Source organism: Lepidochelys olivacea (assembly GCF_965140295.1).
Source record: "Lepidochelys olivacea isolate rLepOli2 genome assembly, chromosome: 20".
NCBI classification, from domain to species: Eukaryota; Metazoa; Chordata; order Testudines; family Cheloniidae; genus Lepidochelys; species Lepidochelys olivacea.
In genome coordinates this window covers 4,853,659-4,925,262 of record NC_140430.1, presented here as the reverse complement: position 1 = coordinate 4,925,262, position 71,604 = coordinate 4,853,659, and the positions used below count along the sequence as shown (strand labels likewise).

At 50.0% G+C, this 71,604-nt stretch overlaps 1 protein-coding gene across 2 annotated transcripts; it reads right to left on the bottom strand.

The window, feature by feature from the left end:
• Positions 1 to 27,947: 27,947 nt before the first annotated feature.
• FAIM2 (Fas apoptotic inhibitory molecule 2) lies at positions 27,948 to 64,118 on the bottom strand. 2 transcript variants are annotated; one of them, XM_084610264.1, is made up of 12 exons: positions 63,856 to 64,118; positions 60,058 to 60,247; positions 51,881 to 51,984; positions 51,058 to 51,122; positions 50,478 to 50,531; positions 47,125 to 47,175; positions 46,349 to 46,388; positions 44,943 to 44,980; positions 43,610 to 43,697; positions 42,683 to 42,778; positions 36,679 to 36,732; positions 27,948 to 33,549 (listed from the first exon to the last, which is right to left on the bottom strand). In XM_084610264.1, the coding sequence occupies exons 1-12, from the start codon at positions 63,868 to 63,870 to the stop codon at positions 33,400 to 33,402; spliced, it is 945 nt and encodes a 314-aa protein (XP_084466390.1). In that variant the 5' UTR covers positions 63,871 to 64,118; the 3' UTR covers positions 27,948 to 33,399. The 2 variants fall into 2 exon arrangements, with proteins under 2 accessions (XP_084466390.1, XP_084466391.1); XM_084610265.1 differs by lacking the exon at positions 63,856 to 64,118 and adding an exon at positions 62,406 to 62,484.
• Between the last annotated feature and the right edge of the window lie 7,486 nt (positions 64,119 to 71,604).

The window sequence follows — 71,604 nt, the reverse complement described above, 5'->3', positions numbered from 1 at the left end:
AGGAGGGAGAAAAAACAAAGGGTCTGTGTCTCTGTCTCTGTCTGCTGCTTGTGCTGGGGACAGAACAGGACTGGAGTCTTAGAACTTTTAGTAAGTAATCTAGCTAGGTATGTGTTAGATTATGATTTCTTTAAATGGCTGAGAAGAGTTGTACTGAATAGAATGACTATTCTTGTCTGTGTGTCTTTTTTGTAACTTAAGGTTTTGCCTAGAGGGATTCTCTATGTTTTGAATGGAATTACCCTGTAAGGTATCTACCATCCTGATTTTACAGAGCTATTCCTTTCCTTCTATTAAAAGTCTTCTTGTAAGAAAACTGAATGCTTTTTCATTGTTCTAAGATCCAAGGGTGTGGGTCTGTGGTCACCTATGCAAATTGGTGAGGATTTTTACCAAACCTTCCCCAGGAAGTGGGGTGCAAGAGTTGGGAGGATTTGGGGGGGGAAGACGTGTCCAAACTATGTTTCCCAGTAAACCCAGTTAAAGTTTGGTGGTGGCAGTGGAAATTCCAAGGGCAAAGGGTCAAATTAATTTGTACCTTGGGGAAGGTTTAACCTATGCTGGTAAAAGTAAGCTTAGGAGGTTTTCATGCAGGTCCCCACATCTGTACCCTAGAGTTCAGAGTGGGGAAGGAACCTTGACAGCATTACTGAAAAAACAGCTGCAGATTGACTCCTGCTAGCAAGAAGCTTCTGTACAATGTACAGTAAGATATTGGGCTTAACCCAGCGCAGGGCTAGGCTGAATTAAAGTCAGTCAAAGTTTTGTCTGAGTAGGGTATGAGGCCCAGCTCCTCAAAGGTCTTTAGACTCCTAACTTCCACTGAAATCAGTGGAAGCTAGCAGCCTAAATACCTACTGTAGAATTTGACCCAATAACAACAACAATAATAATAATAATTTGCATTTCTAGAGAGATTTTCTTCTTCAAAGCATTTTACACACATGTTTTCTCACTCTCTGCTTCAAATAAAAGCCATTATTGACAAACAATTCTATTTTTCCGTCACAGCACAGACAAATAGGAGAGTGAAGAGAACACAGTTCATTAATGGGATTTTAAGCAGGTTCTCATATGGAAAAAAAATTAAAGCTCCAGCACTCAGAAGATGACTCTGCTTAGCTGTGTGCCTTGTGGCTTAAAGCAGAATTCCAAGAACATGACTTCGCTTTTTGAAATGGTTTCTCAGCTAATGACAACTCAACATATCTGCTGTCACCTAGTGGTGCGGGTTTGCATAACATGTGTTGTTTGTATTCCCTGTTTTCGATATCTTTGCCTAAAAGATAAAATACATCCGAATCTACTGAGACAATTCACACTTCTGCACAAAGCCACAACAGCACTAAGAATGTATATCTTTGTTAGCAAATAGGATCATTAGGGAGAAGGAAAAGGATAATCTCAGAAAGAGGCTCTCTCTTTCTCCTTCACTTTATTCTATCTAGGTTTTTCTACGGTTCTCATCAATGAAGTATCTGAGCAGCTTCCTCTAGTACATTAATAATATGACTCACATCTGTCATGGTAATATCTTTTATTGGACTAACTTCTGTTGGTGAAAGGACTGCACAGAGTTCTCCTTCAGGTCCTTGAAAGGTTATTTCTTTCACCAACAGAAGTTGGTCCAACAGAAGATATTACCTCAGCTAGGGTGACCAGATGTCCTAAGTTTATAGGGACAGTCCAGATATTCGGGGTTTAGGCGCCTATCAATCCCACCCCACCCCCATCACGATTTTTCATACTTACTATCTGGTCACCCTCTCCCTCACCCACCTTGTCTCTCTAATAGCCTCGGAATGACATGGGAGTTTGTTCTCCTGTCACAGACTGTCCCCTGAGAAAGCTCTATCTACTGCACAGACAAGCCTCATCCTTCGAGTAGAAAACTTCATGGTGCCTGAGAAATAGGCCCTGTCAGCCACAACCCTAATCCCAGGGATTTACCTGATATTTTAGATATACTGGGCCCTGGCCACTGAGCCCCTGGAAGAGAAGGACTGCGACCTGGAACCTGACTTGATGTGTTCACGTTGCAGAAGTATGTACACAGCATCTGAAGGCAAGCAACAAACAACACTTCAATGGTCACTGAATGAGGGGCCTGTGGAAAAAAATAGGACAATTGTGCAATTAAAAGCTGTGTCAAAATGCACGTGCACAGGACTCAGACTCCCTGAATCCTGGCATTTCCAAACTTTCCATTGCTCAGTTTTGCAAACTTACTAATTGTTATTTTAATGCAGATTTTTGTATATTTGTTGAGCGTCTAAAGATATAAAAATACAGACATGGATTCATATCATTGTCGTGCAAACATCCCCATTTCATTGTTTGTTTTTAAAGAAAAAAGTACAGGACTAGGTTCTGGCAATTTCTGTATTGAGCTGTAAAGAAAGGTATTTTTAAGGGTTTTGAACTGTCGAAACAGAGGCACAGAGATTGTCTCACACAGGGAGGAGTGGGTGATGCAGTGCACACTTTCCCAAGCCAGCGGAGTTGCTGGACCCCAAGAGATTCCCCCTCTATTCCTGAGCCAACCTTGGCCAGAAGCAAGCAGACAGAAGGACAAAAGTAGCTCTCCATTTTAATAAAGGCTCTTGTAACTTCCTGGGTCAACTGGTCCCTTCCATTCTTTAGCTGACTATTACTCAGGCTCTTTTCTTACTGGCGAACTTGAATTTTGATTTTTCTACGTCATGGCCAGTCTTTATCGTCTCTCTTGTAAACTTGAATATGCCAATCCCTGAGAGGACGTACTTTCTTGTTTTTTCCTGATTCGGCAATCATAGCTCTGGGGATTGAGCTCCCATTTAAGGTACTTTTAATGATGACCCCCAGTCCTTTATTTCATCTATCAGGATGTTCAAAGAGAGCAGCTACCCTTCACTGAATGCCACTGCTCTGACTTTGGATTCCCTTGTAGAATGTGTGGGGCTGGGGTAGTTGTCTCAGCTGGATTCTTAATCCAGAGGAAAGACGCTCTCCCCTGTTCAATCAAGATCAGGAATGGCACATAGATTTGGGAGAAAAAGTACATTTTACTTTTACTCTATTTTCTTATTTCTCAAAAGGAACAGTACAACAAAGATAAAAACTCCATTGTGAATAATCAATATAGGTATTGATGTATCTTGTCTGAAATGGGACAGCTGCTCTTCTACTCTCGGGATGGATGCTATATCAATAGATAAGATAAAAAGACAGGCCTAACTGAGAGACTGAACCCATAGGAGGGCCAAATTCTGCTCCTCGGTTACATGAGTACGTCGCTCCCCGACTAGGGCCCAAATCTGTGTAAAGAAGAGTAAATCTGGTCCCGAGGGAGTATCGAACAACTTCCAAACTGTATAAGGAGGGTGGTTGAGTCTACACTATAAAGACAGTTCCAAATATGGACCGCAGTTCAGGAAAACAGCCTTATTCATCCAAGCATATGAATGATGTAAGAAAATTCTGAAAATGTGGATCTTAGATCATGGTCATAATTTAAAAAAATTAATGGACACAGCGGACACCATTCACATTTGAAACATAAAGTAGCTTCAAACTGTCCTAGCTTGAAGTGGTTTGAAACTCCTTCATGAAATGTGGTCCTCTTACAAGTGTAGATGTGAGGTTGCATATATGGTAAAGCCATGTATACAGAATACATGCTGATTTTAATCCTACAAATTTCCTAAACACTATACAGAATATCTAATTGCTTATTTTTGAATCCTAATCAGAGAAAAATTAAAATGATTTGTGCAAGTAATTGAATTCTAAGGATTGTGTAACAACAAACACTCTTATTTTCTAGATCTACTGTGAGCTAGCTCTGAGAGAACAAAACAGTATTTTCAGTGTTTATGGTTCTTTACTGAAGCAGGTCTATTCTTTATCTAAGAACAGGAAAACAAAAGAATTCACAATATTGTTATCCCTTTTGACCTGAGCAGTTAGTGAATATTTTGGGTCTTGTGAGTTGTTTCCATTAGGGGGAGAAATGGATGATGGAGTCAGGTATTTTTTTGACACAATCCTGCTTATTTACAAAGAATGTACACAAAGTTCTATTTCCCTAACGACAGCAGGAATAGTTTCTTGGCTCACAATTCCAATCCTCTTTCTATCCAGCAGTCTACCATAAAGCGCGCATGCTCTCTCTCTCTCGCTCTCTCTCTCAACTTTTTCTGAGATCACACTACAAATACTTCCCTGGGGCTCCTTTGTGCTTCTGCGGTGTCACACTCCCTCTCTTCCTCCCCCCACCCCGCCCCGAACCCCATCCCCCTGCATTTGCATTCAGACCCCAGTGAAAGCCCCTTCCACTGTACGGCTCAACTCCTATTCCAGCTTTACTTGATGGTGACTTCTATTAAGTCAGCCATCTATTCCACAAAAGAGCTTGATTGTTTTTACATTGATCCTGAATAAAGGACAACTGGTATGCCCAACAGCTTCAATAAGGCTTCCCCTTTCCCCAGCGTAACTACCTGTTTTGATCTTGTTTTTATAAATCTGTATCTTGTACATGTCCACAAAACCCACAGCATTCTTTTATTTTTACTAACCTGAAACAGGATATTGAATGCATAATTTCAGTTACGCCAATGTAAATCTGTGGTAATTCATTAGACTTATTCCATATTTATCCTGGTGACAAAATATGTTAGCACGTCACTAGAGAAAACATGACACTTTTTGATAATTGTTATTGTTGCCGGCACCCAGTGCCGAGAGGCTAAACAACAGCTGAGGTTGGTTCGCTACCCGGTGTGCTACACCCAATAATCACAACGGGGTGAAGAAGCAGAAAAGTTTATTTGCAGCTGCAAAAAGGTACAGGGAGACTAAAATCTCCAATCCTGCACCCAGAGCAGGAAGTTACACAGGCTTTTATACATCCTTTTTCCCAGCATACCTATCCAACAGCAAGCTGCCCTAAGTATCCATATAGCCAGCCAATCCAGTTCCCAGCTAGTTCCCTTGTTCTCTGTATCATTTGTTAAACCATACATAAAGCTGCTTTATTCAGCATTGGTCTTCCATATCTGCCCTGTTTGGCCTTGTTTAGTTTCAGGCAGTCTGACTCTGCAACATATTGTTGCAGATCCTCAGCATAACTGCTGCGAGTGCCTCCAGGCGGGGGGCCAAGGACACTTGGGCCTAGTACACAGAGCTGCTGCGAGTGCCTCCAGGCCGGAGTGGGGGGGGGGGGGGCAAGGACACCTGGGCCTAGTGCGAGGGGGCTTCATCAACACTCGTGGTCTTCCATCCCCTCGAGATACCTAGTGGCCATGCCCCAGTGTCCCCACTGAACTCCCACATCTGAACTCCCAGCCAGAGCCCGTACGTGCTCCACCACTAGAGGCCCTGATGCAGCAAGCCACCCCATACAGCAAAACAAAACCACTTCCCACATGGCATTAGGAGAGCAAACGATAATAGAGAAAGAGGAGAACTTGCCATAACAGGGGTTCTCAAACTTCATTGCACCACGACCCCCTTCTGACAACAAAAATTACTACGCGACCCCAGGAGGGAGAACCAAACCCTGAGCCCTCCCAAGCCCTAGCTCCCCCGGGCCAGAAGGGGCCAAAGTCAAAACCCAAGGGCTTCAGGCCCAGGCAGGGGGTGGGGGGAGCTGTAACCTGATCCCAGGGCTGAAGCCCAAGTCTCAGCCCTGCTGCCCAGGGCTCAGGCTTGGGCTTCAGCCCTGGGCCCAGGCAAGTCTAACTCCAGCCCTGGTGACCCTATTAAAAAGGGATCCCGACCCACAGTTTGAGAATCGCTGTGCAGTAACATGCACTGATTATTGGTGATACTTGGTTTCCTCACAAAGACATGCACAAGGTTACATGGAACTCATCAGATGGTTAAACCACAAACCAGACTGAGCACATGTCAGGAGACCGGGTTGTAGGTGGTCAGGCATAGTGGTCAGACTGGGAGTCATGCCTAGTGGTGAGTGTCCAAAAGGCAAAAGCAGGGATTGAGACGGGGCCAAAACCAAGAAGCAGATCCAAAGATTCGAACTAGAGTCAGAATCCAAATGGCAGAGCCAAGAATCAAGTAGGGTGGCCAGACAGGAAATGTGAACAATTGGGATGGGGGTGGGGTAATAGGAACCTATATAAGAAAAAGACTCCCAGATCAGGACTGTTCCTATCAAATCGGGATATCTGGTCACTCTAGAATCAAGAGAGAGTCGGAGTCAGGAATCAGAGCCAAGGGTCAGAACCGGATCACCGGGGGCAGGGAAGAAGGGAGCAGGGCTGGTTCTGAGGCAGGAGCAAGGCTGGGTGTAGGACAGGATCTGGGCTGAAGCTGTGGAGGAACAGAGCAGAAGCAGGGCTTGGCAAGAGCTGAGCCCAGGGAGGCAGAGAATCACTGAGCACCCAGCGAGCGACTGCTGCTGCTGAGTTTAAGAACCAGACAGCTAACTTCTTCAGCCAATCTGGCAGGGTGGTCCAAGCAGGACAGTGTCGGAGGATGGTGCTGTGGGGAAGGCGAGCAGAGCTTCATCATCATGGGCTTGCTTCTGGACGGCGCCATGCCTTGTGGTGCCGGAGGTCTATCTTGCCTGGTGGGAAACTGCGGTGCCATCATGGCAATCAAGTCCCTGGCCACCTCAAACGTGTCCAGGATGGAAGGGAGCTCCTGCTCCTCCACCTGGCACTCTCTAGCAGGAGGGTCCAGTGGCACCAGACTTGACGGATCCCCCTGCAGGCCCAATGTCGACAGTGCTGATCCCTGCTAATATTCTGTTCGCCTTTTTTGACTGCTGCTGCACACTGAGCAGATGCTTTCAGAGAACTATCCACAGTGACCCCAGGATCTTTCTTGAGTAGTAACAGCTCATCATTGATATGATAAACCCCCCTCATTTTATATGTATTGTTGGGATTATGTTTTCCAATGAGCATTACTTTGCACTTACCAACATGGAATTTCATCTGCCATTTTGTTGCCCAGTCACCCAGTTGTCTGAGGTTCCTTTGTAATTCTTCACGGTCTGCTTTGGACTTATCTGTCTTGAGTAAGTTTCTATCATTTGCACATTTTGCCACATCACCATTTACCCCCTTTTCCAGATCATTTATGAATATGTTGAACATCACTAGTCCCCGTACAGATCCCTGGGGGACACCACTGTTTACCTCTCTCCATGCTGAATATTGACCATTTATTCCTATCCTTTGCTTCCTGTCTTTTAAGTTACTGATCCGTGAGAGGACTTTCCCTCTTATCCCGTGACTGCTTACTTTGCTTAGGACCCCCACCAAAGGCTCTTTGTCAAAGGCTTTCTGAAAGTCCAGGAACCTCATGTCTCCTGCTTTGCCCCATGGGCATTTTAACCCTCCAGACCCATTGGGTAACAGTGTGAAGTACAGAGGGAAACTGAGGCATGCATAGAATTATTTAAAAATGTTACAGAAAATTCCCACTTTATTAAGGTCTGGTACATTTTAAACCTGATGCTGCACATGGAAATGTGTCCTGCTGTCTCTCAGGCATGGGCCATGCCCCTTGTGTGCTCCTTTCTCCCCAGTATCACACTTGTGACAGAGTGCTCCCAAGCAGGGCACAGCTGGGCACCTGGGAACAGAGCTGAGCCTCCCCTGAGCACAGCCAAGGTCACTGACTCTCAGGAGAACTGGTGGCTTTCTTAAAGTCCCAGCTCCTGGAGTCATGTGAATTTGTGAGAATTCCAGTTTTTGCTTAGCCAATGAAGTCAGTGTCTAGTGCTCATGGCTGGGGAGCACAGTCCAGCAGCTCCATGGAGGGATAAATAAAGAACCCAAACTGATCAGTTTTGTAATCCCATGATTTTGGGGGCCTCACTTCTGAGCTCTGAAGCTGGTGACGCTGCATAGATGGTGGGCTCTGTGTGCCTATTAGCTCCAAAGTACGCCAGCAACAACCAGCACAGAGATGTCCTCTGAAGTAGCTGCCACTGTTAATGAGGGGAGCTGCAAGGCTTAGCTGAGCCACTGGGTGGGAAAGGGTGGGTTGTGGGGTAGGATGCTGGGTGGGGCAGGGCAGGCTGGAGAGAGTGAGGTGGCAAGTGGGGAAGACTGACTGGGTGGGGGGAGGGAAGGCTGGCTGAGGGTGTCAGGGAAGGCTTATGGGGAAGGGGGTGGGGCGGTGGCAGCAGCAGGTGCTGGAAGGAGGGTGGCAGGCACTGGGTGGGAAGTTGAGGGGGTGTTGGTTGCGGGAGGCTGGGTTGGGGGAAGCAGGTGCTGGGTGGGAAAAATTGGGGGGCTGGGACATGGGGGGCATGGGCGGTGGGCTAGAAGGGGCAAAGGCTAGGCTGGGATTGGCAGATGCTGGGCAGGGAAGGCTGGGCTGGTGGGGTGGGGTGGGGAAGGCCGCAGGCACTTTGCTTGGCCTTTCCACACAGCATCTGTCTGTCCAGCCCTCTTATCAGGGCGTGGCCTTGCTTGCTGATCAGTCTTCAGAGGCTGCTGCTGCAGTGCAAAGGCAATCCAGAGCTGGATTAACCTGACTGCTTCTGCCCCATGCCTCAGTGGACACCCTGCACGAGAGCCGGCAGAGGGACCCTTGCGTCCTGAGCAAAGCTCCCTGCCAAGGGGTTCTCCCAGGCAGCCTTTCCTTCTGTGCCAGAGCTTTGGGGTGAGAGGAGATGGCTGCCCTGGCAGGAATCTGGGGCCCATTGATCCAACACCCTTTGTCCCTTGGGTGGCTGTTAACAGCATCCTGGGCTCATCTGTGAGCCTGTGTGGGATAGAGGGCGGCTGCTCTTCATTGATCCCTCGTTATCTGTAGGCTCTCCCTGGCCGATAAGGGGGCTACAGGGTGAGGGCAGGGCGGGGCCTGGAGCCTGAGCTTTGGCAACCTGCCACCGACTGCCATGCCGGTGTTACGGTAACACCAGGACTCTGATTTGAACTCTGCTTCATGCTGTCACCTTGGGCCTGGAGCTTCGCCACCTGGCGTTCGCCTGAAGGGGGCGAGTGGTTTTCTTCTAATGGTTGAGCCAGCTCAGCAGCCTGTAACTAGACTCCTAATAGAATCAAAATTATAGTGGAAAGAGGAGGAAGTGCAATTAGTATGTAAAGCCCTCACAAGAGGGGGGGGGCATGCCACCAAATATTAATACCCATCCCCAGCCTCTCTCCCTTCACAGCGTTTTGGAACCCATGTCCCTTGCCTAGTGAGTGCTACTTAGTTGATGGCGAGTCCCTCCATCATAACAAAAGGCCAAGTACAGTTCCCCTGTAATTGATTCCCATAATCAGGGTAATAACAATTTATGCTTCCTGCCCCAATAACAGAGACAATGGGGATCCCACAGCAGCCAAAGTGACCATTTGGGCAGCTATGGCCTCATTCTAGGCTGGGTGGGTGTGCCTATGCAAATGAGATCGGCCCCTGAAGTTCTTTTCCACAACTTGCCACACCTCACCACCAGATGTCAGGGTGGAGCTCATCCCGATTCTGCTTACAAGAGGAAAGTGATCAGGAACAGTCAGCATGGATTCACCAAGCGCAAGTCATGCCTGACTAATCTAATTGCCTTCTATGATGAGATAACTGGCTCTGTGGATGAGGGGAAAGCAGTGGATGTGTTATTCCTTGACTTTAGCAAAGCTTTTGACATGGTCTCCCACAATATTCTTGCCAGCAAGTTAAAGAAGTATGGGCTGGATGAACGGACTATAAGGTGGATAGAAAGCTGGCTAGACTGTCGGGCTCAATGGGTGGTGATCAATGGCTCCATGTCTAGTTGGCAGCCAGTATCAAGTGGAGTGCCCCAAGGGTCGGTCTTGGGTCCGGTTTTGTTCAGTATCTTCATTAATGATCTGGAGGATGGCGTGGATTGCCCCCTCAGCAAGTTTGCAGATGACACTAAACTGGGAGGAGAAGAAGATAGGTTGGAGGGTAGGGATAGGATACAGAGGGACCTAGACAAGTTGGAGGATTGTGCCAAAAGAAATCTGATGAGGTTCAACAAGGACAAGTGCAGAGTCCTGCACTTTGGAGGGAAGAATCCCATGCACCGCTGCAGACTAGGGACCAAAAGGCTTGGCCGCAGTTCTGCAGAAAAAGACCTAGGGGTTACAGTGGACGAGAAGCTGGATATGAGTCAACAATGTGCCCTTGCTGCCAAGAAGGCCAATGGCATTTTGGGATGTATAAGTAGGGGCATTGCCAGCAGATCGAGGGACGTGATCGTTCCCCTCTACTCGACATTGGTGAGGCCTCATCTGGACTACTGTGTCCAGTTTTGGGCCCCACACTACAAGAAGGATGTGAAAAAATTGGAAAACGTCCAGCGGAGGGCAACAAGAATGATTAGGGGACTGGAACACATGACTTATGAGGAGAGGCTGAGGGAACTGGGATTGTTTAGTCTGCGGAAGAGAAGAAGGAGGGGGGGGATTTGATAGCTGCTTTCAACTACCTGAAAGGGGGTTCCAAAGAGGATGGCTCTAGACTGTTCTCAATGGTAGCAGATGACAGAACGAGGAGTAATGGTCTCCAGTTGCAGTGGGGGAGGTTTAGGTTGGATATTAAGAAAAACTTTTTCACTAGGAGGGTGGTGAAGCACTGGAATGCGTTACCTAGGGAGGTGGTGGAATCTCCTTCCTTAGAGGTTTTTAAGGTCAGGCTTGACAAAGCCCTGGCTGGGATGATTTAATTGGGGATTGGTCCTGCTTTGAGCAGGGGGTTGGACTAAATGACCTCCTGAGGTCCCTTCCAACCCCGATATTCTATGATAAGTCTCTGCCTGCACTAGAGCTTCAGTCTTTGCAGTTAATGTAACCCTTCTGAAACAGGAGGGAAGTTACTCAATGTTCCAGCTGAGGCCACGTCTATATTGGGAGCATTTTGCCAGTACAGGTAAACTAGTGTGGACATAGAAGAGCACTACTGTCCCCCACTGAATGAAGAACCTTTACCCTTAGAAAAGAGCAAGAATACAAAGAGGACGAACCCACTGCTCAGGCTTGCTCTGCATGGCTTTTCTATCACTGTAGTGATGTTGGCTAGGGGTGTGATTCCTAACCAATACAATCATACCAGTACATCATCTTAACTCATGGAGGCAGTTATACCAGTATAAGTGTGCTTATACCTGTACAACTAATATACACTAGCACTGGAGAGCTTAAAATAAGATACTAGACTGAGAGGACAAAAGAAAGGAGCAGATTCTCCTCTTAAATATACAGCATTCTCGCCCAGGATAGAAGACTGCGAAGAGGGACTTGCAGACAGATGTACACTGAATAGAGTTATTAGCAAGATGAAAAAAGATGGCTTAGCAGCTCTCCTGCTCTGATTGCAAAGTAAAGAATTAACTGCAACATCAGATCACTTCTGCTTTGGCCAGCCAGAAGGCATCCATATAACACTGGCTGCATTTGCTCCATTGCCTGAAGTGGGAAGTAAATAGCCTGGTCCCATGAGTGAACTGTTGGAAGAGAATAGGATCCCATCACTGAGCTAGGTATTCTGAAGAACCTGTTTCACCTTTCTTCAGGGTAAATGCACTGATCTGAAGGGCATTACTAAATATGAACTGGATGCTTTTACTAAGTGGTAAATGGATGAGCGATATAAATATGAAATAAAGACGGCTTCTTCCAGCCTAATAGCAAGTGAAGGCATCCTTCTAGCAAAAGGCAGCACAGCATACCGAGCTCACCATGCATAAGCATTTACAAAAACATGATTTCCCAAGTGCATTAGAGACCTTAACATCCCATCCTACCTTCAGAGTAACAGCCATGTTAGTCTGTATTCGCAAAAAGAAAAGGAGTACTTGTGGCACCTTAGAGACTAACCAATTTATTTGAGCATAAGCTTCCGTGAGCTACAGCTCACTTCATCGGATGCATCCTACCTTCCTGCACTTTATCAGATGATAGGGAAACCAACAGGCCCTGATTCGATAATACTTATCATAGGGACATTGTATTAACCTCTCTGGATCCAAAGCATCAACTGGAAGAGAAGGAATAAAAAGACAAAAGAAAACATTTTGTAAAACAAGATCTAAGTTCATCATCAACACAATTAACAAGAGTGAAAGCATACTAGGTACTGGAGCTGCCCTCTAACGGGGTTAAGCCATCAATTTTTAATAGCCGAGATAAAAATGCTAAACTGCTAAGTTGGCACTCATTGTGTGTACCCAACCAAATTCACTTCGGATTTTGGATGAGTGGAATATTCCATTAAAAATGAGGAAAGCGCAATCAGTAGGGCAGAGTGGCCGGTACATATTAATGACTATACTTATGCAGAACAGTGAGCTGGAAATAAACATTACTATAAAAACCCTTGAAGCTACCAAATTAACTAGTTGTACAGCAGTGACATGCTAAGGATTGGCAGAAGCACGGCATTCTGAAGTAAATCCTTTTGCATTTACCTGCTGCTTAGCCAGTCGGTCCCCTGTCTGTAGCAGTGCATGGGATTTCCTTCCTTCCTTAGTGCAGAACTCTGCACTTGTCCTTGTTGAACCTTATCAGATTTCTCTTGACCCAATCCTCCAATTTGTCTAGGTCACTCTGGACCCTTCCCTACCCTCCAGTGTATCTACTTCTCCCCCCAGTTTAGTGTCATCTGCAAACTTGCTGAGGGTGCAATTAATCCCATCATCCAGATCACTAATAAAGATGTTGAACAAAACCAGCCCCAGGATTGACCCCTGGGGCACTCTTCTTCATACCAGCTGCCAACTAGACTTGGAGCCATTGGTCACTACCCGTTGAGCCCAACAATCTAGCCAGCTTTCTACCCACCTTATAGTCCATTCATCCAATCCATACTGCTTTAACTTGCTGGCAAGAATACTGTGGGAGACCGTACCAAAAGCTTTGCTAAAGTCAAGATATATCACATGCACTGCTTTCCCCATATCCACAGAGCCAGTTATCTCATCCTGGAAGGCAATCAGGCTGGTCAGGCATGACTTGCCCTTGGTGAATCCAAAGCTTGCAGCCTTTCTAAACAGTGTCGGGGAGATCTGAGGGACAGGCCATTGAGAAAGACTGACATAGGTACTTAGGACAAATGGCTACTTGTGATGAAGTGGAAAGTGTCTTAGTGTTTGATGAATACTGTGCACGCCTCAGTTTTCCCATTGTGTTGCACAAGTATCTAGGTGGTGGGATAAGGGTGTGTGACCTTTGCAGATACCCCGAGAGGGAAGGTGCAAGTGCCTTCTAGCTCCCTGGGCCCAGACAATAGTTGTATCTTGGCAACTGATTGCCGGGGCCCATCCTCTGCAAGAGCCAGTGGGAGGAATTGGAGAACAAAGAGAGGTGGAGGCCAGGTGACCGGTTTGCCTGGGGAACAGCATACAGGATGGAGGAGGGGCAACTGGGTGTGACTGAAGGTGGGCTGCTGGAGGCTGGTCAGACTCCTGGTTTGGGACTCAGGAGGAGAACCCGTGGCTCTGGGTCTCCTCAAGATGAACTTTGCTGTAACTTCCTGCTTTCTGTGCTAACAAGATTCTGCTCTATGCTGTGTTCCAGACAACTAATAAACCCTTCTGTTTTACACCGCTGGCTGAGAGTCACTCCTGACTGCTGAAGTCGGGGGTGCATGGCCCCTTTGGAGGGCGTGTAAGGTTTCCCCAGGTGTCCTATTCAGGTGGCTCACTGCAGGGAGCTTATGGCATGCAACAGAGATGCTGAATGCTCCGAGGTCAGACCAAGGAGGAGCTGAAGCCCAGGAGGCTTGTCCTAGTGAGAGTGTGCCCCGAGGGGTAGTCACACTGCAAGAGGGTCCTGGTCCGGGGGCTAGTCTTCACCAGACTCACTGCAGCTGCGCTAATGTAGGGCAGTACTGTAAACGCACTATGAAGACCAGAGAGCGCTTTCCTGTCAGCATAATTACTCCACCTCAGCGAAAGGTGGAAGCTATGACAGAATGAGTGTGTGTCCCACTGACTTAGCGCCGGTGCGGACAGCTCAGGGGGGTGGCTTTTTCATGTCCGTGACCGACATAAGTTACATCAACTTAAGCGGAAGCGTAGACAAGCCCTGAACTTCATTCACTGGTTCCAGAGCACCAAGCCCGTGCATCCATGAACTACTAAGGGGGGAAAAAGTCCCCAATGCCTCAAACCAACACCATACACCTGGCTATGCCTCTGGAGAGGGCAGCACCCTTACCTGACCATGGTACTAATTAGGGCTGTCGATTAATCACAGTTAACTCACGCCATTAACTCAAAAAAAATTATTAAAAAAATGAATTGCACAGTTACATTTCAATTGGTATTCTATTGTGTATTACACATTTTGGGATGTTTTCTACATTTTCAAATATATTGATTTCAGTTACAACATAGAATACAAAAGGTACAGTGCTCACTCTATTCTATTTATTGCAAATATTTGCACTGTAAAAATGATAAACAAAAGAAATCGTATTTTTCAATTCACCTCATACAAGTACTGAGGTGCAATCTCTTTATCGTGAAAGTGCAACTTACAAATGTAGATTTTTTTGTTACATAACTGCACCCAAAAACAAACCAATGTAAAACTTTAGACCTTACAAGTCTACTCACTCCTACTTCTTGTTCAGTCAATCACGGAGAGAAACAAGTCTGTTGACATTTACGGGAGATATGCTGCCCACTTCTTATTCACAATGTCACCTGAAAGTGAGAACAGGCGTTTGTATGGCACTTTTGTAGCCGGCATTGCAAGGTATTTACATGCCAGGGATGCTGAACATTCGTATGCCCCTTCATGCCTCGGCCACCGTTCCAGAGGACGTGCTTCCATGCGGATGACACTTGTTAAAAATATAATGTGTGTGACTGAACTCCTTGGGGGAGAGCGGTGCGCCCCCTGAGCTGTTTCACCGCACGCCGCCACAGATTTCCTGGTATAGCAGTCGCGGATGATGACCCAGCACAGGTTGCTCATTTTAAGAACACTTGCCCTGCAGATCTGACCAAACGCAAAGAAGGTACCAATCTGAGATTTCTAAAGATAGCTACAGTACTCGACCCAAGGTTTAAGAATCTGAAGTGCCTTCCAAAATCTAAGAGGGTCGAGGTGTGGAGCATGCTTTCAGAAGTCTGAAAAGAGCAACACTCCAATGTGGAAACTACAGATCCAAGCCACCAAAAGAGAAAATCAACCTTCTGCTGGTGGCATCTAACTCAGATGATGAAAGTGAACATGTGTTGGGCCACACTGCTTTGGATCGTTATTGAGCAGAACTCATCATCAGCATGGACACATTCTCTCCTGCAAATGTAAACAAACTTGTTTGTCTTAGCAATTGGCTGAGCAAGAAGTAAGACTGAGTGTACTTGTAGGCTCTAAAGTTTTACATCGTTTTGTTTGAGAATGCAATTTTTTTTGTACATAATTCTACATTTGTGAGTTCTACTTTCGTGATAAAGAGATTGCACTATATTACTTGTATTAGGTGAAGTGAAAAACACTATTTCTTTTGTCTTTTTGTACAGTATAAATATGTCATAAAAAAGAAATATAAGTGAGCACTGTACACTTTGTATTCTGTGTTGTAAATGAAATAAATTTATTTGAAAATGTAGAAAACATCCACAAATATTTAAATGGTATTCTATTATTTTTAAGTGCGTGATTACATTTTTTAATTGCTTGACAGCCCTAGTACTAACAGGATATTAACCATGTTGCGTCTGTAGCAAAACGCATTTTGGAGCCAGCCACTGGTAATAAAGTCAGTTATGAATTATGGCAAGGACAGGGCCTTAATAAGAACAGTCACTTCACTGGGATGATCCCCAGGAAACTGATTTAGGCCCTGGCTGCACAAGACATGACTGTAGCTTTGTAACCAGTTTGTACCCCACACAGCAAATTTGATCTGCTAGTTGGATCATCCATTTCTCCAGACCACAGACATGCTGCAGCTGGGGGACATAGTCCACTAGGTCAATGTGGGAACCCACAAACCATGATGCACACACTGTGGAGGACTGCAAAATGGCAACTTCCTGGAGGTCTTCATGCCTTGAACATGACTGATAAGAAGGCTGCAGCTTGGCCGGATTGCATACACTAAATAAATAAAACAAACCACACACAGCTGAGTTACGCCCCCACTCCAGCCTTCCTGGCTCACAAAGGTTGGGGCATGATGTAGAGTATCTGCACCCAATACACTGCCTAGAAGCATTTGTCTCAGTACACCCAGTCCCCAACCCAACATATTACCCAGCCAGTCTCACACCCACCTTGCAAAACCTAGGTATTGTTTCTTGCTGTGATATTGACCCACATCATCCTTTATTGCCTCTAACGTTTGTGTGGTTTTGAATTGCAAGACCACCACTGCACCTGGTTTTTGGTCCCAGAATGAAAGAAGTTGTGAACTGCTGCTCTAATACACAGAAGCATATATTCACCAAACTTAATGCCTATAGCGGAAAGTTACTCCACTCCCTCCTTTAACCAAGTTTAAGATACTTTCATACTTTCAAAGATCTAAGCGGTCTCTCACTGTATCTTTGCAGGAACCATGAATAGAAACAGAGAATTGTAGGACTGGAAGGGACCTCGAGAGGTCATCTAGTCCAGTTCCCTGCATGAATATTAGAAGCCAGCAAAGAAACACTTACCATAGTTGCCTTCTAAATCCAGTTTACTGATGCTGAAAGAACTGAAGGTTTGTTGGAGGACCCTTTGAGCCAGTCTCTGAGTGTCACTCTCCTCCTAAAAATATCAACCCTACAGACGAAAAATGAGGAGATTCGCAGATTTCTAAGGCCCGAAGAGACAATTATGATAATCTAGGAGTGGTTTTTAACCTGTCACCTGCAGACCTCTGGGGGTCCACAGACTATGTCTAGGATTTCCAAAGGGGTCCTGCACCTCCATTCAAAAATTTTTAGGAGTCCTCAAATGAAGAAAAATTGAAAACTACTGATCTAGGCTGATCTTCTGTAAAACACAAGGCATAGGACTGCCATGAATTAATTCCCATTTGATCTAGAGCAGATCTTTTTGAAATCAAAATTGGATGTCTTTCCAAAATTTGATGGAGAATCTACAACAGTTGGTAATTTTTCCAGTGGTTAGTTATCCTCACTGTTAAAAATAAACCTGATTTCCATTCTGCATTTTTCTAGCTTCAACTTCCAGGCACTGCAAATAACATTAAAGTCATTTCAATTTATCCATCACAGCTATTAAGTGTCAAAGATCAACTGCACTACAGCAAGTGGTAGACTTTACAGCTACGCTGTGCAAACATAGGATACAAGCTTATTCTTGGGGGCCCACGTATAATGTAGGGTACCGGGAAACATGTACTTGTGGCACCTTAGAGACTAACCAATTTATTTGAGCATAAGCAGAATTAATATCATATTGCCTCTATATAAATCCACACTACATTCATATCTTGAATACTGTGTGCAGATGTGGTCGCCCCATCTCAAAAAGATATATTGGAAATGGAAAAGATACAGAAAGGGGCCACAAAAATTATAACGGGTATGGAACAGCTTCCTTATAAGAAGAGAGAAGACTGGGACTTTTCAGCTTGGAAAAGAGATGACTAAGGGGGAGAAAGTAAATACGGAAGTGTTATTTCTGCTTCTCATAACACAAGAACTAGAGGTCATCAAACAAAATTAATAGGCAACAGGTTTAAAACAAACAAAAGGAAGTATTTCTTCAAACAATGCACAGTCAACCTGTGGAACTCCTTGCCAGAGGAAGTTGTGAAAGCCAAGACTATAACAGGGTTTAAAAAAGAACTAGATAAGTTCATGAATTAGTCAGGATGAGCAGGGATGCAAACCAAGCTCTGAAGTGTACCTAGCCTCTGTTTGCCAGAAGCTGGGAATGGGCCAACACTAGGCAAGGAGGAATTCTAGGCTACCCTGAGCTGTATGGTTATGACACTATCTGACCCCCCTGCTGGATCCCAAGGCCATAGAGCCCTTCAGCCAAACAGATGGTATTGAGATGGGGGACTATGACCTGTTCAAACAGGCTTTGCTGCTGAAGTTTGAACTGACCCCCGAGGTGTACAGGAAACAATTCCGGGGTGTACGAAAGACCCCAGGTGTCACTTACAAGGAGGTCACCAATCTGCTGGGGGAATATCTCTGTAGGTGGGGGAAGGGCACATGGGCCACTACCGCAGAGGAGGTGTGTAACCTGGTGGGGTTGGGGCAGCTGTATGACATCTGCCCTCCAGACCTTAAGATGTGGTTAGTGGACCGGAAGCCTAAAGATCTGGGCAGTGCAGGGGCACTAGTGGATGAGTTTGTGAACAGCAGATAGGGGTCAGGAGGGAGACCCACATCAGGGACTCAGAAGGGGAGTCACACAGAAACCTCCCCAGGGTGGGACTCCAGGAAGCCCAACTCACAGGTGCCCCTGAAGGCCGGGGCAGGCCGACCCCCCATGGGACTTGAGGGACCTGAAATGTAATTACTGTGGCCAAAAAGGACACAAGGTGGCTCAATGCCTGAAGACGGAGGAAATGGCAGCCAAGCAGAACCCGCGGGGTGTCAACTGGGCAGAAGCCCACCGAGAGGGGGCACCGCGGGTCCAGGGGGCTGCAGTCGATAAGGCTATGCTGGGGTCGGGGATCTCACCGAAGCACGAGGGTAGGGCTTGACAGTGCTGGGCCAGAGCCTCTGTCCCAAGGTGGGGAAACTGAGGTACCGCCAACCAGGGCTGTCCCCTCAAACCCAGCAGCCGAATTCCAGATGGAGCTGCAGGAGGATCACTCCTTAGAGAAGCGGAGGGCCCTTGCTGGCCACAATGGTGCAGGACCCCAGGGGAAGGACCGCTGGGAGAGATTCCTGTGGGAGAAGGGATTCCTGTCCCGGGAATGGGCTGGTTCAGGGCCAACTGAACCTTGGAAAGCCAGGAGGCAATTGGTGGTCCTCCCCCAGAGGTACCACCACAGACTGTTGTACTTGGCCCACAATATTCCCCTTTCAGGGCATCTGGCGCACCAGGCAGAGGCTGCTGCAGAACTTTCAGTGGCCCGGGGCCTTTGACGCCGTCCAACAGAATTGCAGGGCCTGGGACTCCTGCCAGAGGGTGGGGAAGGCCCAGGAGAAGTGTAAAGCAGCTCTGAGACCTCTGCCCATCGTAGAGGAGCCTTTCCAGAGGGTGGCCATGGACATAGTGGGGCCCCTCAGCAGGGCAGCCCGGTCGGGGAAGAAATACATTCTGGTGGGGGTAGATTTCTCTCTGCGCTACCCCGAGGCAGTGGCCATGTCCTCTATGGAGGCAGACACCGTGGCAGACGCGCTGCTCACCATTTTTAGCAGAGTGGGTTCCCCCAGGAGGTCCTTACAGACCAGAGGTCCAACTTCATGTCAACCCTGCTCCAGTGCTTGTGGGAGAAGTGTGGGGTCTGACACACCTGGGCCTCGGCGTGTCACCCTCAGTCCAACAGGCTGGGGGAGAGGTTCAATGGGACCCTAAAGATGATGCTGAAAACCTTTATGGACCAGCACCCACAGGACTGGGAGAAGTATTTACCCCACCTGCTGTTCACATACAGGGAAGTGCCCCAGGAATCCACAGGGTTTTCCCCTTTCGGAAATAGGAGGAGGGTGAGGGGACCCCTCAACTTGATGAGGGACGAGTGCGGGGGGAAGGCCTCCCCCGATGGAGTATGTTCTGACCTGTCTGGAAAAGCTCGCGGAGCTCATGGGCTTGGCCAGGGGAAACCTAGCCAGGGCACAGGGGAAGCAGAAGGTCTGGTACAACCGCTCAGCACGTGCCTGCTTCTAGGCTACCAGGGACCAGGGGATGCTTCTCATCCCCATGAGGAAGCACAAGCTGCAAGATGCCTGGGATGGCCCCTTCAAGGTCATCAGACAGGTAAATGAAGTGAAATATGTCGTGGAACTGTCCATCCGGGCACACCGCCACTGGGTGCACCATGTCAACATGATGAAGCCATACTGGGACAGGGAGAAGTTGGGGCTGGCTGGGTGTGAGCAGTGGGAGGAGAAGGGAGAGGATCCCCTGGTGGGACTCCTCCCTGAGGTGGGGGCTGACCCCTCGCTGGAATCAATTCTCCTCTCAGACCAGCTAACCCCTGCCCAGCAGGCAGAGATCAGAGAGGTGCTGCCTTCACACCGGCAGCTGTTCTCCAGCCGGCCCGGGCTCACTAACCTGGCTGTTCACCAGGTGGAAACAGGAGCCAATCTTCCCATCAGGTGTTCCCCATTCAGGGTCACTAGGAAAACAGCCCAGGACCTGGAGAGAGAGGTTGGAGACATGCTGGCTTTAGGGGTGATCCAGCCGTCCTCCAGCCCCTGGGCCACTCCCATGGTGCTGGTCCCCAAGAAGGACGGGTCGATCCGGTTCTGTGTGGATATGGGAAGTTCAGTGCCATCACCATGTCCGATGCCTACCACCGATAAAATCCTAGACAAGTTAGGGGGGGCGCTGATGTGACGAAGTGGGACTGTTCTTAATGTTTCCTCTGAATAGTGTGGGGGTGCCTCAATTTCCCCTTTGCAGTTCTTAAGTATCTAGGTGGTGGGAGAAGGGTGTATGATCACTGCAGAGCCCTAGAGGGCAGGTGTGTGCAGGAGTCTGGACACAGAGAATGGCCGACACCCTGTTTCCTGGCTACTGAGGGCCTGGGCCCTTCCCCCCTGCAAGGTGAGAGCTAAAGGGTTGGAGAACAAGGGAATCAGGTGACCTCCTGGCCCGGGAAAGGAACAAAGCCCAGAGGAGGAGGGGCTGGAGGGAGTTTCAGTTTGGGGCTGGCTGGGACATGGAGTGAAGGGCAGATGTGGTTGTCTGGCTCACTGCCCCCCAAAATGGACCCAGCTGAGGGGTCCTGTTCTCTGCACCTACCAGCTCTGTTTTAGACCATGTTCCTGTCATTTAATAAACCTCTGTTTTACTGGCTGGCTGAGAGTCACATCTGACTGCGAAGTTGGGATGCAGGACCCTCTGGCTTCCCCAGGAGCCCCGCCAGAGCAGACTCGCTGTGGGAAGCGCACGGAGGGGCAGAGGATGCTGAATGCTCCGAGGTCAGACCCAGGAAGCTGTGTGAGCTGTGTGTCCTGCAGACAGTCTGCTCACAGACAGGAGACTTCCCCAGAGTCCTGACTGGCTTCATGGGGAGCAGTTCCAGAGCATCGCCTGGGGACTCCATGACAGCTATCAAATCCCCCCTCCCTCTTCTCTATGCAAAAGAATAAATGGACACAAATCTGACATCAGGAATCATAACATTCAAAAACCAGTAGGAGAACACTTCAACCTCTCTGGCCACTCAGTAAAAGACTTAAGGGTGGCAATTTTGCAAGAGAAAAGCTTCAAAAACAGACTCCAATGAGAAACTTGGGTTTGAATAGAGCCTGTGAGTGGCTGGGTCATTACACATATTGAATCTATTTCCCCATGTTAAGTATCCTCTCACCTTCTTGTCAACTGTCTAAATGGGCCATCTTGATTATCGCTACAAAGGTTTTCTTCTTTTGTTCCTCCCCCCCCCACTCCTGCTGATAATAGCTCATCTTAACTAATTAGTCTCTCACAGTTTGTATGGTAACTTCCAACTTATCTGTATATATATGTTCCAGTCTATGCATCTGATGAAGTGAGCTGTAGCTCACGAAAGCTTATGCTCTTATAAATGTGTTAGTCTCTAAGGTGTCACAAGTCCTCCTGTTCTTTTTGCAGATACAGACTATCACGGCTGCTCCTCTGAAATCTATGGAAGATGAGAACATCCAGTTGCAATACACAGGAGAAAATAAAAATGTGGACCTGTGTAGAGGATCCAAGAGAGGTGAGGCCAAAACGAAATTAGCAAAAGAAACCAACATATCCCCTTTGAGAAGGCCTCATAACCAACCCCAGCCAGTGCAATTCCTAGTTCTCTTAGGCAATGCCTACACTTAAAACTAAAACTAAGGCTGTGCGACTGTGGTGCTTGAGTGTAGACATTCACTACAGCTATGGGAGGGGTTCTCCTATCGCTGTAGTTAATCCACCTCCCCAAGAGAGGGTAGTTAGTTCAACGGAAGAATTCTTTCCGTCGACCAAGCGCTGTCTACACCGCCATAGCTATGTCTCTAAAGGGGCGTGGGTTTTTTGCATTATTGATGTCGCTGTACGTTTTCAGTGCACATTCAGCCCTTATTATTAAATGAAGTGCACTGACAGGCTCTCTCTTTTTCCCTTTGGCATCAGGTCGGGGCGGAGCCGCTGAGCCCAGATCATACAGCTCTTACCGCAGAGCCTTGAGTCAGAGCAACCAAACTTCTACTCTGAACAACAAAGGCATGAGGACCGAGGTCAGGCTAGCGATCTGGGGGTTGCACCCTATAGCAGCCAGCATGGCTCCAAGTTCCTCCTCCCTTGCTCAACTTCCTTCTTCCTGTTTATATAGCCCAGCCCCCAGGGCAGAGCGAGGGACTCCTTGATTGCGGTCCGGCTGTCTGGGCTATCCACTCCAGACCACTGTTCCCTCTAAGCTGTGCACGTGTGCGCACGCACCCAGATCCTAAACCCCACGCACATGGTGAAACACCACGCACACAACAATTTGCACAGAAGAAATTTTTTGCACACATGGCCTGTCAAAAGTTAGAGGGAACATTGTTCCAGACCGTACCTTTTAGAGGTAGTACACCCCATCACATGGTGATATAAGCCCTCATGCTTCAGGGCATAAACCAACCTCTAACTGAGGGGGTTAGGAAGAATCCACCCTGGAAGACACCTTAACTCAGGTTAGGGTTTCTTGCAACTTCCTCTGAAGCAGCTGCTACTGGCTACTGTCAGACATAGGATCCTATCACTGCTTTGATCCCAGACGGCAGTTCCCAGGAGCCAGGTCACCCACCCTCCCTTTCTGAGAATTACCTGCTGTTATAGCTAATGGTTGCATAACAAGGGTGAAACTGAGCTAATTAAACGCTGCCACTCAAGAGGCCAAGTGTCAAAAGCAGCCCCAGTCATCAGCAATTGATTCTGTTGGGGATCAGGTTTCAGAGTAGCAGCCATGGTAGTCTTAGTCTGTATCCACGAAAAGAAAAGGCTTTTCTTGTTAAGGATCAGAACATGATTCACCACAGAGCGTTTCCCTCCTAGATAAATGTTAATGGATAGAATGATGTTTACATGGCAATGACCCAGGTCAGTTGCTTTTCTAGGAATTCCTACAAGTATATAATATATTAGAACATAGAATATTTAGAGGATTGTAGTAACCAGATACCAGGCCCTGCTAAGTTATATAGCACATAGCTAAAGCCCCTGACATTTGTGGGACAGCAGCAGGGAAAGCCAATGTGCCTCATTTTTCCACATCCCACTTCCATTGGAAGTGGGAGTTCGGGTGTGACTCACCATGCTAGTGCCTCCTGCTGGTCATCTTATGGACCAGCTCCACAGGTTGGTATGTCGGCTCCCGGTGGTGTCTCGCCCACCGTCACTTCTGCTTCTGGACCTGTGTCACCCCAAGGACCAAGGCGTCCGCTTCCGGGGGATAGTATTGCAGTCTGACAGGCCAGCTGCTTCCTCAGTGCTAGGGGGAGGGGACCCAGGCCAACCCACTGCTCCGGGTCCCAGCCCAGGGACCCTGTAGATGGCAGCCATGCACTGTGTTCCTTCCAACCCCACAGTCTACTTCCCTGGGCCAATTCCCCGCAGCTCTAGCACCTTCTCTGCTCTTAACTCCGGGCCTTTCTATGCCAGTCTTAGCAGCCATCCAGGAGTTCTCTCTCACTCCCCAATCCTGCCCAGCACTGGTCTGTCCAAGGTGCCATCTTTCCTCCTCCTGCAAAGAAGCCAGTTGTCCCTCCTCAAGCTCCAGGGAGCAACTGAAGCTGCTCTGCCCTGCAGCCCTTCTTATATGGGCCTGCCTGGCCCTGATTGGTTGCTCCTCACAGCCCTTCTCTAATTGGCTGCCTCCTGTGCAGGCTCCCTACGGCTCTATTAACCCCTTATGGGCCAGTGTGAGCAGATGCCCCATCACATAGAGGAAGAGGGTTAGGGGAAATCACAAAGTGTGGCCGCACCATACAAGGGTTTCAGGTCCCTATAAACCTGATCCAATGACCATTTAGGTGCCTAATGCTCACTGAAAGCAACCACAGTTAGGAATCTAAATACCTGCTTTGAGGATCTGGACCACAGTGGCTACAGGAGGCATTGGATCATGCCATGTGGCAGCAAAGAAAACCTTCCCGGAGCTTCAGTAGAGGATCACTTACTTCCCATACAAGAACTAACCCCTGAGTATAATGCATGCTTAAATCTACATGTTACGGGAATGTTAAGCACACTAGCATCACAGATTGGAGTGGTAAAGCCCATGCAGTCTCAGCATGGGGGTGGGGCAAGTGACAAACAGGGGGGAATCAAACCTGGTTAGGGCTCGTCGATGCTCCTGTTGTATTAACCACAATAAATCCAGATTTAACAGGTGGCATCCAGTTATTCGAATGGAATGTTCCCCTTCTCAACTCACTCAGCTTCTCTCAAATCCCCCAAGATCTGCCTTTCTTCTCAGGGCCTATTCCCAAGGACTGGTTCAGTTAATCAATGAATTATCGCTATTTGCATGTTGGTATTATTTCTCCTTAGCCAATGGCAATGCTGGTCATTCCATCCTGCTTTTACATGCCTTTTCTTCTTTAGTTTCAGCTGGATTCCATATTGTTCTCATTTTCTGTCATGCATTGCTGTGCTATTTAGACGGCTACTACCTTCCACCCCCAGAGGCAGCTGCATTTCAGAGGTTGGGGAAAGTGCCTTGCGGGTTTGGATCCTCTGAGATGAGGAGTGCTCTGTGCCTTTAAGGAATTCTTTTCAATTCGCCACTGGAACTCATTGGCCTAAGCCAGTGGCCCTCTACCTTTCCAGACTCCTGTCCCCCTTTCAGGAGTCTGATTTGTCTTGTGTACCCCCAACTTTCACCTCACTTAAAAATGACATAAAAATACAAAAGTGTCACAGCGCACGAGTACTGAACAGTTGCTGACGTTCTTATTTTTGCCATCCAATTAGAAAATATTCCAATATTCATATTCTAATTCATTTCCTTCCATTTCAGTGTATAGTATATAGAGAAGTATAAACAAGTCACTGTTTGTATGAAATTTTAGTTTGCATTGATTTCACCAGTGCATTTTGTGTCGCTCGTTGTAAAACTAGGCAAATATCTAGATGCATTGATGTACCCCCTGGAAGATCTCTGTGTACCGCTAGGGATACATGTATCCCTGGTTGAGAACCACTGGCCTAAGATATTGTGAACTAAAGCACAGCAAGATTCGAAAAGGTTTGGAGAATTCTGGGGCAAATGAGACCATCTGCTGTTATACTGAATACGCGTAAATAAAAATGGAGAAGGGTATACAGAATCTGAGAAAGGGGAGGCAAAAAACAAATTAACAAAAAAAACCCATGTCCCCTTTAAGAAGGCCTGTGAACCAACTCCAGCTAGCAAAGTTCCTAGTTCTCTTAGCCCTGGTCTAGGGGGAAGGAGGGGTGGGGGAAATTGATCTAAGTTATGCAACTTCAGCTATGTGAATAACGTAGCTGAAGTTGACATACTTAGATCGACTTACCATGGTGTTTTCACCGTGGTGCGTCCACTGCGGCTGCTCCCCCGTCGACTCCGCCTGCACCTCTCGGGGGTCAATTTATCACATCTAGGCTAGATTTATCCCAGCTGGATCAATCGCTGCCCGCTGATCCGGGTATGTATACACTGCAATTAAAACCATGTGGCTGGTCTGTGCCAGCTGACAGGCTCACAGGGCTTGTGGTAAGGAGCTGTTTATTTGCAGTGTAGACATTCTAGCTGCAAGCCTGAGTTCTGGGACAATTCCACCTCGCAAGGTCCTACAGCCCAAACCTTTACCCTGCAATGAAAAAGCTCTTCCACCCAAGCCCCACGAGCCCAAGTCAGCTGGCACGGGCCAGCCACGGGCGTCTAATTACAGTGTAGCCGTACCTTTATGTTTAACAAACTGAACAGGCAGGTTTCTCCCTTTCCCTTCGGCATCACGCCGGGGAGGAGCCGCTGAACCCAGATCACATGGTCCTTACCACAGAGCCTTGAGTTGGAGCAACCAAACTTCTACTCTGAACAAAGTCACGAGGGCCCAGGTCAGGCTAGTGACCTGGGGGTGGGGGTGGGGGGGGTTGCACCCTATAGCAGCCAGCATGGCTCCTACTCCCTCCTCCCTTGCTCAGCTTCCTTTCCCAGTTTATATAGCCCAGAGCCGGGGGCTCCTTGACTGCACCCCAGCTCTCTTGGCTGTCTGCTCCATACCATGCCTTCTCGAGGTAGTACACCCCTCAGTGCACAGTGATATAAGCCCTCATGCTTGAGGGTGTAAGCCAACCTTTAACTGAGGGGGAATCCAGTAAACAGGGTACCCCCTTAACTCACGTTAGGATTTCTTGCACCTGCCTTTGAACCAGCTGATACTGGCCTCTGTCCTACCACTGCTTCAATCCCAGATGGCAGTTCCTTTGAGCCCAGGCACGCACCTTCCCTCACTGCGAATCATCGGCTCTTATACATTGCGTTTGGCACAACAAGGGTGAAACCGAGCTAACTTAGCACTGCCGCGCAAGAAGCCGTGTGTGTCGAAAGCGGCCTGAGTCATCAGCAATTTACTCTGTTGAGGATCATAACAGGCTTCAGCACTGAGAGTTCCTAATTATCCCTCTCATATATGGTAATGGATAGAATGATGTTTATATGGCAATGACCCAGGTCAGTTACCTTTCTAGGAATTCTGTCCCATGATAGGTTTCACATTTAATAACTGCAATATACACACACACACACACACACCCCCACACACCCCTACACCAGTGATACTTAGACTGAGGCTTGTGAGCCGCAAGTGGCTGTTTAATGTCTCCTGCAGCTCCTTGCAGCACAGGAAATTAAAACACCGCGTGATTTAACGATTAACCAATCTAACAGGATGCTTTTACTATGTTATTAACCAATTGTAGTTGATAAAATAATAATTCTTAGTCATTTTGCTATGAGAATAAAATTTTATATATAATGAGCTCAATTAGTTTATCCAAAAGAAGAGGCGACTTGGTTAGTGCATACATACCTTCAGGGCATAGGCCCTGACCCCAGCGCTGGAGCACCCACAGAAAAAAATTTGTGGGTGCTTGGCACCCACTGGCAGCCAGCTCCCCCCTCCCGCCTGCACCTCCCGCCCGCCTGCTGCCCCGCCGATCAGTGCCTCCCCCTCTCTCCCAGTGCCTACCGCCTGCGCGATCAGCTGTTTTGAGGCATGCAGGAGGCTCTGGGAGTGACGGGGAGGAGTGGGCATGGGGCATGCTTGGGAGGAGGGGGCGGAACTGGGTGGGAAGAGGTGGGGCGGGTGGGGGCGTGGGGGAAGGGGCAGAGCCTGGGGTTGAGCGAGGGGTTGAGCACCCCGTGGGCCCAGAGGAAGCTGGCGCCTATGCTTCAGGGGGAGAAAAATATCATCTGCTAAAGAGCTCTTTAATCTAGACGAGAAAGGCAGAACAGAAACCAAAGGCTGGAAGTTAAAGCCAGACAAATTCAAATGAGAAATAAGGCCCTCTTTGTTTTAACACTGAGGGTGATTATTGGACAAAGTCAAATGAGAAATAAGGCCCTCTTTGTTTTAACACTGAGGGTGATACAGCTGTGGTGGATTCTCCATCTCTTGAAGTTTTTGAATCAAGCCTGGATGCCTTTCTGGAAAGAGATGTTTTAGTCAAACACAAGTTACTCAGCTCAATCCCGGAGTAAGCAGATGAAATCGTCTGGCCTGTTTTATACAGGAGGTCAGACTAGATGATCACAGTGGTCCCATATGGCCTTAGAATCTATGATCTAAAGGTTCTTTCTGGCCTTAAAAAAAAAAAAAAACAACAACTAATCTACAAAGCCTGCTGTACATTATTCTGCCTCCACCCTCGCCTCCACCAGAAAGAAAAACAAGGATCTTCCCAGTTTTGCAACAATTTATTAGCAATGTCCAGAGAAAATACAAAATTTTATTTACAACAGAATCAAAGGAATGGAAGGAGGGAGGGAGGAGTGCACTGGTCACAGGTGGAGCTGGGATTTCGAGGCTCGAGAACAAGTGCAGAGCAAGAAGAGCTGTATGGATGGAGACAAACAATCCCGCATCACCCAAGCCCCTGTAGGGAAAACCCAGCCCTTGCCCTCTGATATGTCTCCCTTAGGGCCCCTATCCTGCGTCACTGAAACCAACAGAGACTTCGTCCCTCTCGGTGCTAACATGTTCCTCATCCCTGTTGTATCTAAGCGCCAGGGACTTTTGCTGCTGGCTTCAACGGGGAACAGGATCAGGCCCTTGCTTGGAGAGCTGGATCGGCTGAAATCCACAGAGGAGGCTAAATAGCATCAGTGACAGCAGCAACCGGAACAGATGGGACATGCAAGGATGAGAGCCCCTGCAATTCCACCAAGAAACACAAAGGGGCAGCAAGCTATTCTGGTTTAATTGTTTTCCCCTGGAGAGAGACGAGCAGGTGCCATGCAGGTGTTTTCCACTGCAGTAGCAGCAAGTCAGGCCTTGGTGGTGAAAGGTGAATCACTCCACACTGCAGAAGAGATTGGGCCAAGTGGCCACGTTGGGATCCAGATCAGGGCTTCTCCCAAAGTATACCTGGCATCTGGATCAAGCCGCTTGTAGAGAGAGGGGGCAAAGTTTGGACCAGGAGCCAGATCCAAATTTCTCCCGAAGTCCAGGAGGCATTTGGATTCAGGGTTCTGATTCAACCCATTGTAGAGACGGGAGGCAGCTGCAAAGTTTGGACCTGGATTTGGACTTTTCCTTAAAGTATGTGACTGTCCACATCCGGGTCCTTCTCAGGCTGGAAGATTGCAACTCAGGAGGTTGCTAATGCCTCAAAAAATCAGCCCTGGCCTAGGTGCAGAGGGAAGCATTTGCCCTTCTCTGCAGTAGCTGTCTGGGGGTAGGTAATGAGGTAAACTGTGTTTTCAGTTTCTGCTAAGATCCTTGCAGAGAGGGTTCGACTAGGGGGTGAGGGGGATATCCAGACAATTTCTCCCCTGTAATCGCATCCCTCAAACCATCTGTCCCCTGTTTCCAAGTGCTCAATAATTTTCTTTGTCAGGGCACTTATTTCCTTTCCTCCACCCTCCTCTCTGTATTAAGGGTTGCAGCATCCTGTGCAAGATATTGCACTGACCCAGTTAATATATACGTGCACCACCACACTCTACAAGATAGAAACATAATTCATATGTGTGTCATAGGCCCTATACTGCCAGCATCTAATGGAGATTCTCCTTTCACCCAGTGGGTTGGGCTTTTGGACTAGAAAGATCCATGGTCTATCCCTACTGTCACTGTGAAGTTCTAAATGGCCACTGCGTGCAGTGCAGCAACATCTAGGAAGAGCCAATGTGATCATGGATTTGCTACAATATATAACAGCCTATTTGCAGCTTCCTTTGCAGGCCGTAGGGATTTCATAAATAAAGGAATCTGTGGATTAGGGGTTGTCTTTTGTAAGAACTCATTCTCAAGGAGACAGGCAGGGCGAATATGTTAAGAAGCAAATTGTGCTGGGACCAGTATGAACCCAGCTCTCTCCTTTCACCTGGTAGTAATCAGGCCTGCTTCTCTGCTAAACCTGCACCATGTGTCATCATTTACACCTGCATTTTGTGCCCACTTTGCACTGGTGTAAATGAAGAGTCATGTCGCAGGGCCATGGTGAACTGGGTCCCGGCTTGGAAAGCTTCTGCAGCCAGCACTTTATCTCTTCTGCTCTTTTGATCTCCCCAGAATGTAAGGGAATCAAACTCGTAGCATTTTAACCGTCCATTAGCAATGGGGTCCTGATCTGTGAGCTCCAGGGGCTACGGCAACACAAAATAATAATAATAAAACTCACTGGCCACTGCTGATGATTTTGGCCTATATGTCTGTAAACAGCTCTGAAGACGGTAAGTGCTAATTATTATTACCAAGAAGTATAACTTGAGTAAACAGCTGCCACTTTCTGCCAGCAGATCTCTCAGGATGCTGACCCAGCCGGAGTCTATACTGTAATGGTGGCAGGTAGGCCTGCCCTCAACCACCGAGCACACCTAAAAACAGCAGTACGGGCTGTTCAAGCCCACCTGGAAGCCAGGGTACGTACTCACACTGCTAGCCCGTGCCGGGGTCCACCCTGCCAGGGCTTCACTGCTATTTTTAACCCCGCTGGCTAGATTCAAGCCAGCAGAGGTATGCCTACCCGAGCTGCAATCACACCTCCAACTGACATGTCGACATACAACCCAGAGGGGCCAAATCCTGTGCTCTGTCCCCACTGCTGTAAATCCAGAACGACACCATCAACTCTCCCCCATTGTCGCTGTGAAGTTCAGAGGGGCTGCACTTTGCCGCATCTCTAAGTCCCTGCAGATGGAGCCTTCCACAGACGCCCATCCCCCTGGTAGAGTGCCCGCGCTGTGTCCTGAATGTGTACAAAAGTGATGTCCTTGGATCAGGCAATAAGGAACCGGGAGGGACAGGGGTGTGGGAAGAGCAGGATTATCTCTGAACATAAGGGATCAGCAGAGGCGCAGTAAAGGAACATGAGATTTACTTCCTACAACCCTGTGCACAGTAACTTTCCTCTGCTTCGCCCAGCGCGGGGCCGAGGCACGTGTGGAAGGCGTGTGCATGCCTGGGAAGCAGGACAGCAGCAGAGAAGGAATGTACAGTATGGAGATCTTGGCACAGGTTCCCCCTCCAGCGGGTTGGAATGGCTAGAAGCAACCTGCTGACGCACATGCCCTGGTCTTCCCAGGGAGATTTCAGATAAAGGGCCCTATCAGGGGAGAGATCGCCTTTTAAATAAGCATTAAATGCCTCTTATCTTATCTCAGCCTGGGGCCCTACCGTTAATTAGCCAGTTGATTTCCAAATGGGGGATATTAACAGGGCAAAGATGGAAAGATACTGGTGCACTCGGGGTTGTCCAAAGGGCCCAGCTTGGAGGGCAGGGGAGCTGAAAATGAGGGCCTGGATAGCTGAATAGCAAAGGGGCTGCTTTCACTACCTGGCATTTCAGTTAGTTCTGTGAGAGAGAGCCCCGCCTGGGTGGTTCTTGGGTCATCCTCAGTGATCCATCCGGATAGTGGGCATTTCTCAGGGTGCCACTCTGTGTCAGCAGCATGGGCATTCCCCCTTTTCTCCTCACACATCCAGGCTCAAGTCCAAACTTACCCTTTTTCCTAGTGTCCCCTCTACCTTTAAGGGCCATAACAACAATTAGAAACGTCTCACCGGAGCTTGCGCATGAGTTTTGCTGTTTCTGCAACTGCTCCCTGAAGGGCCTCCTCTGTTCCTGACCCTAGTGCTTTCTCTGTCTCAGGGAGACACTCAAAAATTCCTTTTATATCCTGGGTTGAGGCTAATAGGATCCACCTGATCTAGCTGCCAGGATGAGTCAGCAGGACAGCTCTTTTTGTCCTCAGGGTCCTACAACCTGGCACAAGCACACTAAGACCTGGCACTCTATTCCAAGTGGTTTCTTGGAATGCCACCTCGGTAGCCCTCACTAAATGATGTGGGTATTTCCTGGGTACTCCTGGGTGTATCCCTCAGTTTCCTTCTTCAAAACTGCATTGGGTTCCCCTGAACGTGTAACAATGGGGCAGGATAACCCTAGATCAGCTCCTCTGCCACGTTATTCACGCTGGTAGAATGGACTTTTTTAAACTGGGATATTGGTATTTGGTCCAACTTCATTTGGTTCTGTCCCTGCAGAACTCATCAGACTCTCTCTCCTTAGCGACAGGCCGCACGTCAGCTATTGTTCCTTGAGTACTAAGTGCCTTCTGAGGAGAGGTGCTGAAACATCTGCTCACCAGCAAAGGGTAGTGCAAGAAACATCTAGCTCGTCATGCTTTGTGCCAGCTCACACGTAGCAGGCCTGGCAATTGCATGGAGATCCAGCTTTAAGGGACCTGCAGCTGGCACCCCGTTCTTGGGTGACTCACGTAACGTCAGTGTTTACAAGCTCCATAGTTTCAGCATCTCAGAAGTCGCCTCAGGAGAAGGAACCTTCTGCTGCCCTGCTGCGATGGAGGACGGAGGGGGTCAGGGAATCTTGTTCAAGAGCATTAATGCCACCCAACCCTGCTGGTGGATGTGATGCTCTCCAGTGGTTAGAAAGAAGACCTCTCCAGCACCTGCTGTCCAATCTGCAGTCTGGGGAGCTTGCATGGGGGCATCCGTGCAGTACCACCAGGGTGTGATGCAGACACCTCTCTGCCCTTCCAAGCTGTGCATGCTCACCAAGCAATACAACTGCATTCGTGGTGGTGGTGACCCCGGATGCACTGTACGATGGAGCATCTAGAGTTCGAAGCCATTATTGTAGGACACTAATGAATCCATGAGTCCCTAGGGTCTTCGTCCAATCTCGCCATCTTCCCCAGGGACACAGGATTCCTGGCTTTGCATAGGCTGGTGCTTCACCTTTTCCATCCTAGGACCCCAGGACCTGGCTCCCATCTAGCCAGGATCTAACTGGGACCTATCTTCCCTCCCCATTTAGTGATATAGAAAGGGCAAGCTGGTATCATGACCCCTTGACACCTGTTTGCAATCCCGCCTGGGGCCCATCCCTCAGACAGCTCCAATCTACTCACCCCCTGAGGCAGCTGGCTGGGTAGGTGAGTCCCACATCAGTGATCAGCCTGGCCTGGGAGGCATTATGGGAGGAAAGGGGGTTCTCAGTTTCGTGGTCTGGTAGAAAGGAGACACAGGAAGGCCTGGAGGGTGCTGCGGATGTCTCTTAGGGGGCTGCTCTTCTTGCAGCAGGTGGATGACTGCTAGCGGGACTACCAAGAGGCGCCATTCACTTCTAGGCTGCGTCTCTACTGGAATCACATGACTCAGATTGCGCACGGAGGCGGGAAGGTGGATACCTTTGCAATCCTGGAACCCTAACCTACTCCCTTCCTTTGTTCAGCTGCTGGTTCTCCTGCCAGGACCCCAACAAATTCCCAGCCCCCATCTTTTCCCCTTTCACAGCCAGGCTCTGCATCTCAGCAGCACACAGCATACCGTGCCTACATGCAATAATGTCCCGAAGCCAGAAGGGGAACCTTTGCAAATGGGAGAGCCCAGACTTCTGCCCTGCCAGCACTACCGACCCTGCTCTGGTTTGATTTCAGGGGGTGGGAGGAAGCATAGCATTTCCACTCCAGTTTGCTTTCTGGGTCACAAAGGGTTAACAGCATATGTACAGGCTGCAGAAGGAACCAGGGAGGTTGCTCAGTAGATGGAATGGAGCTGGCAAAGGGACCAGAAAGGTTGGCTATAATTTTCCCCTCTTTTTTTTTTTTTTTTTTAACATTTTTCTGTTTCGCCGGGCGAGGACAGACGCTTTCTCACTGCACTTACTCCCGGCTGGAGCCAAAGAGCTGGAGGAAGAAGGAGAAGATGTAGACGATGTCCAGGTAGATATTGAGGGCTCCGAAGATGTATTCCTCTGGGCTCAGTGAGTACCGGCGGTTCCCCATCAGCAGCTGCGTGTCGAATGCCAGGAACTGAGGGGAGAGAGAGGGAAAACAGACCCACAAAGACATCGCATGCTTGCCACAGGACCCTTTTGCCCCCAAGGAACCCAATCAACAGCTACGAGAATTGCTTAATTATACCCACTATTAAAATGCAGCTGGTTCTTGGGTGGAACTCAGCTGCTGTTTACCACCCCATGACAACACTTCAAAACTTTATCATGGAGAGGCAGCATGGCCCAGCGGGCAAAGCAGCAAATGGGAACTCAGGAGACTTGGGTTCAAGTCCTTACTCTCCCACTGGCCTGCTGGGTGACTTGTGTAGGGGAGTGGATAGATATTGCTACACTCCAAAAGGAGATTTGGCCAGGCTACCACCCCATTATCCCGCAGTGCATTGGATTATTCCCAAGGTGGTCGAAGATGCAGGAGGAATTATGCGCTGTTTTGTTAAGGATGCAGCTCCCAGTATGGCTCATGGAAGCAGATCACAACAGTGACCCAAACTGGTTTCACTCCAGCCCTGCCCATAGCGCTGGGCAATTCAATTCCAGCTGAGGATAAGGAGGGAGGGCTCTCTCCATGTGGGAGTTGAGAACCCAATCTTAATTTCCAGGCTAAACAGCAGCCAGGCACTGGTCAGCTAAACCTCTTTATCTGAGTGCCACCCTGGCATGCACCCACTTTGCTAGAGTCTGGTACCAGCAACAGATGAGGTGACATGCAGATAAAGGGGACTGGAGTGACTGAAAGCATCAGGGTCACTGTGTTCCAGGGGGACAAGGGTGAGGGGGGCCTAGAACCAGGGACCCTGCAGGCTCGCTACTGAAACTCATGACCTCCTAAGCTTTGCAATCCTTAAGCAACTGTTTCTATGAGTTTCAGGTTATTACTAAACTTTTGCCTGGCTCCACTCCACCTCTGCCACGGACTTCTCTGATAACCCCAGGGCAACTCACATGCCATCAGGCCAGTGCCTTTGCCTTTGCACCCAGCAGGGCTGCCCTCTCTCACCACAGTAACCTGGCCCCGAGCCACATCGCGTACAACCGAGGGCTCTGTCTTGTCCAGTTTGCAGGTTCTAACCCACGGAGCTTTGGCCACGTCCCCTGGGGTGACAACTCCGCAGCAGCACAGGTCTCATGGTCAAGCAACTTATGCTGATGCTACCTCCTTTATTAGTTTCATTCCATTCCTCCCGGTTATACCCCACCCCCAGCAATTCCTTGGTGCTAACTACCTTCAGGGATTTCCATCGTCTCACCCCCGGAGCCCCCCCGTCTTGGCTGCCGCTTGGCCAAGGAGCCTGATTCTTCCTTGCGAGTCCCTTCCCCCAGCCCCGGGATTGTTTCTGTTGCTGTTCTCTGCATTTCCTCCCACTTGAGCAATACCCGCCTGGTAACGTGCTGTCCCAAACCCAGCACAACATTCCAGGCACAGTCACGCTACAGCTATAAAGAATTATACCCTTCCCCTCCCCGCACGGTGACTGGGTGACTTTGCCAAACGGCGCAGAGAGGGGGCCCGGTCTAGGAGGTGGGGAATCAGGGACCTGAATGGCCCTGCTGCTAACCTGTGTGACCTTGGGCTGGCCTCTGAGCCTCCAATTCCCCCTACCACCTTACGTCTGTCTCATCTATCAACTTTCGCCGCGTCCCTGCGCCTTTTCTGGTTGCACTATGCTCTTTGGGGCAGCGTGTGTGAAGATGCAATGCCCAGCGCAATGGGGTCTGGGTCTCCTAAGGGCTTCTGTGACAGAAATAATAATTGGCCCGAGAGGCCCGGTCCATCGGCTTCAGCAGTTGAGGGTCTGATTGTATATGTTTACGAGCCAGTTATATCCCATTTAACCCTGGGCACATTTTACAGGGCGATCGTAAAACATCTGAGTTCTTCATAACTGACTTTATTAGCTATTAAAAGAATTGCTCAACTGCTATTGTATTTCCCCGCAGGCCCAGATGGCACAGCCTCGCCCCAAGGCAGCTGTCCTCCTGACCCCCCATTTGGGGTGGCACCTTCAGCGGGTGCTTCCTGCTTTCCGAACGGCAAACGTGGTTCTGCTAATGTACGCTCTGGAGAAACACTTGCTCGATAAGCTGCCTGGAAGCTCCCTCGTGTACGGGCCCAACGTTTGTTTTTGGTATAATAAAGCAAGTATTTTTGACCCAAAAGGGTAGGGGCCTCGGGAGTGGGGGCAGGGAGATCTGCATGGGACCCACAGCTCTGACACCACGCCCACCCCTCCCGGGCTGCAATGGAGCACCCCTCTCCGCCTGCTATCTCAGTCCTAAATTCTACACATGGCTCTGCCAAGCGATGTCCATCCTGCCCCCGTGTCACACTCTGCTACTCTAGTCTCGGGCTGCCCGCACCCACAGCTCTGCTAGTGCCCCTTGTCAAGGGCCCCACCTTGGGGCAGGATGCAGGATTGCAGGGGGCCCTTCCCTCCAGCGCCCCCTTGTGACTGGGCTTCCTTGGCCCCACAGTGGCCCGTTTCGGTCTGGGTCACCCTCCAGGCAGGAATTTAGAAGTTCAATCCCCTTTCAAGGTAACGAAGGTCTAGCTGTAGCTCCCACTCCCAATCAATATCCAAACAAATCATTCTCTTGCCCCTGTTGGGCAACACTGAAGGTCTCTGCTTCTTGGAGCTCTTCAGAGTTCCTCCCAGCCTGCTCCGTCACCAGCAGGTTTCCCCCTCGCTGCCTCCCTGCCCCAATCCTGACCGCTTCACCCCCAGAGACACACACCGCTTTGCCAAGGCCCCTCCATCCTGAACTACTCTCCCAGCTGTGCTGATGAACCTCACTCCCGTCGCTATTCCATACCATGACTGGCCTTAAACCAGGGCCACCAGCCAGGCCAGACGCTGCCCTGATGTGGTGGGAAAGACACAGGCACACTAGGGACTAGGCCCAGATGATCCCATGGATTGTTATTTGTCATCCACCTTTGGACATGAAGGTCTCCTGAAGGGAAAGTCCAAAACACGTCCCTGTTGCTCTGCAGTACAAAGCCCACCACCTCCTTCAGTACAAACACCCCACCTCCTTCCCCCTGCTCGTCTTGCCTTGCAAGGGACAGGCGATTTGCTACCCGATTGATTGATTGATTTGGCCAAGTTCAATCTCCCATTCCTTGGGATTCGGCGTCACTTACCATAGTAAAGACAATTGCACCCAGCACGGCATAGATAGCATGGAGCCACGGCACCTAAAGGAAAGAGACAAATACACCAGTCAGCTTTAGGGAGAAACCCGACCAGCAAAAAGGGAGGGCTTGACTCACAACATGGAGGACACAGTTTTGGGAAAGAAGCATAGGCACAGAGACTGGCCCACAGTATCCCAGCAAGGCTGTGGCAGAGATGGGAGTAGAACCCAGGTCGCCTAAGCCAGCAAAGGAACCACCAGATCACACTGAGCACAGGAGCCAGTGACAGAAGGATCACAATGACCCGTAAGAAGTGGCATGATCTCACACACACCTAGGCCTTACAGTTAGAAAAGGGACCACATGGATCAGGATTTTGGGTGCCCAACTTGATTCACCCAGGGCTTACTTTCAGAGGCAGGACCTCTCCCCCCACCCCTCAGGCCTGGTCGGAGTTCGCTCTTCCCTCATCCATCCCCACACACACTCTGCCCCGGCAGGAGCTCACTCTCCCCGTTTGCCCCCCACCCCCAGGGCCGGAGGAGTTCTGTGCCCCTGACGATTATTGGGGGTGCCCCTGCTTCCCCCCACTTTGTGCACACCCCAGGCTGCCATTGACTTCAGCTGGCATGGCGAATGCTCTGCCATCCATGGCATCTCACACTGAGACACCCCACATCAGACGCCCCTTTTGAAATCACTGGCCTTCGTAGCTACATGTCCTCAAGTCATCAGCTAAAGAACGTGGCCTTCAAGAAAGAACAGGTTCCATTCAGAGGCCAGTGCTGACAGTTGCTTAAAGCAGCTGCGATCAAAGATGAATGCAGCCGTCTCCAGCCTAGAGGAACGTGCCCAGCTGCTTGGGGAGCCCTGGGAAAGCTGCTAGAGCCCAGTCAGATACAAGTAAACAACTGCGGTACCCAAAGCGATTAATGGAGGCTGCCAGACTCTGGGCAACGTCCTCCTTTGTCAACATTTCCCAGCGTCTGTTGAGCGCTCAGCGCAGAAGAATTGCAAAATAAAAGCTCCTGGATCGAGAGCAAGACGTCAAAGGCTGGGATGCCAGCACCTCCTCCCCCGCATTGCAATCAATCACCGTCATTAGCCACCTGTAGCAGGATGTCGGTCGGGAACAACCAACACCGTTGTTGCAGGTGAACAGCGTCGGGTGCCAGAAGCATCCGCCGGAGTGGAAAGAGACAGAAAACATGGCGGCAAAGGGGTGATGGCAGGAGGGTGGCGAGGTAGGTGAGCGTGACAAGAGCTGGCCGCACACACGTGGCCCTGGGATATGGCTGGTTTTATGCAAACACACTGATCAGTAGCCAGTGCTTTAGTGGCTAGAACAGGGGCCTAAGTATCAGGATTCCTGAGTTCTATTCTCTGCCTGGGGAGGGGAATACAGGGCAAGGGTCAGAGTCACTGACTGGGCCTCTGGACTCCTGGGTTCTGTTCCCAGAATGGGAAGAAGAGTGTGGTGCCGTGGTTAGACCAGCGGACTGGCCATCAGGACTCCAGGCTTTCATTCCCAGCTTTGAGAAGGGAAGGTGGTTAAAGCATGTAACTGGGCGCAAGGATCTACACCCAGTTTTGAGGGGGCAGCACGGTGCAGTGGTGAAAGCAGCTAACAGGAAAGCCACTCCTGGGTTCTAAGCCAAGCTTTCAGAGTGGGGTGTGCTGGACTGGTTAGAGCAGCTGATTTATGAGCCAGGGCTCCTGGCTTCACTTCCCAGCTCGGGCAGGGGAATATGGTGTAGTCATTAGAGCGGGAGAATGGGAGTCAGGACCTCCTGGTACCTTTCGCTTCGGTGACACCGGGGCAAAGGTCATCATTTTCAGCCAACCCAATCTCTCAGGAAGGAACAAATCCTTTAATTCAGTTGGAGCAGATCTCGTTATCGGTTACTCGAGTGTCAGCCTAGGCTCAGTGCCACTCCCAGGCAAGTCACAAAGGGCAGAGGTTGGGGCCGAATGAGGACGTCTGGCATTAATCCAAAAGGGACCGAAAACACATGAGCTGGGTTTCCAAAAATGCCCACACTGCAGTCGCAAGAGTGATTGCAACATACGCAGACGAACCCAAACGAACCTGACTCCAGCTAGCTCAGGGACCAGTAGAGCCACGGCTGCATGGGGTTCAGTGCAATCTGGGCCCGTGTGTACGTACTCAGCCCATCCACACTGAAGTCTGGGCTGCTACAGCTTCATTGCAACTGCTTCGTGCACTAGCTAGATTAAAGTTAGCTCAGGTATGTCTATATATGCTGCAATCACACCTCCAACTGCAGTGTAGGCATACCCTAAGGGAGTTAGGCACTGAAATCCCATTGATATTCAAGGGATTTGGGCGCCTAACTTTTTTAGGGTACTTTGAAAATCCCAGTCTTGATGCCCTCCAATGTGGGGTTAGTTCTCGATGTGGACCTGAACCACAACCCCAGCTCTTTACTCACCACTTCTCAACATTGGACAGTCTGAAATGCGGTACTGGGGCCATTTCTAGTAAGTCCCCCATGTCCATCTTTGACGGCTGACATCCACCCACAAGGGAATGGAGCTTTATACGGCTTAGAGGATTTAGGGGTGTGGGGGGGAGACCTGAACCTCCAGGTATTCCGGGCTGCTACTCCCAAAAATCCCTAGGACATAATCTGGTTCAGTGCATAGGAAGGAAAATTAGCTAGATAGATGTGTATGGGACTAGATGAGAAAACTAGATGCATAATAATAAACTAGCTCTTCTCAACTGTAGATCTCAAAGCACTTTGCAAAGGAGGGCCAGATCATTAGCCCCATTTTGCAGATGGGGAAACTGAGGCACAGAGAGGGGCCCTGACTTGCCCAAGATCACCCAGCAGGAGGAATAGAACCCAGGTCTCTTGAGACCCAGTCTAGTATGCCCACCACTCGGGCACACTGCTGCCCCCTGGATGGGGCTAGATACAATGAATCACATTTGCCCACAGCACCTGGCTTGTCTATCACCTCCTTCAGTTCCCAGTGTCAACCAGCTACGGGCAATTTCCTGAGTTTATCTGTTAGCTTTTTCTGAATACAATCGCTAAGCTGATATTCAGCTCCGAGATTTAAAAGGTCTGGCTGTTTATTCAACTCTGCAGTAGCAAAGCAGGGGTGGGGAGGGGATTTTTTTTCCCCAAAGCAGTTCAAGTCGCTGCTACTCAGTGACACTGATGTAAATCCAGAGTGACTCCATGGGGTTCAGGGGGAGTTACTCAGATGCTGTGGGGAGGAGAAAGGGCCGCTGCAGGACTGGATATCGGGGAGTTATTCGTTATTTTCATTACTGTTATATGCATTGAAGTCACAGACCAGGACCCCACAGAGCTAGGCACTGGACAACCGCAGAACAATATAATAGTCCCTGCCCCACAGAGCTTCCAATCTTACACCCAGTGGGTTTGAACCAATCAGCAACACCAACGGACAGTGGCTTGGAGCAATTCTTTTCTGAGTGGGGAGCTGGAATGCTTCATTCCTTGATAGGACACCCCGGGCGACTCCCCAGTCTTCCTTGCCTTTGCCTTCGCCCGCGCTTGGCAGCTGCTTCTGACCCATGGGAGGTTTGGCAGCTCAGCTGTTTGCACTTCCTGGTGGCCCGATTATTAACACGATTGATTGTGACGGCGCCCCCAAACTCCAAGCCTTTGTGTCTGCTTCCGCCCACCCCCTCCCCGCGGGAGCTCTCGTTCAGCAATTTATCCTCATTGGAAATTCTACAGCGGCTGGAAAATGCTGATAAAGGGGCAAATTACTGTGGGTTCTGGCTCACTCAGAGTCTTCGTTTATCACCCTGAGCCATCACTTCGTTTGTCTAGCCTCGCTGTGCCTAGAATCATAGAATCATAGAATATCAGGGTTGGAAGGGACCCCAGAAGGTCATCTAGTCCAACCCCCTGCTCAAAGCAGGACCAATTCCCAGTTAAATCATCCCAGCCAGGGCTTTGTCAAGCCTGACCTTAAAAACCTCTAAGGAAGGAGATTCTACCACCTCCCTAGGTAACGCATTCCAGTGTTTCACCACCCTCTTAGTGAAAAAGTTTTTCCTAATATCCAATCTAAACCTCCCCCACTGCAACTTGAGACCATTACTCCTCGTTCTGTCATCTGCTACCATTGAGAACAGTCTAGAGCCATCCTCTTTGGAACCCCCTTTCAGGTAGTTGAAAGCAGCTATCAAATCCCCCCTCATTCTTCTCTTCTGCAGGCTAAACAATCCCAGCTCCCTCAGCCTCTCCTCATAACTCATGTGTTCCAGTCCCCTAATCATTTTTGTTGCCCTTCGCTGGACTCTCTCCAATTTATCCACATCCTTCTTGAAGTGTGGGGCCCAAAACTGGACACAGTACTCCAGATGAGGCCTCACCAATGTCGAATAGAGGGGAACGATCACGTCCCTCGATCTGCTCGCTATGCCCCTACTTATACATCCCAAAATGCCATTGGCCTTCTTGGCAACAAGGGCACACTGCTGACTCATATCCAGCTTCTCGTCCACTGTCACCCCTAGGTCCTTTTCTGCAGAACTGCTGCCTAGCCATTCGGTCCCTAGTCTGTAGCTGTGCATTGGGTTCTTCCGTCCTAAGTGCAGGACCCTGCACTTATCCTTATTGAACCTCATCAGATTCCTTTTGGCCCAATCTTCCAATTGGTCTAGGTCCTTCTGTATCCTATCCCTCCCCTCCAGCGTATCTACCACTCCTCCCAGTTTAGTATCATCCGCAAATTTGCTGAGAGTGCAATCCACACCATCCTCCAGATCATTTATGAAGATATTGAATAAAACCGGCCCCAGGACCGACCCCTGGGGCACTCCACTTGATACCGGCTGCCAACTAGACATGGAGCCATTGATCACTACCCGTTGAGCCCGACAATGGAGGGGGGGCGAGGTGGGGGCTTGGAGGAAGGGGTAGAGGCGGAGCAACCCCAGGATCTTAGTAAGTCGGCTCCCATGGGTGTGTATGTAACTATTGCTACCTTTAGCCACCCGTAAGTGGATACATCCCCATAGATGCCCCACACTTCTCCTACTTATGGGCATCTATGGGGATGTATCCACTTACGGGTGGCTAAAGGTAGCAATAGTTACATACACACCCATGGGAGCCGACTTACTAAGATCCTGGGGTTGCTCCGCCTCTACCCCTTCCTCCAAGCCCCCACCTCGCCCCCCCTCCTCCTGCCCCCGCTCTGCCCCAGGCCCAACCCCCACTCCACCCCTTCCGCCAAGCCCCCATCTTGCCCGACCTCTTCCCACCCCCTCCCCCACCTCTTCCTGCCCGCGCTCCTCCCCTACCCCCCAGCGCCTCCTGCAGGCCGCGGAACCGCTGATCACGGCGGGCGGGCGGCGCTGGAAGGGAGGGGGAGGAGCTGTTCGGCAGGAGCGCCAGTGGGCAGGAGGAGCAGGGCGGGAGAGGGAGGTGCTGACCCATGGGGCTGCCAGTGGGTGCTGAGCACCCAGAATTTTTTTCTGTGGGTGCTCCAGCCCCGGAGCGCGCACAGAGTCAGCGCCTATGTACATACTGATGGGTAGCTAGAGGGACACACCCACTTACAGGCCGCTAGAGGGAAATATTCGCTCCTTCCAGAGGCAATGCTGCTCAGATCACATACGTACCCCCGGAGTCACTCTGATCTGGATTACGTTGGTGTCAATCCAGTGTGACGCCATTGGGTAGACACAGCTGTAACTCAGATCAGAACCTGTTGACTCCAGCAGGAGACGCATCCAAATTACTCCAAGGGATGAGCTTAGCCCGGAGTTTGGAGAAGGACAAGGAAGCAGCCAAAGTGGGGGAGGGAGGTCCTTCCCCACCTTTAACCCCCATGCCCAAATAAGAGAGGCTGTCCTTCCTAACTAGGAATCAGGCTGCATCGTGGTTTGCACCATGGGCCATCCTCATCTGACGCTGAGCAGCAAGCACCTCCTCCCTGTGGAGAAGGCACCATGGGAGCAGCCTGGGGTCCGCAGAGAGGAGAGGTCACTTACATAGTGGAAGGGGAGGAGAATGGCCAGGATGATCCCGCTGAAGAGCAGCACCATGAGCATGACGAAGAGGACACCTTGGCAGGAGGTGAAGTCAAACTGTGGAGGTAAAAAGGGGCCGTCGGTTTGATTGGCTCGGGGCGCTGGCGGTGGGCAAGGTGAAGGCTGATAGGGCAGGACTCAGCGACAAGGTGCTGGCTCCTTCATGCCCCCTGCCCAGCCACTCACCCAGCATCACACACATCGCCCTGTCAGTCACTAGCCCACCTATATCCCAAACCCCATACCCAGCACCCATCGACCCCACCTACACCCCAAACCTGGCACCCTCCATACCCTGTCTATACCCTAAATCCCGTACCCAGCACCCATCAACCTCACCTAGACCCCAAACTCCATCCCCAGCACCCATCAGACCCTGTCTCAACCCCAAGCCCCCTACCCAGCACCCATCAGACCCCACCTATACACAGCACCCTTCATACCCACACCTATACCCCAAACCCTCTCTTATAGCCCAGCACTCTTATAGCCTACCCCAAATCCTGTACCCTTAACCTTATAGCCCAGGACTCAACATACCCCACCTACACCCCAAATCCTGTAGCCTAGCACCCATCACACTCTGGACCTTATAACTCCAAATCCTATAATTATTATACAGTTCCCCACCTATATCCAATCCTTATGCACCTCAGCATTGTCATCCCACTGCACCCAAAATCCAAGACCCCCCAGGACCCATACTACAACCCCCATCCCTGTCAGACATTCCCTCCTGTACACCCCCATGGCCTTTAGCCGCTTTCCCAGATACATACTTCCTGGCCAAACCATTTGCTGCATGAATGTCAGCTCCTCTTTCCCTACCAAGATCTCCCTCCCCGCTCTGAGATGCATCCCCTGCCCAACAGGCTGGGATAGTCTCACCTTGGTCTGGAAGCTGAAGATGGTGACGGAAAGACACACCAAGGCTGTGATCCCTAGGCACAAGAGAACTGACGTGGTATTGTAATAGCTGCAAAAGGAACACAGAAACCCCATTTCTAATTAGATCCCACAAATGGATGGAAGGAGAGAGCTAATTAGGAGCTCCCAGGGGGGCTTAGCAGAGGTGTGCTGATAAAGCAAGGGTCAGGCAAACAAGCACCAGGGGTTGAGATTACCCTGCTCTTCCCATAAACAGTGACTGGGTCATTACACATATTGACAGGTTTCAGAGTAGCAGCCATGTCAGTCTGTATTCGCAAAAAGAAAAGGAGTCCTAGTGGCACCTTAGAGACTAACCAATTTATTTGAGCATGGATGTTAAGTGTCCTCACACCTTCTTGTCAACCATCTAAATGGGCCATCTTGAGTCTCACTACAAAAGTTTTTTTTCTCCTGCTGAAAATAGCTCAACTTAATTAATTAGCCTCTTACAGTTGGTATGGCTACTTCCACCTTTTCATGTTGTCTCTATGTATATATAAATATATATCTTCTTACTATATGTTCCACTCTATGCATCCGATGAAGTGGGCGGTCGCCCACGAAAGCTTATGCTCAAATAAATTGGTTAGTCTCTAAGGTGCCACAAGTCCTCCTGTTCTTTTTGCATAAACAGTGGGGGTTCCTGGCTAGATAGGTATGGAAAAGCCTGAGAAATGACTGATGTGTGGATTCTCCTTCTGCTATAGATGGAAGAAAACTGCTGGCATGGCCAGCCTTGAGCCTGCAATTTGCTTCCCTCGATCCCTCTTTGTTCCAGCAGGAGCCTGGATCTGTTAATAGTCCCTCTGTGCTTTGCACTAAGAGAGGTGGGACTGTCCCAGAGACACTTCTTCTGCTCCCTACACAGCGGCTGGGAGAGGATGGGAATGGCAGAGCCCTGAGCCAGCAGTCCCACCCCTCTTCTGACAGCACCTCCTGCTTGGAAATGCCGCAACAGGAGTGGCAGTGGACTCCCCAAAAGCCAATGCCGCTGCAACGACGCGTGGTGGCGGGCGGGCTCTCTTTGGGGCTGGAGTTGATCTGAGCTTTCCCACAGCCAGCTGTTGGCAAAACACATGGAGTTCACACCGGCTTCCTCCGGAGGTCGCAGCTAGTGTCAAAGGAAGGGTCAGGTTTTGCTTGGCTATGTTAGCAGCTCAGAAAGGAACAAAGGGCCGGTGTTGCTCAGATCATTCTAACGTGGGAAGCCAAGGCAGGGGGCTGTAGGGAAGAGCTGGAACATGGAGCCGAACTAAGGAAAAGAAATCTGATGCCTAACGGATTGACCTACCTGGAGAGCATTCCAGTGAGATAGGACATGGAGAGAGTCTAGGGATGGGGGGGAGAAAGAGAAACCGTTAGTACTGGGAGACGCACTTAGTTACTCCATGAATAATTACTCAGAGATGTCCCATAATTGTCCTTCATGGAGGCAGGGGGGTGAAGGCAGAATGGTGGTCTTGCAGAAGGCTTTCCAGTTCCCTTGGCCACTAAGGCTGTAGGCTTCGTCCAGGCCTATCCCAGTGGTGAGGCTACTTGTAGGTCGGCTGGTTGCCTGGTTTTCAACTGGAAAGTCAGGTTGAAAAGGGGACCTGACAGTGTCCGGTCAGATCTATTGACCGGACACCCACAGTCCGGTTATTGCACGTAGAAGAGGTGGAGAGACACCGGGTCACCACCCGCTCCAGCCCCTATTCATCCAGGGCTGCCTCCTGCCTTCGTTGGGTGGCTGCAGCTCCCAGCCCCGACTCTGCAGGCAAGTCCCTCCTGATCCGGGAAGGGGTGGGTGGGAAGGGAAAAGCAGCGAGTGACTGGGGGAAGGGGGAAGAGGAGTGGACGAGGGTGGGGCCTCAGGGGAAGAGCTAGGGCAAGGACAGGGCTTTGGGGGGAAGAGGTGGGGCAGGGGTGGGGCCTCAGGAGGAAAAGGGGTGCAAGGGAGGTTCCGGCACTCCTGCTGGAGTGTCCAGTTTTTAAATATGACCGTGTCGGCAACCCTAGTTATGTGGACCACTTAGGAGTCACGGAGGGGCAGCAGAAGCTATTCCGACCCAGAGACCGGAGTTGGCAGCTGCGATGGGGCGGTGCTGCAATCCCACAGGCTGGGAACCAAGATGAAACTGGCATTCCTGAATCTGGCCCCATTTTGCTCCCCATCCACCCCCTCAGCTACGGCGGCGCTGCAAACTGCATTCGCTTACTACGGACAGATGCTCGGCTCCGTCCAGAGACAGGCACCCATTTATTGCAGACGTCTTTCAGTTCCTCCAGTCGTGGCACCCAGCGTGGTCAAGAAGGCAGCGAAACCTCTTTAACAGGTGCCCTAATGGAGACTGTTTCTGGATGATGAATGCTAACCTTCTAAGCGGGGTTTAAGAGGGTACATCCCAATGCGTAGGGCTAAGAATGATGCTTTCATAGTTCCACATGGCTGCATGGGACCCAGATACCCCTCTGCCCCACTGGGCCAGCCTCCTCCTAAATTTTATTTATTTTTTTTTTTTACAGAGCTCCCCCCCCCCTCTCAATTTATCTAGTTCTACCAGCAGGGATTGAGTTTAAGGTAGCAATTACTGGGCCAATCTCTACAGCCTGTGTGAACAAGATGATCCTAATGGTCCCTTCTGGAGGCCTTAATCTCTGTGAAATTGACGACACTCCAAAAGGGCAGGTCAGTTACCGTGCAGGTACCCTACTTACAAAGATACTCAAGAGGATCAGGTTCCATGGAAAGTACCTCCTGCAAGTGAGGTGAAAAGAGCCAGTCAGCAACACTATCCAAAGAACAGAGTGGTTTAAAGGCACTGCATAAGGGGTTGCATAACGCGAATTACATAATTAATTAGACGTGCAGCACATGCCGGTGAGGCAACGGGACGTTAATTCTGCTGGGTAACTATAGCGCTGCACCCAGGGGACTGCTACGTTGCAACACAGATGGATCCGCTTTATTACAGCGAAGCAACCAGGAATCCCCAGCTCTGGGACAAGACGGCAGCGTTTTCACCCTATAATAATAAACAGCATCTATGGCGGTGCATCACCGAGATGCAACAGCACCACCTCTGCTATTATAGTCACAATCCAACTTTGACTTTTCCTCCCAAGTTGCAGCTCTGATGCAGCGACTTGCAACTGCCCCGTGTGTCAGCACACAACCACGCCATGCGCCAACACACAACTGCTCCGTGCACCAGCTCACAGCTGCATCATGTCTGCTGGCTAGGAGCACGTGGCCCCCGTGAATCTCTGGCAAGGAGACATAACTGCATTACCCCTGCTATACCGCCGCACTCAGACATGCCTGCAACCCCTCTGCTACAGACAGTGCAGAATCTGGGCTGCGTCTGCTCGGAGATACAACTTTGGCTTGTGCTGCAGCCCTTGAGTCAGGAACATACGGGATTGGAGCCATGATAGGCAAGCACCAGTACGTCAGTTCGTTGGGTTGTTTAAAGCAGAAGGAAGTATTTTACCTGGGTCCGGAGCAGCAAGCCAGGATCAAGTATGTCACAAAGAACACTGCACTGTGAGAAAGAAGAGAGACACACAGGATGGGTGACGGAGGAAGAACCTGGTGTTGAATGCGGTTGACATGGGAGAGGGAGCGCTCTCGGGCTTGATTGTTCCTGCTGCGTTTTGCTGCTGACGCACCAGGGTGCTATACAGCCGAACTCCCTTAGAACACCCTGGGAAATGGCTTTACCATCCAGATCCAGATTGGAGAAAGGAGGAGGTTTAAGACCTATTCTTAGGGTACGTCTACACTGCAGAAAGAGCGCCATGGCAGCACGTCTCAGAACCCAGGTCAGCTGACTCGACTAGTGCTACGGGGCTCAACAGAGCAGTGTGACCATCCCTGCTTGGGCTGGAGCCCGGGCTCTGAAACCTGGCAAGAGGGGTGGGGCTTAGAGTCCAGGCTCCAGCCTGAGCCTGAATGTCTATATTGCTATTTTAGTCCCGGAGGGCGAGCCTGAGTCAGTTGACTTAGGCTCTGAGACTCAGCACTGGCGGGGGTTTTTTTGCAGTGTAGACATACCCTACGGTATTTGTATGGCATCCATTGCCCTAGTCTCCAATTGCAACACTCCTCTGAGGCAGAACCGTGCTATAAACCCCCATTTCACAGAAGGGGAACTGGGACTCAGAGGGAGGAAGGCCCAAATCCTCAGAGGTATACTTGGGCACCTAGTGTTAGGCACTTAAATACCTTTGAGGATCTAGGCCTATGTGACGTGCTCAAGGTCACACAGGAAGTCTGTAGCAGGGCAAGAACTCAGCCCCAAGTCTCCTGAATCCCAAGTTAGTGCCCCAACCACCAGACTCTCCTTCCTTTACAATAATACATAAATAAGTAATAATAATAATAATAAATTCAACAAGAAAAGGAATCTGAGGGGAGAATACCGCACAGAGCCCAAAACCTTTTAAACTGGTCCACAAACCAAGCAGCCAAATTGCCAGAGAGTTGACCATCTCCAGAGCTGACCATCTCCAGAGCCGAACATCTCCAGAGAGTTGACCATCTCCAGAGCTGATCGCCTCCAGAGAGTTGACCATCTCCAGAATTGACCATCTCCAGAGAGTTGACCCTCTCCCAGCAACAAAAGGATCCTCCATCCCTCCCCAGAGCATCACACGGCCCTGTGTTTTTCCACAGGGTCGACAGCTATCCTGTAACAATAAACCGATAACCTCTAGTGCCTCAGGCAACCCAGCGGTAGGTGAGAAGGCAGGTTCCAAAGGCATTGATGGTAATCAGAAAACTGGCCGCTCATGTGTCTAATAAATAAGGAACGTGAACGGGGAGGCAAACCTCACAGTCTTTGATAAATGCACCATTGATAGATCTGTGGTCTGGTCCTGCAGGAAGAAGCCACAGAAAGTGCTGGGGACTGGAATAATCATGGAAGAGTGGAAGGAGGCTTCCCACAGACAGAGGGGGAGAGGGAGAGAGAGAGAGAGAGGGCCTGATTCTCATTACCCTCAGGCCTCATTCTGCCTCTCTGGCAGTATAAACAGACCTTTAAGAGGGTGGACTTTACAATCACACCACCGTAAGGCCCCTTTCCACCGCCAGAGCAGTGTAACGGGCTCTTAGTATATATGGGAATCAGACCCAGAGGGAATAAATAAAGCAACAGGATCAATAGAATGGATAGCGGAGAGACATGATGTGTGGGTGGATGGAAGGAAGGAAGGAAGAAAAGAAAGAATAGATAAGTAGAGTGGAGGAAAGGAAAGGAAAGGAAAGGAAAGGAAAGACAGAAGTTCCATGATCCAGGATCCTTTCCCCAAAGTAGGGGTTGCAAAAGAACACTGACTGGCATCAGGTATGTTCCCTGAATTGCGAGGGAAGAATATGGACAAATGAGGAGGCCAGGAGATGGAAAGGCAGCTGGAGAGATATCTGGGGAACCTGCCTTGATAACAAGTATGGGTCCTAATTAGAAGCTCAGATCTGGAACAGGATCTGAATCCACACTTCTCAAAAGGGGCTCTCTCAGATCTACCAAACCTTGCTCCCAGTGCTAAGGAGAACATGTTATCCTTTAAGGGCATGAACACTGCATCATCACCAGCTTCCTCCTTCTGCTGCTATTTTGGGTCTTTCTCCAACTTTCTCTAAGCTAGTTTCTCACCTCTGGGTTTTGGGTGTGAACTAACAAGAAACAGGTTCAGCGTGGCCTGTTAATGGCCATTTGCATCTCACACTCCACCTGCTTAATTAACTGCCAGCATGCAGACACTAACCTTGCAGAGGACACAGGAAATGCTACATGGGCAAATATTTTTAACACCTCGGGGCTCAGCTAAAAAGATACATTCTCCATGATTATTCAGGCCGGATGACTGGTCAGCATGCGCCGTGGGTGGGATCTGAGCTTGAATCCAGTGCATTCCAATCCAGACTCATACGTACTTTTCCGTTCCTCCTTTATACTTGTTGCATTCTTTAATGGCTGACAGAAAGATAGACCTCAGCTGGTGTAAATCTGTGCAGCTTTGACTTCCATTTACACCAACTGAGGATCTGGCCCCAATATGGCAACAGGCAAAGCACAAGTAAGCGGCCAGGGATGTGATTTTGCAGCTAATGTAGACATACCCACACTAGCTTGACCTAACTGGCTCACTAAAAATAGCAGTGAGGACATGGGACTGCAGGGGAGGGGCCGGGGATGAACCTCCCCATCCAGGAGCTCAAAGGCTGGGCAGGACAGTCCCGCAGGCCGGATGTGGCCCGCGGGCCATAGTTTGCCCACCTCTGATCCAGTCTGACCTCCTGTTTGTGAAGGCACAGTGGAATTTTGCCACCTGGTCTTTCTCATCAATTTAAAAAGTGATAGATTATGAGTAAACTTGTCTATGGTGCCTAAGTGACTTAGGACCTCAAGTCAATGGGAGTCAGGCTTCTAAGCCACTTGGGCGCTTTTGAACATTTCACCCTGCAGCTTGGAAAATCCTCTCAGCTCTGGCTTCTACTGAATTCAGCAACACCGGTGATATTTCAAAACTGGCTGCCTGGTGGGACCTAACAATATTTTGTTTAAAGTGCCCTGCAGTACATTTGATAGCGTTAAGTGTTTTGTTTGCACTCATCTCAGCACAGCAGCAAACACTCCAGCTAAGGTTACTTTGAGGTTTCCTGTGTACACTTCTTGTTTTTCACAAGCTCATGTTTGTTCTCGTCTCAAAGGTGAATTTCCTCTCCTGCATGTGGGGTAGGTGTTCAGCAGCAGCAGGCTCTAAAAATGCCTCCAAATAAACTCAGCCATACACAATCGGTTCTACCATTTCTGAATGGGAAAAGGCATTAGATACTTACTAGGAAGCCCAGTACCACGCTGGGTTTGACTGGACATAACCTTTGACTGGCTCACTGCAGGAGAAAGAGAAAGAAAAGTGTGGGGGGGTCATTCACGGGACACGGAACAGCAATCACTTCACAGTCAAGTTGCTGAACTTTTCCAAGTGACGGTGATCTAGTACGAGATCTAAATGTAATTTGATCTATGCGCACCCAAAACACTAAGTTATCCGAGCTACAGGGAGCTTGAGACCTGCTTACTTGAGTATAGATAAGCTTCTCCCCAAGGGAAAGATACCCGCATATCTGGGGCTGACTTGACAATGCTCAAGGGAAAAATATCCAGGTATCAGAGTGACAGATAACGCTCAATAAAATGATACACGGGTATCAATGCCAGTTAATACCCATGGAAAAGATTTCCAGGTACCTGAGTGACGGACAGCACTCAAGGGAAAGTTATCCAGGTAGCCAAGTAACTGATAATGACCAAGTGAAAGCTACTCAAGGACCTGAGTGACCGATACCCAAGGAAAAGATACCCATGTGCACAAGTAAGACGTCAGAGCTGAGGATTGTTGCTAACTCAGAAACCTACCAGAAGGTGAAGAGAGCCACAATGCTGACTGTGACAGACAGCTGGAGCATAAGAATGGCATAGACCTGAAACGAGAAACCACAGCATCTTGTCAGTGCGGGTCAACAGTCACGCCTGGCTAGAGGCAGACTCCGCCCCCATGCTCCCCTATGGAAGGAGGCTGGAGCCTCCGCTGATGGAAATCCTCGGTCGGCTCCTCAGGTGATGTACGTGGCTCCATTGACATCAATTAGGCTGTGTGATTTACACCGACTGGCAATCTGGCCCATTGCTTTCAGTGGAGCGACACCAATTTACACCAGCTGGGGATCTGGCCCCATTGACTTCACTGGAGCTCCACAGATTTACCCCAGTTGGGGGTCAGATCCATTGACTTCAATGGAGCTATGCTGATTGACGCCATCTGGCCCAGGAACCATTTTGCTGCCCTAATACTCCTGAAGAACATGTGTTCCAAACGCGTGATGGAGACGGCCCTGCGGTATCACCAGGATCCAACAGGACACCGTTAATTAACCATTCGGGGCTCACCCTCCACAGTGGGCAGAGGTGGGCCTGAGCCAGGCAGCTCAGACGCAGATCTGAACGTGCCCCGATTGACATTAGCATTAAGGCCCTGCAGCACGGCGCTCACTGGGTCTCACCAGCCTGAGCCATCCAAGCCCTGCACCAGGCTAGCGCATCATTGTGCTGGCAGGGACCGTGGAGCTGTGTCTTACTTCATTCTCCCCCGCCGCCTCCCCGCCTCCTCTTGGGGCCCATTAGCTTCAGCCAGGGTTTGGCGCATCCCTACATAAGCTTGGGAGGCTGTCCCAGGTGGTACCTTTCTGACGAAAACTCTGCGCACATTTCTGTCATCCCAGTTGAAGGTCGTGAGTAGCTCCGTGTCCCCTGGGTACCCTCCACTGCCGTAGTTTGGGCTGGCACCTGGAAAGAGAAAGGCACATCAGATGACACCTCCCAGCTTTGCTCCTCACCCCAACTGTGCCCTGCCTCTTCCCCAGGGGGCACTGGGGTGTTGTCTGAAACCAGGGGTGGATTAAAGTTTATAGCAGGCCTGGATTACTCCCCCCCACACACAAACCTCAAGGTTTCCCACACACATTGGACTGCCAGCCTAGGGAGATACTTCTGCTAGGCATCCCAGCTTAGACCCTGTCTTCCTGAGCCCTTGATCTTCCTACCCAGCCAACCATATCAAGGACATCTTCCTGTGGCTTTGACTCCGAATTATCCACTGCCTCCCAATCCTGCCTGAGCTCAGATCCTACCTCAGTCCATGTCTGGCCTGAGACACAAATCAAGACCGAAGGAAAGGGCAAGAGAAGAAAAGACTCTTCCCCAGGAGCTCCTAGCTGAGAGGCACAAGCGTTTTGCTGTCCACGCTCCAACAGTGTTAAGGGCCACTCTGCAGAGGAGGAGAACTAAAGGTGCAGATCTCCTGGGAGCTGCCCTGCCCTGGCCCGAAAGGATCGGAACAGTAGCATGCCCCCCTGCAACAACTGCATATGCTAGGGTGTGGGCGGGCAGGACTTAATGCAGAGCCACCGGTTGCCTTCCGGAGCTTGACTTCCCTCTCCATTGTAACGCACCCCGAGGCAGAGAAATCAGGTGCCAACCAGGAGCTGTGGGACATGACCGGCCTGCCTGGCATCTTTCGTTCAGCAGAAGGAAAGAGTCCCTTCAACAGGACGTTGGACAAACTGGCTGCTGGGAGACATTTCAGCTGCTGTGTGTTGTGGGGATGGGGATCTCAAGGCCGAGCGAGGCAACTCCTCATGCTCCCCAAGGATGAGCCCCAGGTCACCTTCTCTTGTACCACATTTGGGTGGGGGTCCCACAGAAGAAGAAATGGCCCCATACACCCTTGTGCCTCAGCCCACGGAGGGAGTCCTGGAGCAGAAATGCTTACGTCATACAGTGACCCACTCCGCAGATGGGAGCCCTGGAGAACACTGCCCACCTAATTATCTTTACCTGAACTTGGGCATGGCGAGAGGGCGTTAGGCCACCATTGCACTCTGTATTCTGGGACTGTGCAGGGCTCTGCCCAGTCTCAGTATATATTAGAGCAGCCTTTGGGCTACCCTAACCTCTCATGGCTCCCTATAGGCTCTGAAAAAGAGATAATTGTCACAGCATAGTGTCCTCTGGCCAGGCTCCCTACCCACCTCCTAAGCTGGCGAAGCCCTCCACAAAAGCAGATTCTCAGGGGGTAGTTTAAACCCACTGTGAGTCCACTTTACATTGCCGGAGAGGCATAAAAAGACCTTTGATGAGCTGAGCACTGGGCCCTGTATTCTCCGCGGTCTGTAACTGTTAGAAAGGGAATACCTTTCTGGAAACCTTCCCCTTCCTCCCCTTTGAGCATGGAAAGTTTTAAGTCTGTTAAGCGAGCAGTTTGGGAGTTGCCGAATGTGACAACATAAACAGTCACAATCCAATGTAATAAAAAAAAAAAAAAAGCAGCTGTTGATTAACGAAGCCACAACTCAAAAATAGAAAAGAAAAAGTGTGTCCCCGTTCTGGTTCAACAAACTCAGCTGAAGAGCCGTTAACCTCGGAACACTGGCTGCAATGGCCACTGAGCCCAGACGAGTTCTGCCACGCCAGGAGATCAATGGTCCACTTGAAGGCTGCTCCAGGACCTGACCGTCGGGCTGTATCCTGCGGCTTGGGGGTAGACAACGGGGGACGAGGGGGACGAATGGATTGAAAAGTCGGGGGAGGAGCGGGGAAATGTGTCCGGGCGGACAGAAAACGAGCCTTTTTTGAAAAAGTTCGGCAAGTCGAAAAGCGAAAAGAAAAAATGTGTTTGTATCCAACAAACTGGTTTGTCTCGATCCAGTCAAAACATTTTTCGTGCTTTTGAACTGGTTTTTAATGAAATCAAAAGAAAGTTTCAAACGTGTCCGGGGCGGGGGGGGGGGCAGCAGCTCTTGAACAGCAAACAAGAGGCGGAGCAGAATCCTGTTTCTGGGGCGAATTTATAGAAGTGGAAACCAGTTATCCAAACTGGAAGTGTGGCCAAGACATGGGGTGAACTATGTCATGGGATCTTTAATAGCTACCCTGAGGCCTCAGATTATACCCTTACTTTCCAGCCATGGCCGGAAGCCTCACCTTTCACTGAATGTTAAATACTCCCACATGGATGCATCTGCCCTGTCACCCACAGCACTCTGCTAAACTAGCTCTGCAATCCCCTGGCGCTGTCTAATGGCCTGAGATTAACAGGTGCCTGCCTCACTTCTTGTGACAGCCCATTTCCCTGGAGATAACTTCATCCCAGAGGCACAGACGGCTTTTTCAAGGAGGGCCTCTGCCCTGCCCCTGGTGTGAGTTACACACAGGGAGGCTGACTGACTCGCCCACAGTCATGGAGTGAGTTGGCACTAAGCCGAGATCAGAGAGAACCCAGGTCCCTTCTACACCTTTTCCCAAACCACCTGCGTGGAGAGCTCTTCATTAAGAGGCCCTTTTTGCCTATAAGGACACCCAAACAGGGAAGACTATTTCACTAGGAGGGGGGTGAAGCACTGGAATGGGTTACCGAGGGAGGTGGTGGAATCTCCATCCTTGGAGGTTTTTAAGGCCCGGCTTGACAAAGCCCTCGCTGGGATGATTTAGTTGGGGATGGTCCTGCTTTGAGCAGGGGGTTGGACTAGATGATCTCCTGAGGTCTCTTCCAACCCTGATATTCTATGATTCTATGGTTCTTCTATGATTCTAAAACCAAACCTGCCCCGTGGATCATCACTGAGGTTTAGTGCACATGAGCCAGGCCTGCAGCAAATGTCACCCCTGATGTATGGGAAGGTTAAGAGCAGGGAAATCCTCAGATACATGGGACTATCTGGATGACTGAGTTGACAGTAGGGGGCAGGAGGTGATGTAACAGTAGCCGTGGCAACCAGTGATGCTGTTGCAGAATAATAATCCTTAGCTCTTATCATCACTAGATCTCAAAGCACTTTGCAAAGGAGGTCAGTATCATTATCCCCATTTTACAGATGAGGAAACTGAGGGAGGGGAAGTGACTTGTTTGAGTCACCCAGCCGACCAGTGGCAGAGCCAGGAATAAACCCTGGGCATCCTGAGTCTCAGTCCAGTGTTCTAGCCACTAGGCAATGCCATCTAGTGAGAGAGGGTCAGGGATAACCGAAATGGGGAAACTGAGGCACAGAACAGGCCTACAAGTCAAGTTTAGAATTCAGTCATCTCTGGCTCCCAGCTCTGTGCTCAAACCATTAGTCCATCCTATACTGTACATCAGATCAGGTAGACAGAGTGAGAAATACCATAATTAGACAGATACATAGGCAGGCAGGCACATACAGAGACAATGATGATAGAGAAGTACCATGAATGCCAGAGGCTGATCAATCTCACATAATTCACTGAGATGTAAATACGATAAGTGAGTTGACTGGAAGCCGATGGCACTGTTGATAATAATCACGGTGTGGACAGATGACAAAAATCTTGTAGCTGGTGAGGCGGCTGGTGCTGAGAAGGAAGTGTTTACCAAGAGATTAAGAGCATATTGCACCTCTCTAGCACCTCCCAGGGAAATGGAGAGAGTCGCTGGCACTGAGAAGGAAGTGTTTACCAAGAGATTACCAAGGCCATATTGCATCTCCCTAGCCCGGCCCATCCAAAGCTCTCCATGATCTTTACAAGCAATTCCGAATTTAGCTCCACAGTCCCCTCGTGTTGCAGGCAGGTGTCAACATCTGGAGGTTACAAATGAGGACACTGAAGTACAGAGAGGGGCGTAGGTGCCTAAATATCTTGCTCAAAGTCACACGGGGAACATTTGGCATAGCCAGAAATAGAACCCAGGATCCTGAGTCCCTGTCTCCCAAATGCCTCAGCCTGCAGTCCTCGCTGCTGGAAGTCCAGTAACTCTTCTGTTCTCGGCCTCAGACCCAGGGTGCGGGTAAATTCAACTCAGCCCTCCATAATCCAACGTACCACATCTTAGCACCAGCCTATGCTACACAATCCACCTCCAATGTCACTCACAGCAAGCTCAGGGATTGGATTTGCCAAACCCAGTCAACCATCTAGATTCATAGATATTAAGGTGAGAAGGGACCATTATGAACGTCTAGTCTGACCTCCTGCGCAACACAGGCCACAGAATCTCACCCACCCACTCCTGCAATAAACCTCTCACCTATGTCTGAGCTATTGAAGTCCTCAAATCATGGTTTAAAGATCTCAAGGCGCAGAGAATCCTCCAGCCAGTGACCCGGGCCCCATGCTACAGAGGAAGGCTAAAAACCCCCAGGGCCTCTTCCAATCTGCCCTGGAGAAAAATTCCTTCCTGACCCCAAATATGGCGATCAGCTGAACCCTGAGCATGTGGGCAAGATTCACCAACCAGATACCCAGGAAAGAATTCTCTGTAGTAACTCAGATCCCACCCCCTCTAACATCCTATCACAGGCCATTGGGCCTATTTACCATGAATATTTAAAGATCAATTAATTGTCTAGTCTGTATCCCAGCTCCCACCAGTGAGCTTAGTGCCCATGGCATCATGGGAAGGTGAAAAACACCACCTTGCATGGAGCCTCTTGTGCAATACCATGTGGTCCACAGGGAGCCCTCAAGAACAGCTGTTGTCATATGCTCTGCGGCCTGAAGTGCTGTTACCCTTGTAATTCTCTTATGTTGTGCACATGTTATGAATGGTCTATTATTTTAGAATCCCGGTCTCAAGGATACCCCCTGTGACAGTGAGTTCCAAAGGTTTAAACCCCCTTGTCAATGTGTGCCCTGCCCCCGGTTCCAGAGGCAGTGCTCGCCCACTGGGAGCCCTAAGCAGGAATATTCTCGAGGGAGGCCCCACACGCAAGACATAAAAAAGCAGATGGGGTCCCCCCTTGAGTTGCTCAGGGCCCTCAGCAATTGCTTAGTCTGCTTATGCCTAGCGCCGGCTCTGCCCGCCCACCCCCCCCTCCATGCCAGAGAGGACATGAGTCTGTTACAGCTGCCAGCTCAAGCTATACAGACTCACCTGGTTAGCCCTGTTCTGTCTCTGCGGGGTTGGCCACAGCCATCACACAAGAGTGTCAAGCACCACAGCTTCATATCTCCCCAAAGAGCTTCTCCTCTCCTCCTTCTTTCCCTCACTGCCACCTGCCCTGTCATCCAGGCTTGCAAGCTCACCTCCCAATGGTTCTCATACAGCTCCTCTTACCCTGCAATCTGAACGCCTCGTAGAATCATAGAAGATTAGGGTTGGAAGAGACCTCAAGAGGTCATCTAGTCCCAATCCCCTGCTCAAAGCAGGACCAACCCCAACTAAATCATCCCAGCCAGGGCTTTGTCAAGCCGGGCCTTAAAAACCTCTAAGGGAGGAGATTCTACCACCTCCCTAGGGAGCCCATTCCAGTGCTTCACCACCCTCCTAGTGAAATAGTGTTTCCTGATATCCAACCTAGATCTCCCCCACTGCAACTTGAGACCATTGCTCCTTGTTCTGTCATCTGCCACCACTGAGAACAGCCGAGCTGCATCCTCTTTGGAATGCCCCTTCAGGTAGTTGAAGGCTGCTATCAAATCCCCCCTCTCCATCTATAATGCATTTATCTTCCCAACACCGCTCCAGAGGGTGCTATATGAGCTCCAATGTACAGATGGGAAACTGAGGCACAGACAGGCTCAGTGACTTGCTCAAGGTCACCCAGGAAGGCTGTTGCAGAGCAGGGACTTGACCCAGATCCTTAGCTCACACCCTAAACACTAGGCCAGGGGTAGGCAGACTGCGGGTCAAATCTGGACCACCAGACACTTTTGAACAGACCCGGAAAACTTTTTATTTACTTGTTATCATTATTGTTATTTTTTTTATTATTATTTTCTCTGGAGCCTGGACCTTGACTATACCCTGACCAAGAAATTTGGAACTCAACAAAAAAATAATTTACCACCCCTGCACGAGGCCATCCTGCCATTTAAGCCTGCTCACCACAGGCGCCAACTCCGCGGGTGGTCCAGCACCCACTGGCAACCAGCTCACTCCCACCCCCGCAGCGCCTCCCATCCACCGGCCGCCCCACAGATCAACTCCCCACCCCCCCCCCAGCGCCTCCTGCCTGCCGTGATCAGCTCTTCCGCAATGTGCAAGAGGTGCTGGGAGGGAGGGGGAGGAGCGGGGAGGGGGTTCTCTCGGGGGAGGGGGCAGGAAGAGGTGGAGAAGAGGTGGGGTGGGGCCAGGGTGGAGCGGGGGTGGGAAGAGGCAGGGCAGGGGTGGGGGCCTGGGGGAAGGGGTGGAGTGGGGGCGGGACCTGGGGCGGAGTGGGTGTTGAGCACCCTCAGGGGAAAGTACAAGCCGGAGCCCGTGCTGTTCCCTCCTTGCTTCCCAGATGCTGCCACTTCTTTCCCTGCTTTGCCCATTAACTCACTGCTTACCAAGGCAAACACTCAAAGTCAATGAGAATTTAACCTGTGTGAGAGCCTCAGGATCTGGCCACTCTGCTAATAAGGGGAACCCAGTGCTCTTGCCTATTCAAGGGCAGGGCAGGAACTGTTTGGCCTGCCACGCCAAAATAAACCAAGCCGCATCTTTGTGCGCCGCTCAGTGCCTTTAGGTTTGCCTCTAGGTACTTCGTACGTCACACAGTACCTGTCAATGCAACACAATGCAACGTCACACACACAGCCCGGGGATAGGATCCCCCAGCTTGCAGCCAGGCTGGGGTCAGAGAGATCAGAGAAAGAGGAAAGGGACCTGGAATAATAGGAAAGTGGTGGCCAGCAAGGGAGCTGCCAGGGAGAGGCTATGTGGGGGGGACTCCATATGATGGCACGTACAACCGGGCACACAACTGCAGCGTGGGAATCCTGCCAGGCTCATAAACTGCATGGGTCTGGAGTCGATAGATCAAAGCAATCCCCCAGTGTATTTATAACCTTGTAACTCGCAATTACAGGTTATTTATCGCCTCTCTGTTACGGACATGTTCACCGAGGCAGAAGGGGATGAGGGAGAAAGATTCAGAGGCAGTCAAGGTGCAAGTGTCACCAGGGAGCTCCAGATAAACAGCCCAGCGACTTAGTAGCCCTGTGCTTCCCTGCAGCAGGAGGTCTCCATGGACGCTCATCGGAGCCCTACTGATGCAGTTACAGGATGTAACAGAAATAATCCCCATACACACACACACCCCCCTGGAAATTCAACCCAAACAAGCCAGGAGTCAGATGCAGCCACCAAAGACAAGACCCAAGATTCACTATAACACAACCAGCTATTCGCTTACTAAGAAATCAGCCCTACCAGGGGCTGTACAGTCAGGACTCCAGTTCTGTCCCCCACTCTGAGAGGGGGGTAGGGCAGGGGTGGCCAACCTGAGCTTGAGAAAGAGCCAGAATTTACCAATGTACATTGCCAAAGAGCCACAGTAACACGGCAGCAGCAGCCCCCACCCCCACTCCCAGCCGCCACCGGTAGCCCTGCCGATCAGCGCCTCCCGATCAGCTGGTTTGTGGCGTGCAGGAGGCTCTGGGGAGGCGCGAGGGCACGGCCGGCTCAGGGGAGGGGGCGGGAAGGGGTGGAGCGGGGGCAGGGCCCGGGGCAGAGCCAGGGGTTGAGCCGCGAGCACCCCCCGGCACACTGGAAATTTGTCGCTTGTAGCTCCAGCCCCGGAGTCGGGGCCCAGACAAGGAGCCGCACGTTAACCGCTAAAGAGCCGCATGTGGCTCCGGAGCCACTGGCTGGCCACCCCTACAGTAGGGTCTAGTGGTTAGAGCAGGGGAGTGGCAGTCAGGACTCTTAGATTCTATCCCCTGCTCCGAGACGGAGTGGAGTCTACTGATTCGAGCAGAGGCCTGGGGTTCAGGACTCCCAGATTCTATTTCTGGCTCTGCCACTGACTTGCTCTGTGATCTTGGCCAAGTCTTTGCACCTCAGCTTCACTCATCAGTAAAACAGGGACAATAAACTGGCAGAGTGAATTTCACAGCAATGCAGGGCAAGCGAGTACTCACTGGGATCCACATAAGCCCAGCTGGGGTGGAGGGGCACAGACGGTGGAGGGGAGAATGCCTCCGTTTTCATCCTTTCCCCTGAAGTTGCTTCCTCGTACGTCGGAGGTGCCGAGGGGGCGGTTGCATTGTCCTTCTTTTCTCCCTGTCCCTGCTGTCCCTCGGAGTTAGGAGGCTTGTTATTCACAGAGAGCTGCGTGGCAAAGAGAAATCAGGATTAAAATAGCCACAACAGAATGACAGGGAATAAGAACAACCTCACAGCTGGAACCATCAGCTGACACATCACAGATGGCAACTCATCTGTGGTTTGGGCCTAATCCAAAGCTCATCAACGTCATTGGAAATACACCCATCGACTTCAATGGGCTTTGGATCTTGCCTTTGGGTGAATTCAGTCCGGTACACTCAGTAACATTCAGGGTTGGAAAGTGGAGGGTGAACAGAACCTCACGCCAGGCCCCATCCCAAGAGAAGGTGGAAGGAGGTCAAAATGGAGGAGGAGAGAGAGCCAATAAGGGACAGATATGGAGTGGGAGAGGCCAAAATGGAGGAGAAGAGAGGGCCAACGAGGGACATATAAGGAGAGAAGAGGGGAGCGGGAGAAGAGAAATGGAGGGAAGAAAGGGCAAACCAGGGATAGAAAGAGAGGAAAGGAGGAGAGGAAAAAACCATAAATCAGTTGGGGAGGAGACAGAGGATAATAAATTATAAGCAACGGAGCGTGAGAGGAGGCACAGCCAGTGGAAATGACTGAGGGAGAGTCTTCTGTCCATCAGAACCCTTAGAGCAGTGATAATCAGGCCTCGGGGGTTCAGGAGCCAAATTAGCGATCAACATTACCCAAAAAAGCCATAGTCATGTGAATTGATTGCTTCATAGACTATATATATTTATTATTCTCACAGCTAAATGACTGACCACGTATTATTATTTTATCAACTACAATTGGTTAATAACATAGTAAAAGCATCCTGATTGGTTAATAACTTAGATTGGTTAATAATTAAATCACACAGTATTTTAATATCATGTGCTGGAAAGAGCCGCAGGAGACACATTAAAGAGCCACTTGCGGCTCCCAAGCCTCAGTCTGAGTCTCACTGCCTTAGGGCATCTCATGGTGGGCACCTAAAATCACTAGGCACTAGCGCTGGATGCCAAATGTGAATTAATGACCACGGGACATTTTTTTTAATTGATTTTTCCCCTGCATTTCCTACAAAAAAGTTCACTTTTTCGACAAAGAAAAAGAAACCACCATTCCCATCACCACGACCCCCCTTTTTTTTTTTTTTTTTTTTACTAAAACCCAAACATTTTACCCATGAAAAATTTCATTTGGGCAAAAAAAAAAAAAATATCCTCCCTCCCCTCCACAAGGAAAAGGTTTAGACAAGAAAAAATCAACCAGCTGTACTTGACAGTTTTGAAAATTCTGGCCTCCATACTTTACACTGAGTAAAATTTTCAGAAACATCTCAGTAATTTAGGAACCTACGTCCTATTGAAAGTCACCTAGGGCCAGACTTGACAAAGGCATTTAGACACCTAAAGATGCAGATAGCTGCCTTGTGGGATTTTCAAAAGTGACTTTCAATGGGAGTTAGGCACCTTAAATATATTTGTAGATCAGCCCTGAGGTGTTTTTTGTCCACTGTCATCAGTCTCTAAGCCAGCACTCCAGGAACTTTCTGTTTCTGTTCTCAAATGGGGCCCATACAATTGGACATAAAGCAGATCCACTTTCATCAGCAGTTTCTTTGAAACTACCATTTAAATAATAGATTTGAAGGCCAGAGAGAACCATTATGTTCATCCATTCTGACCTCCCGCATTGCCTGGGCTAGAGAATTGCACCTAGTAATTCCTGCATCAAGCCCATAACTTCTGTGCTGGGTCAGGATTAAATATTCCTGCACCACCCCTGACGTGGCCCAGCATAGGAAGCATTCTAGCCTAGCAGACAGAGCACTGGGCTGGAACCCAGGAGAACGCGGGTCTATTTTTAGCTCTGACCTGCTGGGTGACCTTGGGCAAGTCACATCCCCTCTTGTGTGCTTGAGTTTCCCCATCTGTAAACGGGGATAATGGTACTCACCGAGTTCACAAAGCCTTCTGAAATCTGGGATTGAAAAGTGCTATATAAGTAGGTATTATGATGAGTATGATTGCTATTATTTTTAAAAGAAATCTTTCGCCATCCTAGTTACTGAAATAATATCCTTGAATAGGATAATTGAAATCAACGATAGCTTGTCATTGACTTTAAGGGAAGAAGGCTTGGGCTCATAAACAATCCCAAAATTATAAAAGAGCCAAAAATGTACCCACATAGAGAGGATATGTACCTGTATAGAGAGAGACAATGAGCACAATACAGGGCAAAGCAGCTACAGATGGTACCAGCCCATTACATGCCAGCCCCACAGTTTGCTTTGTATCCACAAACACCACTCAAAGACTACACCAGCTCACTACGCACCAATTGCAGGCTAAGCTTGCTCCATATGCACCAGCCAACAACTAGATAAACCCAATATCAACTAATCACTGGTTGTGTCATCTCAACGTGCACCAGTCACTGGCAATCTCAACTCAGACCGCACCAATGACGGGACAGGTGAACTCAACCAATGCCAATCATTGGCTAGAAAAAGCCACTATAAATCCGTCACAGCACAACAAGAACCAATCGCCAGCTGGCAAAACCAGTATAAACCGATCAGAGATGACAACTGTCCCTCATCAACCAATGGCAGACATTGCATCAACGCCACATGAGCCAGGATGAGATGACCTCATTCAAATGGGGGAAAAGCCCACGGAAGGTGAGGAAGAGGAACAGAGTCCTTGCAAAATGGTCTTTTCATGCAATGATTTCTTGTCTAAGGAGCTGGTACCCACCCCAGCATCTACCCTCTCCTGTATTCAGACTCCCACTGCATCCCATCAGAGAGAGCATGTACCGACCACATGCAGAATACTGGCTCTGACTCTCCCCCTGCCAATCAAGGAGCATCCTTGCCATAGTGACCCAGAAAGAAAACATATCTCGCTGTCCCAGGACAGACCTCTTGCTGGTTATGTAACCTCTGGATACATATCGGCCGGGGGTTATGTAACCAGCTCATATGGGGCTGCAGCACAGACAGCGGGGTAGCTGGCCACCATCTACATCTAGGCAGCCACTGATCTGGTACATACAGTGACAGCACATCATGTCCGTGTGGGCTCAGAACTAAAACTCAGCCAGAGAGAATCCTGCAGCCCAGAAGTATCCAAGATTATATATATATATATGTGGTAACCAGAGGATGCTGCATTGCCATGGCAACTGATTTCTCGACGGAGGGGTGGGTGGGTGGGAGGGTGGGAAAGCACAACCCCCTTCCCCCCACCCCCATTCCATTAATTACATGCCAGGGGACGAGGGGTTATACCTTCTCCTTTTTAGCCAACCTGCTGGTGGTACAGAAAAAATAACCTTCACAAAGCGCCAGGATGGATCTCAACTTGGCACGGGCAGGATACCATGGGGCTATGCACAAATACAGACTGTATCGGGACACTCACCCTATAACCTCCCGGTGATATAACCCTCCACTCCATTTCCCTGCCGGATCCCTTCTGTTATAGGCCCCCGACTCATGCACGATGCAGCAGGGCAGTGCAAGGACGCCCAGGTCTCGGCTCCATCTCAACGCTACGATTTTTATTCCCTGGGCCGAAAGAGTCCCATTCCCCCTTTGCAAAGTTTGGGGGTAGAAAGGTTAGCCTGGTGTTTGGGTCCCGACCTACCTTCCCTTGGGTCATCGTGCCTCACGGATGATGCTCTCCTGCTTGGGACACCGACAGTTGGGCACCAACCCTTGTGCAGAGCTCTAGGAGCAGCAGAGAGAGAACACCTCTTGCCTCTCTTGTGCCCGCCTGGTGATAGGTTTGCTCGCTGCAGTCAAGCCAGCCTGTGCTGATGCTCTTACGTTCCAGCAACATCCACCGAGCTACCAGTCTGCTGGAGAAAGGACTGTACCATTTCCACTCCACAGGACGGGGGAAGGAAGCCAGGCAAAAAGGGGGGAGGATGCAATCACGTGCCAGGACAAAATCCACCCAGCAAGTGCCAGGATGGAGCTGGGAGCGGGGGGGGAGTGGAAGGATGCAGAAGGGATGCTCTTCCTGCAGCATCTCTTTCTCTGCTACATCACATCAGAGCCAATCGCAGCCCGGGGAGGAGGGGGGGGGGAGTAATTTCCCAAGGCACTGCAACACCGTCGCTAGGGTGACCAGCCCTCCAGGATTGTCCTGGTGTCTCTAGGCATTAAAGATTAATCTTTAATGAAGGATTATGTCATGTGATGAAACCTCCCCAGGAATACGTCCAGCCAAAACCAGCGGCCCTGCCAGTCGCACATGCCGTCTCCACCTGCCCTGTTGGCAGAGGGACGGACGGCTTTGGAGTGAAAGGCTCTGCTTTGCCCCTGAGCTGCTCCGGGCTCAAAGGAAGGCCAGAGACAAGCTCTATAATGTGAGACTGAGGAGTGAAATGCGCCCTTCCAGTGTCATCCCAGCCCCGGCTCTGTGACGCAGGGAGGGGATCATGAACCTCATGGCCCCCACTCACGCACCCAGTTCAAACCCGGGTCTATGGCATAGGGAGGGAATCAGGAACTTCACCGCAACGGGGTGCAACCCCCACACAGACCCCCCAACTCAGACCCAGCTCTGTGACACAGGCAGGGGGTCATGGACCCCACAGCTCAATGGATGGAGCCCCCACTCCCAGACCCAACTCAGCCCCACCCCTGTAACGCAAGGAGGGATTCAGCGGGGACTTCACAAGCCAGGGTCGGAGCCCCCCATTCAGGGGCCCCAGCTCTGTGGCCTGCTGCGTTAGGAGCGATTGTTATTAACATGATCGATCATCTGGAGGGAAATTAGAAACAACAGAGTTTGAATGAAGACAGATGAATTCAGCTACACAGATGAATTCAACTGGACAGCTGGAATGTTCAGGGTGAGACCAAAGCTTCACCCATCACACTCCACCCCAACAAGACCTCAGTGCTGAAGGCTGTACAGCAGGGGCAGCATAACATAAGATAAGAACGGCCAGACCGGGTCAGACCAAAGGTCCATCTAGCCCAGTATCCTGTCTGCCCCAGAGGGAATGAACAGAAGAGGTAAGCATCACGTGATCAGCATACGGTGGTCTACAGTGGCCCTATGCTATGTCGCTGCCCTGGGGTAACTCCAACCCTTTCATCGAATAACCCAAACACCCAAATTACCATTCTGAGCCGACACCATCCCAAAAATCAGTTGCCAGCTGAAATCTTCGGCTCTCATTTTCCTAACAAAAAAATCCGACGTGTTCAAGAAAAGCAGACATTTTCCCTGAAAATTACACTGAGCCGAAAACCCAATTTTCTGTCAACAAGTTTCAAGAGAAGAATGCTGACTAGCTGCAGGGTTAACCCTTTCCACTCTGCAGCACTTTCACCCTTGTCACGGGAACTTTAAGATAAACTGTAACCAGAAAATGTAAGGGTGGGATTTTACTCCCTTAGGCATCTTCGCAAATTTCATCCCATAAGCAGTGGAAACAAAGGAAGAGGCACTACTGGGAGTGTTACTTAATTATCTTAATGAGCCTTCTCTTCCCTAGCTGTGCACCTTGTGTGGTCATTTGTGCAACATGGGTCTGAAAAAGCTCCCCTTCTGATCTGGGGGCATTTCAGTACACTGCCCTAGGGTGAGCGGCTTTGCAGGGTGCAAGCTGGTGAGGAAATGAGGGCCAACATGTTGCTTCACAGGACAGTTCAAGTATATCCCTATGATCAATACTATGCATCTTCTGGGTGTCTCCAAGGACTGGGCTGTGGGTGGGGATTGGCATATTACTGGCAGTAATGGAATAGTGTTCGTATTTATTTGTATTGCAATAGCACTGTAGTGTAACCCACACACCACTTGGGTGTGGTGTTCTGTCCCGTCTAGTGGCACCAAGACCACTGAGAGATTAATGAGTCTGTCCTACGCCTGCAGCTAAGGGCCATGTGGCTTTCAGTGGATGCAGTAGAGGCTCACGCATTTAGCTCCGGAGCCCCCGGATTCAATCCTGCCTGCCGACGACTGGGGTCTGTCGGTTTTACAGCAACAGCTCTAGTTGTAGATCAGGACCCCATGGTGCTCGGTTCTGTACAAACACAGAACGAAGAAACAGTGCTTGCCTCGAACAGCTTAAGTCTACGATCAATTTTGTAGATTCTCCCCTCCCGTCCACGGGAGTAAATCTGGTGGAAGTTCATTTCCATGAGTGCAGGGGACTGGACGAGACGACCTCTCGAGGTCCCTTCCAGTTCTGTGATTCTGTGAAGTCATTGCAGTCACTCTGCAGCAAAACCAACGTGAAAGAAACATCACACCCTGCATTGGGCCCAGAGGGCAGGTGTTCGACCCTTCCCCAGCACAAGAGATCTTCTACAAGGAGAGCATGGCTGGTCTGCTGGAGCCGAGAGTGGCAAGGGCGTTCTTACAAGTCTGGGCTCCTTCTGAAACCAGGCACAATTGGCAGGAGACTTGTGCTAGGGGCTGAATTTGCTCCCAGATGTCCCAGGACAGGGGCCAGCACAGGGACAAAAGTGTCCCTATAGATCAAATCAAGCCATCCTATAACCACACAATCTATTGCCATAACCTAAGTTCCCTCTAAGCTGTGTGAGCGCACGGCTGGCTATCAAGGGCCACGCAGGCGGGGAGAGGTGCCCCTCCCCCGGCCTAGCCCAGCCCCACCAGAGCGAGGCGCCTCTCCACCGGCCCCAAGCTGCTGCAGCAAGAGAAGACAGGGGGAGTCCTCTCTCCCCGCCACAGCCCCAGGGCAGCCTGCACCCCAAACCCCTCATCCCCAGCCCCACTCCAGAGCCCGCACCCCCAGCCAGAGCCCTCACCACCCCTCACAACCCAACCCTCTGCCTCAGCCCCCTCCCGTACCTTGAACCCCTCATCCCTAGCCCCACCCCAGAACCCATACCCCCAGCCAGAGCCCTCACCACCCCCCACAACCCAACCCTCTGCCTGAGCCCTCTCCCACACCCCTCATCCCTGGCCCCACCCCAGATCCCGCACCCCCAGCCAGAGCCCTCATCCCCTGCACTCCAACCCTGAGTCCCCTCCCACACCCAAACCCCTCAGCCCCATCCCCGCCACACATCACCTCCATATTGGTGCACATAACAAAATTCACTCCACACATGTATGTAAAAAATTAGAGGGAACACTGGCATAACCCTTGTCCTTTCTCAATTCTTCCCACCCACCCAGCTATTGTTGGTCGCATTACCTTCTTTCATCGTGTTTAAAATTAGATCACAAACTTTTCTGGGCAGGCATGAAGTCATGTCTGTTCTGTTTGCACCGAAAAAAGTCCGGCGCATTTCAGGCTCCATCTAAATAATGTGAATGATGGTCATGATAATAACAGGCTGTCGGCATGGAGGGGGTGAAGCCTGCATCGGTTTCAATCACTGAAAAGGGGTGGCTTAATGAAAGGGCCACACACAAAAAAGACACCGTCAGCTGGTAAGGGAAGAATGCAGCTGAGCCGTATACAGCTGGCATCTGTACAGATGTGTCCCGCATCATTCAACTGGAAAGAGATTGAGTTATCACAAGTGCTGTGACAGCCTGTCAGGGTCACTCAGCATCAATGAAAAGACCATAACTGCAAGTTCCTCAAGGACTTTCTCCCAGGAGCTGGGGAAGTTCGGATTCTCTCTCCAGCCCCAGCTGAACGGGAATAAATCAGATGATGCTTTCGGATGCTTACCTTGGGATCGGTTCTGTTCTGACCAGGGGGAGGAGCCAGCACAATCCAGCATTTCAGAGAGAAACGCAGGGTATGTCTACACTGCCATTAAAAACCCGCGGCAGGCCCGTGCCAGCTGACTTGGGTTCGCAGGGTTTGGGCGAAGGGGCTGTTTAATTGCAATGGGACTGGCTTTTGTTTGATGGTTTTCCTTCAGTTCCTACCTGTACTTTATCAACGTCTATCCTCTCTTCTTTCCTAGGATCCAGAGCAGGGGTTCTCAAACTGGGGGTCAGGACCCCTCAGGGAGTCATGAGCTGTCAATCTCCACCCCAAATCTCACTTTGCATTTATAATGGTGTTAAATATATAAAAAAGTGTTTTTAATTTACAAGAGGGGGTTGCACTCAGAGGCTTGCCATGTGAAAGGGGTCACCAGTAAAAAAGTTTAAGAGCCACTGATCTAGATAAATCTTTAATAAATCCTCCCCTGAGGGATGGGTCTACCCAGACTGTGCTCCTCCGCACCTGTGGGCTGTCCTCCGCCTCTCTGACCTTTTTAATTTTCCATGCCAGCCGTCTGGTTCCATTTTGGTTTAGGTGGAGTCCGTCTTTCCTGCATAGGCTTCTCCTTTCCCAATAGATTCCCCAGTTCCTAAGAAAACAAAATCTCTCCTCCCAACACCGTCGTCTCATCCACGCTTTGGAGACCCTGCTTGTCTAGCTGGCCCTGCATGTGAAACTAGAAGCATTTCGGAAAATGCTACCATGGAGGTCCTGGACTTTAATCGCTTACCTGTCAGCCTACATTGGTATCCAGGATCTCCTGCCTCCCTTTCCCTATGTCACTGGTATGTACGTGTACCACAATCACGAGTTCCTCCCCAGCGTGGCACCTAAGCCTGTCTAGCTGTCTCAAGAGGGGGCAGGAAATTCACCATGAGGTTCTCCCAGTCATCACAAACCCAACTATTTATATTTCTAATAATCAAATCCCCCAGGACTATGACCTGTCTCTTCCCCATAACAGGGGTCCCTTCCCCGGGAGAGGTAACCTCAGTACGAGAGGATACCCTGACATCATCTGGAAGGGTACCGTACCATCAGCTGTGGGATCGCCTCCCTCTGCTCCCGCTGGATGTTCTCCTTCCCCAACACTTTCATTCTCCTCGCTGTCAGACTGGGAGTGGGAGCCCTCTGCTGTGTCCAGGAAAGTCTCATCTATAAACCCCTCCACTTCCCTTAGCTCCTCCAGGTCAGCCTCTCTGATCTCGAGACCCCCAAACACTGTCTCTGAGGTCCATGAAGTGCTTGCACTGAAGTCATACATACGCCACCTGCCCACAGGGCAGGGACTCATCATACATGCTGCTTTCAGGGCAATAAACTGGACAGTTTATGCCTCCACTCTGCTGCTGGACTTCTGCCTGTATTATTTTTACTCTTGATGGGGTCTGTTTGTTTGCTTGTTCCTGTGTGTGGTTTGTGGGGGGATTGGAGAGTGGGCAGGGGGTGGATCTGGCTCTCACATGCTCTCTCTTAATCTCCCCTGATCGCTAGCTTCTCTGGTCACTTACAAACTGGCTTTTTAAATCCCTGTCCTCTCTGAAGGAGCCCCGCCTGCTTGTCAAGGGATTTTAAAGGGATTAGGCTCAACAGGTGGCAGACCTCAGCCAGCCTTAGGTTCGGAAGCAAAACAAACCAAAAACAAAGCATCCCCTCCCCCAGGTAAGTCTCTGAAATGGCAAAAGGAGTTTCGGGCACCGTCAGGTATTTGTAAGACGTTTGCCTGTTGCTGAGGTCCATTACAAATGCCCAGCAAGAGGCAACCAGCCACTGCCCCAGAAAGAGGAAGGATGAGGCAGTAGTTAGCATGCTAGCCTGGGACTTGGGCACCGCAGGTTGAATTCCCTGAGCTGTCGCAGATTTCCCGCATGCCCTCTGCCCGGTCACTGTGCGCCTCCGTTTCCCATCTGTAAAATGAGGCTAAAAGCACTGCCCCATCTTAAAGGGGTGTGGTGAGAATGAACACATTAAAGACTGTGAGGTGCTCAGCTACTGTGGTTGTGGGGTCGTGTTAGTACCCCGGCGTAGGTCTACACAGCAAGTAGATACCCATGGCCAGCCTGTGCCAGCTGCCTTAGGTAGCAGGGCTGTTTGACTGCTGGGTAGACACCTGGGCTCAGGCTGCAACGTGGAAGGGTCCTAGAGCTTGGGCTCCAGCCCGAGCCCGGAAGTGTACATTGCCATGAAACAGCTCTGCAGCCCAAGCCCTGCGCCCCCGAGCCAGCTGGCATAGGCGAGATGCAGCTTTTTCTTTTCTGTGTAGACAGGCCCTAAGACAGAAGAGCTTTCATTCCAGACAGGGAGCAGGAAGGATCATTATTATACCTAATTTATAGAGAAGGAGCTGAAAGATCACATGACTGGCCCACGGTCATATAGGAAGTCTGCATGACTGGCCCACTGCAACTTGAGACCATTACTCCTCGTTCTCTCATCTGCTAAAACTGAGAACAGTCTAGATCCATCCTCTTTGGAACTCCCTTTCAGGTAGTTGAAAGCAGCTATCAAATCCCCCCTCATTCTTCTCTTCCACAGACTAAACAATCCCAGTTCCCTCAGCCTCTCCTCATAAGTCATGTGCTCCAGCTCCCTAATCATTTTTGTTGCCCTCCACTGGACTCTTTCCAATTTTTCCACATCCTTCTTGTAGTGTGGGGCCCAAAACTGGACACAGTACTCCAGATGAGGCCTCACTAATGCCAAATAGAGGGGAATGGTTTGTTCCTGTAACCTCAATAAGGATTCTTTACAGCCAGCTCTCCTGGACTCCTTTCCCACTCATGTTATTCTCCCAGGGGATCCTGCCCATCAGTTCCCTGAGGGAGTCAAAGTCTGCTTTTCTGAAGTCCAGGGTCCCTATTCTGCTGCTCTCCTTTCTTCCTTGGGATCCTGAACTCGACCATCTCATGGTCACTGCCTCCCAGGTTCCCATCCACTTTTGCTTCCCTTCTCTGTTGCCTTTTCCAATTCTAACATATCTTTTTTGAGATGTGGTTACCAGAACTGCACACACTATTCAATCTGTGGGCATAGGCATTGTTCTAGATTTACAGCAGATTAACTGAGAGCAGAATTTGGTTCGATGTACTGAAATGTAGCCATTGATAATTATAGTCAATATTTTTATTTGTGACCATCTGAAGCACCCAAATCCCATATTTTGTCACCTAGATAAGTGGCCTTGTTTTCAGAGGTGATGCACGCTGGCAGTTCTCGTTGATTTCAGCTGGAGTTCTAGGTGCTCAGCATATCCAAAAAGCAGACCTAGCTATAGGCATCTGAGGCTGGGCCTGTCAAAAGCACTTATGTGTTTACAAAGTGCCTAAGGCCTAAGGGTATGCCTACACCGGGATAAAAAACCCTCTGAACCCAGGTCGGCTGACTCATGTTCACAGGGGTCAGGCTATGCAGCTGAAAAGAGCAATGTAGACATTCGGGCTCCAGCTCTGAGACCCTCCCCCCAGTGGGGTCACAGAGCCTCTGCTCCAGCCCGAGCCTTGCGAGCTTATCAGCTGGCTTTGTCACAGGTCTTTTACAGCCGTGGAGACATACTCTAAGCATAGGCAGTGCTGCCTAGTGAATGGAGCACAACTCTGCAACTCAGAAACCCGCTTTCCATTCCAAGTTCTGCCACGGGCCCGCTGCATGATGGTTGGCAAGTCATTTTACCACCCCAT

Coding starts and splice junctions, on each gene's coding strand:
- FAIM2 (XM_084610264.1), bottom strand. Junction 51,123..51,880: donor GCAGAGTTTTCGTCAGAAAG/GTACCACCTGGG, acceptor TTCTCGTTTCAG/GTCTATGCCATTCTTATGCT. Junction 43,698..44,942: donor CTCACTGGAATGCTCTCCAG/GTAGGTCAATCC, acceptor TTCCTTTTGCAG/CTATTACAATACCACGTCAG.